The sequence below is a fragment of the Pongo abelii genome, chromosome 13 (genome assembly GCF_028885655.2).
Source record: "Pongo abelii isolate AG06213 chromosome 13, NHGRI_mPonAbe1-v2.0_pri, whole genome shotgun sequence".
NCBI lineage: Eukaryota > Metazoa > Chordata > Mammalia > Primates > Hominidae > Pongo > Pongo abelii.
The window spans coordinates 28,627,368-28,699,456 of NC_071998.2; the positions used below are offsets into that span (position 1 = coordinate 28,627,368).

At 35.3% G+C, this 72,089-nt stretch overlaps 1 long non-coding RNA gene across 1 annotated transcript; it reads right to left on the reverse strand.

The window, feature by feature from the left end:
- Positions 1–1,821: 1,821 nt before the first annotated feature.
- On the reverse strand, positions 1,822–11,160 carry LOC129047725 (uncharacterized). Its single transcript, XR_008509482.2, has 3 exons — positions 11,087–11,160; positions 7,740–7,959; positions 1,822–1,963 (listed from the first exon to the last, which is right to left on the reverse strand). It is a non-coding gene; the product is annotated as an uncharacterized LOC129047725 (long non-coding RNA).
- Between the last annotated feature and the right edge of the window lie 60,929 nt (positions 11,161–72,089).

A 72,089-nucleotide genomic window follows, 5' to 3' on the forward strand; every position in this document is an offset into this window, starting at 1 on the left:
GAGCGAGACTCCATCAAAAAAAAAAAAAAGTGATATGTTGTTTATAGAGGAGAAAGATATAAAAGTTAAAGATATTTAGGAGTATGCATTACATGAGAGAAATAAATTCAACACTGAAATTGAAACTGAACGTTAGAACATTAAGTGTAGTAATTATGGCCTTCAAAATATACTTGAGATGTTTGTGTGAAAGCAAATAATTATCTCCTAAAAATAAAATATATATATTAGTAGAGAATATCTGGGGCCAGGAAACCAAGAAATGAATTTCCACTTTGTCTTTGCCATTCACATTTCATTTGACTTAAGGAAAATTTCATACCATCTCACAGATGCTAGGGAACTATTAAATTTATGATAAGATATGATATTAAAGTTCTTCAACATCAGGAATGAATCATTTCAAATAGTTATACAGTAATGGTGGAGAGGAAATTTTTTTTCACCTCCTGAAAGGAGAACTTCAAATGGTGTCAGCAAGTTGACATTAGTGCTCCTTTCAAGTACCACATAAGTTGTAGCCAAAGTTTTAGAAGCTTTTCTTTCTTTTTTTCTGTTTTGTTTTTGAGACGGAGTCTCACTCTCTTGCCCAGGCTGGAGTGCAGTGGCTCGATCTCCGCTCACTGCAAGCTCCACCTCCCGGGTTCACGCCGTTTTCCTGCCTCAGCCTCCCGAGAAGCTGGGACTACAGGCGCCCGCCACTACGCCCGGCTAATTTTTTTTTTTTTTTTTTTTTTTTTTTTTAGTAGAGTCGGGGTTTCCCCATGTTAGCCAGGATGGTCTCGATCTCCTGACCTCGTGATCCGCCCACCTGCGCCTCCCAAAGTGCTGGGATTACAGGCTTAGAAGCTCTTCTTCATGAATTCCTTGTCTAGCATATATTGAGAGCCTCATTGAGATTGTAAATGATACTCTTCATTGATTGCTGCTTTAAATGTTAATTTCACTGGCGTCGCAATTCACATTTCTACTGCTTTCTTTTTGCTACTCCATGACAAGTAATAACATTGCACTCATTTACAATTTTTTGTTAACTTCATTAAAATTTCATGAAATGACACTATAGTTGGTTAAACCATGGAGACAGCTTAGCTTGGTAGAGTTTCACATTTTCTGATTAGGAGAAATACCTCTGTGCAAACTTTCTGTGATAAATAAAGGCTTAAGACAACACATTAAATAAATATAATGCATGTTTATGTTCCTTTTACTAATACCTGTGCTGTTGAACAATATCCAAGGGTAATTTCTCATGAGTGCTGAATGTACTGTAACGGAAACATCCTAAGAAATCCAGGAAAGATAAATATAAGTCATTCTTACTCCAGAAATCACACATCCGTCATACTGCAGTTAAAATGTTATTTCTATATTACAAATCTGATTATGCAAATCTCTTGTACAACACTTTGGAGATCAATTTTTAGAGTCACGTCTATGGTTATTTCACCTACAGACATGAAAAAAAGAGAGTAGATAACAGCCTGTATATGGAAAATTTCATAAAATGTGTATTTCCATGGTTAAAAACAAAAGGAAAGTGAAAGTTATAATGAATTTTTTCACTTTGATTAAGTTAATTATAGTAAATTTCGTACGGTAGAACATTTAGAATTACCCTATTAATATCTGCCTCAAGATAGTACAGATAAATGTACTGCAATGTGCATTGTAATTGGCACATTGTTTTCTAAATAAACCTTTGGCATGAAATAATAAAGCATGAAAGACCACCAGCAGCCCTTTCAATAATGACAGTCTCATAGGAGAAAGAGCAATGAAGCGTAGATCTTGCTTATTTGAACAGGAGAGGGGAGAATTAGGTACTATCAAATTTATTGATGTGCACGTCTTGCTTATGGGAATTTTTGATGTAGTTCCAATGACGCAACAACAAAAATTGAAATGTAAGACCGTGTCCACAGAAGTCTTTAAAAGAATGTCCATGATCTGCCATATCAATCTAGAGGAAAAAAATAATATCTAGATCATTATATTTCTCTACTTTGAGCTTCAGCCTTGAATACAGGGCTGGAAGACTTGGGGGAATAGGCAAATTGTAACACTATACAAAACTGCTAGTCAATTTTACTCAATTCCAACAAATCTATTGGGTTAGAATGGATAAAACTAGCCTTAAATTCCTTTAGCTATCTCAGAAGCCATTTGTAATAATCATCCCATTGTAATGCCCCACCCCCAAAATGTCCATGTTCTAATCCCTGGAACCTGTGACTATGTTAGCTTACATGGCAAAGGATTTTTGCTGATGTGATTAAGTTAAGAATCTTAAGATGAAGAAATTATATTGGTCCTTATAAGTAAAATAGAAACAGAGGAGGGCTCAGAGTCAGAGAAACATGAAGGTGCTACACTCTTGGCTTTGAAAATGGAGGAGAAGGACATTTGCAGAGGAATGCAGACAGCCTCTAGACGTTGGAAAAAATAAGGGAACAGATTCTTCAATACAGCAACCAGAATAAAAAAAAAAAAAAAAAAAAAAAAAAAAAAAAAAAAAAGCTCTCCTGTCACCTTAATTGTAGCTCAGTAAAACTCATTTCAGACTTCAGACTTCTAGAACTATAAGATAATAAATTTGTGTTATTTTATGGCATTAAGGTTGTAATAATTTGTTATAGCAGCAATAGAATGCTGATTGATATAATGCTGCACCATCCACCATCAGTTGGAAAATAAATTTCCCACTTTATATCATGAACTTCAAGTTCTACTCAGCTTACATATTATTTAATTCACATTTCCCGATATCTTTCAGTAAGCACTTACTCTCTAATAATAACAAAGTACTTACACTTTCCAGATTACCTTTTCTTGTCAAGTTAGCTTTTTATTTTTAATTGTAGATTTCTATGAGGCTGTAAGAAGAGAGGGCTTCCACTATCTTTTGCCCAGTTTCCTTATATTGTAACATCTTGCAGTACCATATCACAACCAGGATATAGGCATTAATATGGTCAGGATATAGGCATTAATATAGTCAAGGACATATTGTTACCATAAAAATCCATCAGGTTGTTCCTTTATAGACACATCCACTTCCCTTGCATCACCACATCCTCCTTAACTGCCAGCAACCACTCATCAGTTTTCCATTTCTATAATTTGGTTATTTCAAGAATGTTACGAAAATGAAATTATATATAGTATGCAAGCTGTTTGGATGAGCTTTTAAATTGGTATAATAATCTAGCAATTCATTCAGATTATTGTATGTATCAACAATTTGTACCTTTTCATTGTTGAATAGTATTTTATGTTATGGATATGTCACAGTTTATTTCACAAGTAACCTATTGAAGAACATCTGAGCCTTTTTAGTTTTGTGCTATTGATATAAACACTTGTGTATAGATTTTTGCATATACTTAGTTTTTATTTCTCTGGAAAATAAGCTTAAGAGTGCAATTGCTCAGACATTTGGTAAGCCCATGTTTAATTCTTTATAAGAAATTGTCAAACTGCTTTCCAGATTGGCTGTATCATTTTACATTCCCACCAATAATGTAAGGGATCCAGTTCCTCCACATTCTCATCAACATTTGGTGTTGTCAGCAGTTTTTAATTTTAACCATTATGATAGGAATGTAGTGATATCTTATTGGGATTTTAATTTGCATTTCTCTAATGGCTAATAATGTTAAACATCTTTTCATAGGCTTATTTGACATCTCTATGTCCTCTTTGGTGATATGCCTCCTCATGACCTTTGCCAATTTCCTAATTACATATATATATGTTTTAATTATATATGTAATTATATATATATAATTTGTTTACTGTTGAGTTTTGAAATTTATTTGTATACTCTTGATACTAGTCCTTTATTGGATATGTTAGATATCTGATTTGCAAAAACTTTTCTCCTGATCTGTAGTTTATCTTTTCATGCTATAACATGGTCTTTAAAAGCCAACATTTGCAATTTTTAAGAAATCAAATTGATTTTTTTTCCTAACATGGATTGTGTTTTTGGTGTCAAGTCTCAGTTGTTTCTTTAGAGTCAGAACATGTTTCTTCTATCTTTTTTACTAAAAGATTTATAGTTTCACACTTTACATTTTAGTCTATGATCCATTTCCAGTTAATTTTTGTATAAGGTGTAAGACATATGTCAAGATTTATTTTTTTGTTGTTGTTAAGGATGTCCACTTTCTTCAGCACAATTTGCTAAAAAGTCTGTCCTTTCTCCATGAATTGCTTTTGAACCTTTTTCAAAAAAATGTTTCTTTGAGTCTATTTCTGGGTTTTCTATTTTATTTCATTGATGTTTCTATTCTAGTAACTTTGTGTAGAATACTAGAATAATTAATATTCTAGTAATATCACCCAGTCTTGAATAATGTTGCTATAGAATGTCTTAAAAATGTATAGGGTAACTATTTATTCTTTTCCAAAATACACTGAACAATTCTAGTTTCTTTGCCTTTCCATAACATTTTAGAATAAGCTCATCTATATCTACAAAAAAACCTTTCTGGAATTTTGATATGAATTGTGTTAAGCCTGTAAATCAATTTGAGGAGAATTGATATATTGTATTTCCCATGTTGTGTATTCCAATCCATGAGCACAGTATTTCTCTCCATTTATGTAGATTTTCTTTAATGAAATTCACCAGCATTTTGTAATTTTCAGCATAAGGATCTGTACATGTGTTATCACACTTATATCTAATTACTTCACTTTGAATAGTCATCATTTTTTTAATAATTTGGTTTCTACCACTTTATTTGTACTATAAAGAAATGCAATTGATTTTTTGCATGGGATCTTGTTTCCCGCAATCATCTTAAACTCACTTTTTTTTTTTTTTTTGAGACAGAGACTCGTTCTGTCACCCAGGCTGGAGTGCAGTACCATGATCTAGGCTCACTGCAACCTCTGCCTCCTAGTTCAAGCAATTCTCCTGCCTCAGCCTCCCGAGTAGCTGGGACTATATGTGCATGCCACCACGTCTGGCTAATTTTTATTTTTGTATTTTTAGTAGTGACAGCGTTTCACCATGTTAGCCATTATGGTCTCGATCTCTTGACTTCATGATCCACCCACCTCTGCCTCCTAATAAACTCGCTTATTAGTTGTAGGATTTTCTCTATAGGTTCTTTATGTTCCCTATGTAGACAATCAATGTATTTGCAAATAGATGTAGTTTTGTTTTTTTTTTTAATTTTTAATCAGTATAACTGTTGTTTCCTTGCCTGGCCTTATTGTGCTGACAACAACTTCTAGTAATTTTTGAATAAGGTTAGTGATCGTGGGCATCCTTGCCTTGTTCCTGATCTTAGATAAAAAGCATCTGGTCTTTAACAATTAAGGATGTGATTGGCTTTAGGTTTTTGGTAGACGATCTTTCTCAAGTAGAGGAAGTTCCTGGCCCTTCTCCAATTCTACTTGGCTGGGAATGTTTTATCATGAATGTGAGTGGTATGTTGTCAAATGCTATTTTTGAGTTAGATTTTACCATTTCAGTTCTTATGTTTAAGTGTAATAGAATTATGTGATTTTTCTTCTTTAGCCTATTGATGTAACAAATTACATTTTTGGTATTTGAATTTGTAACCAGATTTACATACCTGGAATAAGTCCCAGTTGATCCAGGTATATATTATTTTTATTCATTGGTAAGTTAGATATTTTGATAAAACGTTTTGCCTCCAAGTTCATGAGGGATAATAGTCTATAGTTTTTCTTTTCTTTTTTGTAGTGTTTTGGTTTTGTTGTGAGAATAATAGTAACCTCAGGAAATAAATTGGGAAATTTTCTCCCTTATTTTCTGGAATCGATTGTCTAAAATTGGTGGGAATTCATCAAATGTTTGATAGACCTTTACAATAAAACTATATGGACCTAGATAGTTCTATGTCAGCCAGTGGTTTTTCATTATAAATTCAGATTCTTTAATGGTTATAAAATTATTCACATTGTCTTTATTATCTTGGTTGAGGTTCTGGTAATTTTTAGTGTACAAATAATTGATCTTTTTCTTCGACATTATGAAATTTATGAAGATAAAGTTGAGCATAAATTAATGAGGATAAATTTCCCATTATTGTTCTTTTCATTACTGTAGAATCTGTAACGATATCATCTATTTTATTCCTGATGTTAGTGACTTGTGTATTCTTTTTTCTCTGTTATCCTCAATAGAGGTTTATCAATTTTATTAATTTTTTGAAGAACCAGATTTTTTCCAGATTTATTGAGGTATCACTGACAAATAAAATTTTATAAATTTAAGCTGTACAACATGATGTTTTTATATATGTAAAATTGTAAAATAATTACCATAATCAAGCTAATTAACATATCTATCACTTCAAATAGTTACTATTTTTGTGATTCGTGAGAACCTTTATGTTCTACTCTCTTAGTAAATTTCAAGTATATGGTACAATATTGTTAACTATAGTCACATGCTGTACATTAAATCTCCAGAACTTATTCATCCCATATAACCAAAACTTTTTACCCTTTGACTAACATCTCCCCATTTCCCACCCCAAACCCCTGGAAACTACTATTCTACTCTCAGCTTCCATGTGTTCAACCTTTTTAGATCCCAAATATAAGTGAAATCATGCAATATTTGTCTTTCTATCCATGGCTTATTTCACTTAACATAATGTCTTCCAGGTGCATCCATGTTGTTACAAGTGACAGGATATACTTCTTTATCAAGTTTAAATAATATTCCATTATGTTTACACACAACATGCATACATATATTTTCACACACATATACATATGTGTGTGTGTATGTATGTGTGTCTGTGTATACATAATCACTTTCACATTTTCTTTATCCATTTATCTACAAATGGACACCTATACTGATTTCATATCTTGGCTATTGTGAGTAATGCTATAATGAAAGTGAGAGTGCAGACAGCTCTTCAAGATGCTAGTTTCACTTCCTTTGGATTTACATCCATAAGTAGGATTCACATATCATATGGTAGTCCACAAAAGATGTTGAATATCCAATGTAATCTTGAGCAAGAACAAAGCTGGAGGTATCACAGTACCTGATTTCAAAATATATAATAAAGCTGTAACAAACTCTATGGTACTGGCATAAAAAGTAACAAACATACAGACCAGGGAAAATAATAGAGAGTCATTAAATAAATCCATACATTTATGATAAACTGAACTACAAAGTTGCCAAGAACACACCATGAGGAAAGGACAGTCTCTTCAATAAATGATGTTCAGAAAACTGGATATGCACATGCAGAAGAATGAAATTGGACCTCTCTTTCACGCTATACACACAAATCAACTCAAAGTGAATTAAACACTTAAAGGTAAGACCTGAAACCATAAAACCGCTAAAAGAATATGATGAGAAAAAGCTTTTTGACAGTGGTTTAGACAATATATTTTTTGGAGATAACTCTGTGAAATTGTAAAATATATATTTAATCTTCATCCCCATTCCCCGCAATACAACTCCACAAATCCTCGAAGTCTCCAAAGTGCTGTCTTTTTGTATGCTAATGTTGACTGATAGTGATAGAGACAGGAGGCAGCCAAGGGCCCCTCTGGCAAAACCCCACCTTGAAGCCTGAAAAACCAGACTGCCAGTCCTGATAAAGCCTTCCCTTTTCCCCACTGATTCTTTTTGAATAATAGCCACCTGCGCACTGGGAGCACGGGGTGGAGATTTGCAATGGGGAGGAGCCTGGCCTCTCCTGTTCCTGTTCCTGGGTGGTCACCTGGGATTCAGTTGGTGAGGTGGAGAGCCTGTTAGCAGGACCCCATCTCACTTTGCTGTGTTGTTTTTTCCTTTTTCCTTTTTGCCCAATAAATTCCATTCTTCTTCATTCTTCAAAGTGTCTGCCAGCCTAATCCTTCCTGGTCATGTGACAAGAACCCACTTTATAGCTGAAATAAGGAGAAAATCCTACAACAGTAGCTTCAAGATAAGGCTGGTCACTAGAAAGACAAAGACATGATTAGACTGTTAGGACTTTCAACCCCACATCCCAACCTCTGTGGAGGGAAAGAGAGCTAAAGGTCAAGTTGACTACCAATGGCCAAGGGTTTAATCAATCATCAGTATGCAATGAAACCCCCATGAAAAAAAAAAAAAAAAACTGCAACAAAAAAAAAAAAATCAAGAGGACAGGGTTTGAGCACTTCCAAATTCCTAAATGCAGGGAGACTTCTGGAGGGTGGTACACCTAGGTAGGGGATAGAAGCTCCATGTCCTCTCTCCCAGACCTCACCCTATTCATCTATTCATTTGTATCCTTTGTAATATCCTTTATGATAAGCCAGTAAACATAAGTAAATATTTTCCTGAGTTATGTGAGCTGCTCCAGTAAATTAATTGAACCCAAAGAGGAGACTGTGTGAAAGCTAAAGTGAAGCTGGTCAGTCAGAAGTTTTAGAGGCTCAGATTTGCAACTGTCTGAAGGTAGAGGGCGTTTTGGGGACTGAGCCTTCAATCTGTGGGATCTGGTACTGTCTCCAGGTAGGAGTTATGCTGTGCACACAAGCATAACAATTGCTTTTGTTTACTGTGTGGATGGAATATTTGATCCATTCCAACCAGACATTTGCATCTTGGTATCTTGTCTTAATTGCCAAAGTTTGTTTTAAGTCTTTAACTTCTATGATCCTCTAGTAAAATGAATGTATGATTTTAGGAAATTACAAAAACCAGTTGGGGCAGTCCATCCTTGCTCTTTAGTGGTCCACAGAATGTTGGACCAACTACGACGTAAAAAGCTCTACATTGGAGGACAAGACTCCTGGTTGACACTGGAATCTTTATTGAAATTTCCCCAGATTAAATTGTCTTAATTTACTAATGCCCAGTCTGAGGAGAGTCAGGAGGGACAGAGGTACTTTTCTGAAGTCTTTGACTTGGCAAGTCCCCACAGGGTATAACAAGGCAAGCATTAAATGCAATAGTTTGAGGTGAAACTGACTTGGTTATGTAAATAACTAGATGGTCAGCAATAGAGCGAGGAAAGAAGAAAAAGTAATAGAATAGATGAAGGGTTAAATTTTTCTTAGCTTTAGTTTGGTAGGGTTTTCCCCTGGGACTATGGCCCACAACTCTGGAGGGGGTGGCGCTTTCTTGACTCGGGTGTGATGAGTCCATCCTTTTTTTGCTGTATGAACAGCAGTCTCGGTGGTTAGCAACAGAAGGTAGGGTCCTTCCTAGGCTGGCTCGAGTTTCCTTTTTTTTTTTTTTTTTTTTCACTTTTTAATGAGAATGTGATCTTCAGGCTGGTGCTGGTTTACCAGAAATTCTAGGGGTGGTACATGTGCTAAAAGACTTTTAGTTTTGAGGGAAAGGAAAGTAGAAGATAAACCAAGTGTATAATTTTTAAGAAATTGACCTTTTGTTTTAAATGTGGGGACATCAGCAGTGGACTTTATGGTCTTTGGTGCCTTTCTACTGAGAAATTTCCTTTAGCATCTATTTTTTTATTAGTTTTTAGACCAAAGAAGAAAAACACCGTTTTATAATTTTTGTTAGGGAGTAGGTTAGTGCTTTAAGAAAAACTCATTGTGTTTTTACTTTAATGTCCAGTTCACAGAAAAACTGGATGATACCCCTTTAACTTTAGCTAATGTTTACACACAGAATTTTCTTTACAATTAACTTTTTAAAACTTGCTTAAACCTTCAAAACATTTTTTTAACTTTTTAATGTTAAGGTAAAAATCCACATTCTTATGCTTCTTTATAATCTTTTTACCAAAGGTATATTTTACTTTCCTTATACACCTTGCATATAAACTGTTTCTTCAATAGTACTCAGGAGGCCTTATTACTTTTAAATTATACAACATTTCTGCATAAATTTTTTATAACATTTTTCTCTTTCACAACTTTCACAGACAATTCCTCAACATGCCTCAATTTTCTGACTTATTACAAACATCTCTTTCTTTAAACAACCAGTTAATTTATTTCAGGACAAGAATTTACCATATAACATTCTTTTTACATAAATTCTGCCACCCCCCCCCCCTTTTTTTCTTTTTTCTTTTTTTGAAGATGATAACCATTCTTTTCCAAAGTGAACTTCCTTTATGTCTGTGGATTAGACTAAGGCCACAAGATTAGAATACTATAATACATGTTACACTGTTAACTTTTAGCAAACTTTACTTTTGTTGAAAACCTTGTAAGTTTGGGATTTCAATTATCCTTTGCTATTAATAAGACCTTATTTAGTCCAAATTAACTTAGAATTGGTATCGATGGCTTTTTTTTTCTTTAATTACCCAGGAGGAACCAACTATCCTCCTGTCCTGAAGGCAGTCCCTCCTAGGTCTGGTCGGACCTTTGTATGGTAATTAAGATTTAGATCCCTTGTTAGGAAACTTGCTGGGTTAAGGGAATTGTCAGTGGTTAATGTTAAATCATCTTTTTTTTTTTTTCCTTAGGATACTTCTGAACTGGCGAGGTGTGCTCACAATGAGGTTTCCTCTAAAAGTTATTTTTCTACTTTCTTCTGTTAGCAAAGCAGTTGCTGCTACAGATTGAGTGCATTTGGGCCATCCGCAGATTACTAGCTTAAGGATTTTTGATAGGAAGTCTACACAGGTTGTCAGTGGCCTCAGTGCTTTTGGGCTACGCCCTTGTTTACACTGACAGCAAAGTGGTATTGGAGTGTTATAGGGTTACGGAGAATACCTTTAATTATCAATTATAGGTTTAAATTTACCTTGGCTTTTAAAGGAATAGGGTACACTATTTTTTTCTCTTAACTACTTGTATATCTCTCTCTTTCTTTGTCTTTGATTTTCTCTCTTTTTCTCTTTGACTTTCCTTTTGCCTCTGTCTCTTTCTCTCTCTCTGCCTCTCTCTTTCTCTCTCTCTCTCTTTCCTTGACTCCCTCTTTGTCTCTCTGTCTCTTCCTCTTTCTCTCTCTGCTGGTCTTTCCTTGCCTCTGCCAGCCCTTTATGCTGCTGTTCTCTCAACCAGGGTTTGCCAGTGGGAGGGGTGGTAGCGTGGCATTAAATCCAGCTGTAACCAAGTGTCTATGTACGGGAACTGATCTGGGTGCTCCAGCTTACAGGTTACCCTTGTGCCATACCTTTGAAACAAGGGACCTGTCCAGGCTTCCTTCAGATGGCCAACCCACCTCTAATGCTGGCCAGTCTATTTCACACAAAGTTCTAAGTTTTCCTGATGTCATAATAACACAGTAATCTCCTTTAAATCCTTTCTTGAAATTTTTTAACATAGTTCCTAGTGGGGTGGGCTTACTTTGTGCCTGACCCATGCTTCTTCGAGACAAAACACCACACTCCTACCACATGCACACCACAAAACACAGAAGGGGTAAAAAGGGCACACACACACTTTTACAGTTTACACCAAACCAGAATCAAAACCAAAATCAGAGTATCCAGAAATCCAAGCCAGGTCAAAACCAAAACCAAAGTATCAAGAAATCCAAGTCAAGTCAAAAACAAAAACCAAAGTGCCGATAAAGGCACGCCATGGGTGATCAGGCCACGCTTCCACTCAAATGGAGTGGGCAAGTTCCAAAGACTAGTCTTACCAAGTTTCAGATGTCCGGACTCCGAGTGCCAGTTCCTTCCTGGTGTTCAGCCACTGCATTGATCCTCTGCAGGGGCCTGCCACGCATCACTCTGATGAGGTGTTCCACCAGGGCAAATGCCTACCTGGGAGCACTCTCAGGATCTGCATCACTCGAGCTGGCCAGAGTCCTCCATAGGGATGCTCCACAGGGCAGGGTTAAGCCACCTAAGGGGCTGCCTCAACCATCCTTTAATCACCTCACTTCCCAGTTAGGGAACCAAGAAATGTAGCAGGACAAGCCGCAGACAAAACCCCTCAGACACCAAGTTCAAGAAGAAAGGGCTTTATTTGGCTGGGAGCTTTGGCAAGACTCATGTCCCCAACAACCACACTCCCTGAGTGAGCAATTCCTGTCCCTTTTCAGGGCTTGCAACTCTAAGGGGGTCCATGTGAGAGGGTTATGGTCGATTGAGCAAGCAGTGGGTACATGACTGGGGCTGCATGCACTGGTAATCAGAATGGAACAGAACAGGACAGGGATTTTCACAATGCCTTTCCATACAATGTCTGAAATCTATAGATAACATAACCGGTTAGGTCAGGGGTCGATCTTTAACCAGGCCCAGGGCATGGCACCGGGCCATCTGTGTGTGGATTTCATTTCTTTTAGTTTTTACTTCTTTCTTTGGAGGCAGAAATTGGGCATAAGACAATATGAAGGGTGGTCTCCTCCCTTAGCATATTGTTAGATCATGTTTTTCTTTGTTTTGCTTATATGCTCCATGCATCTCTGATATATTTTAATATTTCAACTACTTACATTTAAGGAAATATTCGTGTTAGAGATTAAATCTGCCATTTTGCCATTATTTTAATTTTGCTTCCTCTGTTTCCCATTCCTGTTTCTTTTATCTTACCTTCCTGTGGACTGTTAAAACAATTTTAGTAATGGTTGGTCTTGGGCTTCTCTCCATCACCTCCAACCCCTGCCCTGTGAATGGGACTCAGCAAAGAGCTGAGTATTCATCTCTTCTTGCCATCAGTGATGTGGCAAGGCCTTATCTCAAGCAATTTCTTCTGCCAGAAATATCTTTCCCTTTACATTTGCCTGGACAACTTTTAGTTATCCCCACCAATAAATCTTTCCTGAATTTTGAAACCAGAAAAACTTACTCTGTCTTGGAAATCACATGGCATTTGTAGCTTAGGATATAATTATTTTTTTCTCTTTATGTGTTTGTTAGACTGTAAGTTCTTCAAAACTAGTTTATCCAGCCACAGCTCATATTAAGCATCCAATATTGAACTGAACTGAATGTTTTTTCTTGAGTTTTAAAGATTATATAAAATTTACTATTCCTTTTTTTAGTTGTGGTAAAATAGTCATAGGTTCTTGTAAGTCAGAAAAACTATTATGTAGGGTAAAATTGGTGGTTTTATATAAGCTTTTCCCCCTTGATTAGTTTATCCCTAACTGTGGCCCAACTATCACTAAATGAGAAGATGCTTCGTCGTCCTTTTCTCATAAGAGGTGCTGAACGATATGGTCTTAAGTAGTTTATAACCTTTTTTTAGAGCATACCTGAGGAAAACAAAGATAGGTGATGGGAATAACAAAAATTGAAGGAATCATATTTTTTAGCCTTTGTCTCTAAGAATGCAAAATTAAACAATTTTTATTACAAATCTTTGTCAAAATAACATTTAATTAAGTTGTTCTTACATTGTTCCTCAAATTTACCCCTCTGCAACTGTTTTCATTTCTAAGAACAACGAAGTTCCAGGTGACCACAAGAATTTAGTGTTAACCCATTGACAAAATCAGATCATTACAATTCTTTTACACTGAGGAATTCATGCTGCTGCCACTTTCTTGGATCTGAGATTCAAAGGCAGAAATATAAAACTGCTGTTGCATTTGACTGGATTACAAAATAAGCAGCATCGTTAGCCTGGTTGTCAGAAAAAAACTTTAAAGTTCTGGAGGAGAAAATGCATGCCTTCAGGGGTTGCTCTAGGAATTCAGTCTGGGACCTGCCAAGCATATATAACAGAAAGAATTTATGCTTTTCAGTTATAAGGAAATTACAGAAGAAGTGTGAAATCTTGACTCCATTCCCATATTGGTATCAAATTGATCATATTTAAATTCTCAGCTTCAGTTTTCCTCTCTGTAAATAAAAATAATGCAAATTTACTAATGTTATTCCTAAGCTAAAGTGAAATAATATGAAAAACTGATGCGTCCCAAATTTACTGTATAGAAAAGTCCTAACAATATTAGTTAACATCATTTTCTCAAGTCCCTCGCAAGGGACAGCATCAGATGCATTCTCAGAAAGTGAAAACAAAAGATAAGAACAATGACAAACCCCATGTCCACATTAAAAGCTCCACATCCCCTCAAGGAACAGGCTACATAATTTTTAAAGACAAGAGAAGATTGTGCAAAAGCCTTCGGTTTTGTGGAACTTATGCTAAGATCAAAATGAGACAACTGCAAAATAGAAGGCCCTAATAGTCACCATTCATATAACGAGGGTAATTAATAGTATGGCGAAGGATATCTTCAATGAGAGTGTTGGAACCTGGAAGATGAGGTTATCAAGATGTTGCATGGCTCCTATATAGTATCCGAGGGCACATCAAACTTGTAAAGGTGATAGAATTCAAATCATAGCCAATATGGAATTCTTAGGAGGGCCTCTTCCATGCTCTCTCTGCTCCAATTATAACCAGAGATGCTCTCTTAGCTAAAGTTTGTCTTTTACGTTGATGGTATCAAAATATATCTCAAGTATGACTACCTTTCACTATCGGGATACCTACCACCCTATCTAATACAAGCCACCACCATCTCTGCTGGATCTGAATTCCAACATCAACTGGTTTGCCTGCTCTGATTTTTGTCCTTTTCTTCACAATGCAGCAAAAGTGAGGTTTTTAAATAAATCACCTCCAACATTCCCTGGCTCAACACCTGAGAGGTTTATATCACATAAAACACAAAATCCTTTTCACAGCCTATGGAGACTTACATGAACCAACTACTTACTCTCTTCGTTTCTAAACTTATCTCCAAACCTGTATGCCTCCTTCATACAGTTCTAACCACACTGTTCCTCCCAGCGTACCTCAAACACAGCTGTCTTGCCTCATGGTAATAGCTTCTTGGCTATCCAGAAGACTACTCTTTATAGGCCTTCCTCCCCTTACTTTATTTGTGTCACTGGTCAAATACCTGCATTTCAGAGAGCTCTTCCTAGTCAGTTAAATTAAAATGGCCACATTTCATTCACTTGTATAGTAATTTATTACTTTTTAAATTGACAAATACAATTGTATGTGTGTATTCTGTATAACATGATATTTTGAAATATATCTACATACTAGAATAACTAAACATACCTAAATAACATATGTGTTACCTCATGTAGTTATCATTTTTGTGGTGAGAACACTTATACTTCCACCTTCGAGCAGTGGACATTCCATCCACTTTAAAAGCCACAGTTTTCTTCAAAGCACCTATCACTACATATTGTTTATGTTATATATTTGTATCCTTGTTTTTCATTGTCTGTCTCCCCTACTGGGCTCTAAATGTCATGAGGATTAGACTTTGTCTCTCTCACTCACTGCTATAAACCCAAAGCCCACAAGTATGCTGGCATTTAGAACCCTATAGTCGTGACAGCCACCTCTCCACCTCTTGGTTTGATGCAGGTTTGTTTTCTGGCTTTTTTTTTTTTTTTCTGGAAACAGCCCTGGTACTGGCCTACTTCATAGAAAGAACTTGGTTTGGGATCCACATATCTCCATCTGTCAATTTTGTTCAGGCCACATTCTAACTGTGTAAACTTGGACAGAAACGTTAAACTTACCTCTGAGTTTCAGGTCTCTTCTAGGAAAATTAAAAATAATAATAATAATGCCTATCTCAAAGAGTTATTTCAAACATTAAAAATTTACCTTTAAACTGTCTGCTTTTTTCTGGGCTTATGGTATTGATTCATTAAAATGGCATTACCTTCCCCATCACCTTTCACTTCAACACTGAACTGTATCAGTTCCTGTCCCCTAGCTGGGCTCTGCCCTTCCTTCCTCTAGAGATTCTCTCACCACCGAAAGACACCCACTTTTTATGCTCGTCTTAGAACTTCATGTTTCATTTTTGATTCTTCTGGTTAGGCCTAATTGATTTACATATATGGGTGTGTATGTGTATGTGTGTGTGTGTGTGTGTGTGTGTGTGTCTACATGTATATATATCATTTATATATATTGATATGTATTATATACATATATATCCTTTTCTAAAATTGTGTATGTTTGCATCTGTGTTTCTACATGGTAGATGCCATGTCTGCAAAGCATGATGACTTTGTTTGGTTAGCATATGGGAAAGTCCCAACAGTAGTGATGATTTCTTATCTTCTCTGTTGTTTGCTGCTTCAGAAAAATAGGTAAAAACAGAAAGATGTTCAATCTCTTAAGCTCAGCGCTTTCAGTCCCATTTGTAACAATTAAACACATCTAAAAGTAAATTTTGTTACTAAAGTTATTATAGTCTAAACAAACTATCTTTTAAAATTTATATGCCAGTCATTTTAATTTCATCAGTAAATCAAGTAGACTGAATATAATTTTATGCTTTCAAACTAACAAAATGACTAGATCTATAAATGAAATTAAGATACATTACTTTTTGCTGTTTCTCCCTAGTTCTTTAAAATTGTTATTTCTCTACAAATTCAAAATGTTCAGAAATGTTTTACCTTTTTTCTAGAACGTCCTGGGCCTGAGGTTAAGCTTCGAAATGGGCCTTGTGTTTGGGGAGGCTGACTAACCAATGAGATGAGTGGGTCAGTGTGGGACCCTGGGTTGCAGGAGGTATCACAGAGGCAGGATTGGGAGGCATTTTGCTACTTTGCTGAGTGCGTAAGCCTACAGCTAGCAGCTACAGGGCATGGCTTGAACATTATTTAATCAAATAATTTGTGTTTATGCACTATCAACATATACCGCTAAGTAATATACATTTTTGTTTTCTGGGTTTGCTTTGTTTATGTGCCTGGTAGAATTTCCATAAATTATGAAGAACTAAGTACAAAATATGCTTTTTTAGCACTTCCCTGAAGAGCTATTATGTTGCAATACAGTACTAAATAAACATAGATGAGTATATATAATGCATATTCAAAACTTAAAGTACTTGAATGATAGCAGAGGGTGGAATAACACAAAATGACAATGAAGAGCTAGACAATTTATCACGGTTTGGAAAAGTTATTTGAAGAACAGACTTTAAGCTGAGATGCATAGGTTAAACTTTTTCAGACAGAAACAAGACTACGAGTCATAGCATTGAGGTGAGAAAATGTTTGCCAAATATGAGAAAGTGAAAGCAGGCCAAGGTGTTAAGAATATACTCAGAAGAGGGAATAGAATGAAAGAAATTTGAAAGGTGTTCAGAGGTTAAATTGCATAATCTGATAAACTATGGTAAGAAACTTTTATTTGCAATGGCAGGTGGCATCATATAATGGGAAGATATTGAAATTTTTTTAAAGAGAAAAACATTTTTCAATTAATAATCTAAAAATATTACTCTGATTCTATGGTTAAAAAAATGCTTAAATGAGGTTAAGACTTGAAGGTGAGACTGGCTAGGAGGAAAGATATAAGCTATAAGTTTAAGCAGTTTGAACTAAAATAGTCACAGAGTGGACAGAGAGAAATGAATGGGCATGAGATATATTTGGAGGGCAGAAACAGTAGGAGGTGCAGATTGATTCACTTGGAAGATAAAAGAAGACACTGAAGTTTCCAACCTGAGTTCTTGGTGGGTGATTTTAACAATTACCTAAGTGGAGAAATCCAATAAGAGGACCAGGTTTGTGGAAGGAAATCAAGGGATGTTTTATGGAAAATATTGTTTAATATATCTATTAGGCATCCATTTGGAAATGTCTAGTCCAGTGACTATATGAGTTTAAAGGTCAAGAAAAAACTGTACAGAAAAAAATGATATTACGAGTTATTACTATCAATAGAAACTACATTCTCACTGCTGCCTATTCCTTTTAGGTTAGCCTTCAAAAGCCAAGTCTGAAATGTATGAATTATTTATGTGTTGATTGAGGGAAATTCAGAAGGAGTTATAAGCACCACTCCTAATGGATTCTCCTCTGGTATTATCCTTTCAGCAAGTTCTCAAGGTAGAAATCCGTCCCAATGGGCCGGGTGCGGTGGTGGCTCACGCCTGTAATCCCAGCACTTTGGGAGGCCGAGGTGGGTGGATCACGAGGTCAGCAGATCGAGACCATCCTGACTAACACGGTGAAACCCCGTCTCTACTAAAAATACAAAGAATGAGCCGGGCGTGGTGGTGGACGCCTGCAGTCCCAGCTACTCAGAAGGCTGAGGCAGCAGAATGGCGTGAACCCGGGAGGCGGGGCTTGCAGTGAGCCGAGATTGCGCCACTGCACTACTCCAGCCTGGGCAAAAGAGCGAGATTCCGTCAGAAAAAAAAAAAACAAAAACTCCCAATATCTCAGTGCTTTGAAGTAACCCCTGGAATGAATTTACTAACGGCAAATCCAAAACAAGTTAGAACAACTCTGGTAGATACCTCTACTTATTATAATAGCTGCATTGACTTTAGAATAACTTGAAAGCATTTAATGTTAAATTTAGTATAAACCTTAGGTCTATTTTTTATCACCAGATTTAGTCACCAACTAGCTGAGTGATAGCACATTTTTATAGAAAGACATCCTTACTTGATGCCATCTCACCACCTTTAAGCTGTCTCACCACCTTAAGGCATCCTGCATCCCCACCATCTTTTCTTTATAGGGAAGACAACCCTCACCTTTAAGCTGTCTTACCTTTACACTGTCTCACCACCTAACCAAGAGCGAGACCTGCTTCACTTGAAATAGTTACAAGTTTGAAACAACTGATTTAGTAGTATCATTTTTTCTATAATCATCACATTATTCATCATTCCATTTCTAGTAAGTTGTACAGTGTCTGACACCTAATAGCACATAATTGTTGGATGAATACATGTACCCTAAATTAAGAGTAGCACATTTTATGAGACCCAAAACTAGTAAGTTAAATATGGAAACTTTGTATTGTACAAATTTGCTTCTCCTTTTTATTCTTTTAGTTCTTATTTAATCTGAATGAAAACTACTATTCTCATAGAGTTTATACCCAAAAAACCTTTAAACCCATCTCTGTGCTGGCCAATCTGTGTGTGAGTTGCTGAGTGCCTCCAAAAATCAGCCAATTCTCAAATTTGTTTTCATGTTTACTCCTCACTTGTCTCTGTCATGTACAGATTCCCAAGATAGACAGGAATGCATAGAAAGTTTATCTGACTATCCTATGTCTATGTCTCTCTTATTTCCAGAATCTCCTAGCTGTTCCAGCATTTATCCCAACTGGATCATGATCTCTGGCTATCAAAGTTATTATTTTACTCTACTTATATCTTACTACACTACTTTCAGATTCAAAGTCTTGTGTTTTCAAATTTTATGTAAAATTGAATTCATGCTCCCTGGTAACAGAGCTACAGATTTTGGCAGCCAGCCCAATGATGAAAAATTAACAATTTTTACCTATTAGATCCTCAAGGATCTAGAACTAGAAATACCATTTGACCCAGCAATCCCATTACTGGGTATATACCGAAAGGATTATAAATCATTCTACTATAAAGACACATGCACACGTTATGTTTATTGTGGCACTATTCATAATAGCAAAGACTTGCAGCCAACCATATGTCCATCAATGATAGACTGGATAAAGAAAATTTGGAACATACATACCATGGAATACTATGCAGCCATAAAAAAGGATGAGATTGTGTCCTTTGCAGGGACATGGATGAAGCTGGAAACCATCATTCTCAGCAAACTAACACAAGAACAGAAAACCAAACACCTCATGTTCTCACTCATAAGTGGGAGTTGAACAATGAGAACACATGGAAACAGGGAGGGGAACATCACACACTGGGGCCTATTAAGGGGGTCGGGGGCTAGGAGAGGGGTAGCATTAGGAGAAATACCTCATGTAGATGACGGGTTGATGGGTGCAGCAAACCACCATGGCATGTGTATACCTATGTAACAAACCTGCACATTCTGCACATGTACCCCAGAACTTAAAGTATAATAAAAAAAAAATCTTCAAGATGGGTGCTACACCAGTTCTGACTTCTGACTACACAGCACAGTTACTCTAAGTATCTCATTGTTGGAAGTAGAAGTTTAACATTTATCATATACGCACTGGGGAATAACTCTTGGATGGAATGCTTTAATGAGAATGATAAATTCTCCTTAAATCTTAATAACAACCTCATGAAACATCTATTATCTTCTTCACATTACATATTTACCTTGGACACAGAGCTAATATATATACTACAGCCAGATTTTTAAATCCATTTGCTAATCCCAATGTCTGTGAGCTTTGTACAATGCTTTCACTCTGGAAAATTGCATTACGAATCACCTAAAAAGTTCAAGTACTATATAAATACAATTTACTATTACTTGAAAAGAACGATGAAATCCTTAAAAACCCATGAAGATTTACCCAAAATGAGTCATGCTATACAATCCTTATTTCTTCTTTTGATAACTTTTCATTAGCTTGAGAAAACACTTGGAAACTTTAATAAAATGTTCATATACGTTAGTAAATGTTTATGAAATATGAATTGGGCAATATTGTTACACGAATTCACAAATGCCTTAGGAGTCATACCTAGTGTCAAATAAGACATTGATTTCAACTTTGGAATAAATCTCTTGTGGAACATGACACAGTTGTGTGGCCTTATTTTCACCTGCGTAACATTTTTAATATGTGCATTAGATAAGAATATAAAAAGATATTTATATTTTCAGTAGACAACAAATTAGAGAACTAATAATATAGTGACAAAAGCAAGATTTAATATGACAGTGAGAAACTAAATTCCTAGGCTAATATGAAGCCAACAAAATGTACCCTTAGTACTTTTAAGCTGAAAAATAACTAACATAAGTTTCAAGAGGAAGAAAAAATACTTAACATGACGTAATACAAAACTTATCTTGTCTCCAAATCTCCTAGTGAATTCATGGTGTAAGATGGTTGCTTACAGTAGTTAGCTAATTTTTGGAGCCTAAATAGAAGTTTAATTGCCCTACAAGTAAGACGTAGCAGACCAACTGTACTTTCTGCTATACGAAACAAATTTGGAGTACTAGGTACCATTAAACATCATTTAAATACATTGACAAGCTAGAGTGAATTAAGAGAAAGAAGAAATAAGAGATAAAGTTAGTAAGGGACCTGAAAACATCTCAAATAGATGCTAAGTGTACAAACTTCCATGTATCTTAGAAAAAAGAATTGAACAAAAGAGGAGGCATGAAATTTACTTTTGAAATATCTAAAGAGTTTTTTAATGAAAGATAGAATAGTTTTACCCTGTGTAGCTCCCAATAGCAGAACTAGGATTGCAGGTGGAAACGTGAGAAGTAGATTTTGAATTAACATGACAAGAAATAGGGGTAAGTTTAAAACTGCTTTAGAAAATAACGTATTGCCTTTAATGACAAGGACTACTCTGACATCAAAGATATGTTGAGAGAATACTATCATGGTCAAAGGTTGTTTGAATCACCAAACAAAATTTCTTGAATAAAAAAACAGCAAATAATAATAACCACAACGATAATGGTTTGTCTAGTTTTCATCTTTTGAAATACCTGCAAAACATTTCCGTAGGTATCATCAGAGATACATGAAGAGCATGCTCAAGCCTCAGCCACTGTAAACTCCTCTCTTATGTCTTGCATCCAACTCTTGATAGTACTCTATTGCTTTCCTTTTCTTCTGGGTCAAGCTTCTTAAAAGTAGTTTAATCTCACTGACTCTAGATACCTTGATACTTGCTTCTGTCTTCACTATGCTGAAACCACTCAAGCAAAGATCACCATAATTTCCACGTGAATACATTTCAGCTCTCGTTTCATTGGGTCAATCTATTGACTTAGACACTGCTAACCATTCACTGCCTAAAATTCCTTACCCCCTGGGATTCTCTGAAACTAAAGGTGTCTATCTCTTGCTCTCCAAACTCCTGCTGGCTAAACACAGTAAACAAATAGACTCCTATGGTAAAGGATACTTTTTCTCATTTTTAAATTCTCCTTTGTGTCCTTGTTTTTCACTTTTTCATGGACTCATTCACTTCTTTCTGTTTTTCATTTGTAATTTTTTAGGATTTTTCCTTCTGTGCTGTTACTTTCAAGACATCACCTGTTTTCCTGGGTTCAAATACCATCTAAATAATAATAACTCTCCATATCCCCAGCATTTGCCTTTCCAATCAGCTTCTGATTTAGCTTCTGACTAATATATTCACCTTGCTGCTCATCTGATCCTTGTAATATTCCCAGAAACCTCAAACTCATCTCAGCTTGTCCAAAATTGAACATATCTACCTATCTCCTTCAATTCTCTCCTTGTTTCCTATCTTAGTCATGGATCTCATCATCAACTTAGTCACCCAATCCACAAAACAGATGGTCATCCCAGATTCATCTCTTTTCCTCATATTCAACAAATGACTGAAACTTGCTCAATACAATAACTGTTGCAGTTAGGCCTCATATTGATGATTACAACCTTCTAAGTGTTCTTCCTGCTTCTTTCTCTCATTCTGACCTTCTTAAGACTGTAGTCTTTATCATCGCCAAGTTGAAGATGTCATGCCACAGATCAAAATACGTTAATAGTTTCCTCTGATGTAGAAACCAATAGCAAGAGTAGGAATAGCAAGGTCAAGGGCCTACTCAGGCCAGATAAAAACAAATGCTAACCAGGTGCAAGTGCATATGTAAACTTTGTGTAAGGGTTGCCCACAAAGGCACAGCAGAGAATATGTACCCCGAGTAGAAGTCTTCTCATCTCCAGGAAATTACTGTCATGAGAAAATAAAGAATTGATGCTGCCAGAAAGCTTTGTTAAGAGAAGCCAAATACGTGCTTTTAGTGAAATCTCTAATTTTTAATATTGATTCAATATGTACAAGAGAAAGACAGTATCTGTAGAAATTTTATTTTCGACACTTGATTTACAGAATCTCCTTCCTGTCCAGTCTCCTTATGTCTGCTTAAAAAGACTTTTGTATCCTAATATTTACCCCTGTATCCCAATTCAGGCTCTAGTAATAACAAAACTTTCTGGCAGCATCAGTTCTCTATTTTTTTCATGGCAGCAATTTCCTGGAGATGAGAAGACTTCTATGCTGGTTCTTTCCTTGCAATTTTGCTCATATTGTTTCCTCTGCCTAGAGACTCTCACCAACATTTTACAGTCAGTTACCTCCATAAAATGTATCAAAACAAATTTATGTTTTATATCCTCAGGAAAGTTTCCTGAAGTGCTCAAATTGGAACAAATCATCTCCTCTTTTCTATATCACATTGTTCTCATTTTCCATATAGGACGTATAATGTGGTTTTTAATGAATGGGTTTACTTGAGTGTCTGCTTCAGAAGATGGTAAGCTTGAAGACAAGAATCAGTTCTTAGTAATGCTGCATCCCCACCACCCGAAATAACAATAATAAGATAAAGAGTAGGGAAATAACAAAAATTTGTCAAATTCTTGAGTCTCAGATTCTTTAACTGCCCAAATTTCAAATGTTTTTTCACAGCTTCTATAGAAACAAAATGCTAGTATGTCATAATTACCTTCTTTTTGACTTAGTAAAACTCCATATGGATTAGAAGTTTGGGTGTACAAAAGTTGTTTCAAAAATTCAAGGCAATTTCATTTTACTCATCAGCTCTGAGCAGAGAATCAGAAAAATCAATTCACCATTTTCTCCCTTAGTATATCTTCTCTCTCATGTCTTCCTTCATTCTTTTTTCTGTTAGTTTTTTTCTAAAATTTCTGGCTATGTTTCTCACATGGCGTAATTTATCTCTATTTCTTTGAAGAGTTGCCTGCATCTGTATCTTCAAATGACTCCTGAAGCTTCCCTTCTTGTAGTGAGCATTTTTGAATCATCCCTGTATTTTCCCAAAGACAAATGTTGTGCTGCTGTCTGTTTAGATTTCCCCAGAGCTTCTGCTGTTATATTCTTGCACTCAACAGCAAATTTAACTTGTATAATAAGGTAACATTAAGGCCTAATTTAATAACAGTTGCCTAGCATGTCACTAATCCACAATGATACTAAAATCTGTATCATATGCTTACCCTTTCCAGAAGGAAGGAGAAGCACATATATTGCAAATTTATGAAACTCATTTTTTATTGTTACTGTGTGTTTCGGTTGTTTTAATTTCCTCATGTGTTGAAAAGCTTTCTGATATTCCCCTGGTTTTATTTTTGTTATATTACTACTATTATTATTATTCCTAAAGTAATCCAACTTACTTGTAAGCCAATGTATGCACTCAATATACATTTTAAAGTTGTTTTGGTAAGTCTATTAAGTAGTAGAGAAAGAATAACATGGTAACTCACATAGTGTCTGCTGTTTCCAGTATACTATTCTCTACATAGTTGCTTAATTTCATATCAGTGCTGAATAATAAGCATTAGCTCATTTTACACATGAATAAAGAGATGCTCAGTATGATTAGGTAATTTACCCAAGGTTGTGATACTAGCAAATAGTTGTCAGGATTCTAAAACTAATACCATTACCACTAGACTTCTATACTCAGTATCTATAAATAATAAACCGGGGTGCAGAAGCAGGGTGAATGAACAAGAATGACCACAAAGGAGAGAAAAGAAGAGAGATGTGCTCTAGAAACCATTTCACAAGACATGACATTAAATATACCTTCAAAAAACAATGCCTCTCTCTTCTCCAGTTTCATGTGCAAACCTGTGCTTATTAGCATGTGGTTATGCCAGGAAGAGAAATTGTTGCAGAAGGAAAGAGAAATGCAATGAATGAAACATTCAGAAACCCTGAAGGGTGAGAAGAAGCAGTATCACAGAAAATAAATTATTAATATATCCCATTTTCAATCTCTGGAATTGATAGAGAGCTTCTAATGTGGGCAATGTCTCACAATTAGCAATGTGAGACATTAAGGTTTTCTCCCTTAGTATCTAACATGCTATATTCTAATTATTTGTTTACAAATTGACCCTGCCTTTTAGACTGTGGGAATATCAACAGTAGAGGAATTATCCAAACCTACATCTTTAGGGTTTGGCTGAATACTTATTAAATAGCATGAAGAAATAAATATGCAAATAAATAAAAGAAAGAAGAAATTATTTATTTAATTTCATTATCAGTCTTCACTGATCTGAAAGTCACTAAGAAACTGAAACATCCTCATAACAACTCAGAATTCAATGGCTGTTAATCCAAGAAAGATGAATTTTAAAACAAAAGCATAAAACAGACAAGATTAATCCCATCAATTTCATGGAGATAAGAGTGAAGCAAGGGCTATGAGAATTCACCTAATAACAAAATCATATTAAATAATTTTAAGTGAATAAACATCTGTAATTTCACTATGTAAAACATTATTTATACTTCAGTCAAAAAGAGCAAAACTCATTCTTCTTAATATTTCTTGGCATTACTGCTGATAAACCCTGATGGATTATTTTAAGTTATTATAAGAAACTATAAAATAAAATAAGAGTATAAATTTGAAAGAAAATAAAACTTTCAAAAGGACAAAAGGTTAGTAATAATGAGAGGGTCTATAAAATTTATTTAGAGGTGATAGTGTCCAACAAGTTAGTTAGAAGAATATTCACTAAGATAAGTTCTTAGTAGTAAATGAGCTCCATATGAGAATGTTTGGAAGCAGGTAATAGACGACACATGGAGGCTGAAATGACCTATCAGAATGGTACCACTGTATATAGGATGGGCGGTAAAAAAGATATGCCTTTGACATTTTTGGAGTGATGGTAAAATTATGAAGGTGTGCTAGCTCCTTAAGAAACATAGGCGTAAGGAAGACTTGACCCAATAGATGTCAAGATAAAATTGAATACAAAACAATAGTAAGGCTCCGTTTCTCAGAATGAGTAGTCTTTTTAATTGTGATGCAAAAACATGCTAGAGGTTATCATTGCCGCACTTACCACCAGTAGTGGAATTCACATTGCCATTTTGTCAGCAAGTTATTCAATTACAGAAATCCATCCTGAGTTCCATGTCCTAGGATAACTGCTGCCTTTGTGTGTCTCCCAATAAACTGATCCAGCAAAAAAAGCATTCAAGTTTAATTGTTTTATTTGAAAGATGATTCTAGAAAACACAGGTAGGAGAGTAAAAAAATGAGAAGGGAAGGGGAAGACAGACAATAAAATAGGTGCATCAATGAAGCTATCACTTACAGAAACATAGCTTAATCCCACTAGAGAGTTGTGGGGGCCACTGTACAAAGTTTTATCTCAGAGATACCCCATCAGAGAGGAGAAGGAGCTAGTGCATTTACACACAATCTACCATTAGCTGAAGACCTCAGGAAGGAAAGAAAGCATTAATCTCCCAACACTGCTAGTTTCTCAAATGGGCTGCAAAGGCTCCAATGGATTATAGGAACACCTATAGGAAAAAAAAAGAAAAATGCAGGTGCTAGAAGTTGGAAGTCAAGGCTCTGTACTCTGACACAGAAAAGACACAAGTGATATCTGTTCTAGTGTGCCATAGCTTTCTGGTTACCATGCTGCAGATGTTACTTGAGCAAAGACTTTTCCCTTCAGTTACTTCAACTTGTAGACTTTCCACTCAAAGTTACATATACTAACCTCTTTAATCTTCATCTTAAATATTGTGTTGCTTTGTATTATATGCTTCAGTTTCACCTTCAACAAAATGAATTTCCTGCTCACTGGTTTTACAAAGTTTTATAAAAAGCATATTTTTATTATTAATTTTATTCTATTCTACTATGAAGTGTTTCATGTAATCTAGTATGGATTTGATTACATAATGTCTCATGAGGCAGCAAAAAAGAACTATATTTGAAAACACACAGATTATGATTAGAACACTTCATTATCAAGTTAAATGTGAAAGACTATGAAATGTAGTAGCTTCATTACCAAGCAAAAAGAAAAAATTAAAAACAGTACTGTATATATGAGGCAGGTATTGTCTCTGTCCCCTGCTCACATTTAAAACTGATATACAATATTTTAATCAGTAATAGGTAAGCTAAATATTTTTAACCACTAAAATAATTGACAAGTAATTAAAATATTTTTATAAACAAAATGCTAAAATCAAATGGTTTTATCTATGTGTTCCAAATAACATTTCAAGATTAGGTAAATCCAAGCTTATACAAAATTGTCCAGAAAATAGGAAAGTAGAAACTACTCAGCATGATTTGTGATACTGCCTTTCCAATCTTAAAAACAGAAGCAGATAGAGAAATATAAGAAACAAATACTTCAACATATATATTAAATACACACTTAATATTGCAGATGAAAAAACTCTAAACAAGATATTGGCAATAAAAATGTATCACAAACTCATCTCAATAGATGCCACAAAAACATGATATAAAATACAGCATTTACGCCTTATTATTAGCAAATGAGCAACAGAAGGGAATATTTTAATTTAAAGAAATTTAAAGAAGGGAATTCATGTAAAACTCATGGCAATTATTATACTTAACAGCAATGAGTTTAAGTATACTCTAAGAACAGTACTAAGACAAAGACACTTACTCTTACTGCTATTCTTGAACATCGTGATGAAAGTCCTAGTGAGGAAAGAGGAATAAGAAAAGAAAATGAAAGGCACACAGAATAAAATCAGCATGTGGGAGAAAAGTAACACCACAGAGAATTGAAAAATCTATGGATAATTACTACAATTCATAACATAATTCAAGGTTTTGTGTCCCAAATTCTTTTAATCGATTGCATTACCGTACATCAACAATGAATATGTAGAACAGGTGATTAAAATAAAGTAAACTGGCCAGGTACAGTGGTGTGTGCCTGTAATCCCAGCTGCTGAGGTCCCCAGCTCCTTGCATTTCCCAGATGAAACAACGCCCCACCCTGCATCTGCTCACCCTCCATGGGCTGCACCCACTGCCTAACCAGTCCCAATTAGATGAACTGGGTACTTCAGTTGGAAATGCAGAAATCACCCACCTTCTGCATTGGTCTTGCTGGGAGCTGCAGACTGGAGCTGTTCCTATTCAGCCATCTTGGCCCCATCAGTGTGCTGTATGCAGGAGACCCATCTCAAGTGCAAAGACACACATAGGCTGAAAATAAAGGGATAAAGGAATATTTACCAAGCAAATGGAAAGAAAAAAAAAAGCAAGTGTTGCAATCCTAGTCTCTGATTAAACAGACTTTAAACCAACAAAGACCAAAAAAGACAAAGAAAGGCATTACATAATGGTAAAGGGATCAATGCAACAAGAAGAGCCAACTATCCCAAATATATACGCACCCAATACAGGAGCACACAGATTCATAAAACAAGTTCTTAGAGACCTACAAAGAGATTTAGACTCCCACACAATAATAGTGGGAGACTTTTACACCCCACTCTCAATATTGGACAGATTAATCAGACAGAAAATTAACAACGATATTCAAGACTTGAACTCGGCTCTGGACCAAGTGGACCTAATAGACATATGCAGAACTCTCCACCCCAAATCAACAGAACATACATTCTTCTCAGTGCAACATAGCACATATTCTAAAATTGACCCCATAATTGGAAGTAAAACACTCCTCAGCAAATGCAAAAGAATGGAAATCATAACAAACAGTCTCTCTGACCACAGAGCAATCAAATTAGAATTTAGCATTAAGAAACTCACTGAAAACCACACAACTACATGGAAACTGAACAACCTGCTCATCATCTGGGACACAACTAAAGCAGTGTTAAGAGGGAAATTTATAACACTAAATGCCCACAATAGAAAGCTGGAAAGATCTAAAATTGACACCCTAACATCACAATGAAAAGAACTAGAGAAGCAAGAGCAAACAAATTCAAAAGCTAGTGGAAGACAAGAAATAACTAAGATCAGAGCAGAACTGAAGGAGATAGACACAAAAAACCCTTCAAAAATTAATGAATCAAGGAGCTGCATTTTGAAAAGACTAACAAAATAGGTGGACAACTAACTAGACTAATAAAGAAGAAAAGAGAAAAGAATGAAATAGACACAATAAAAAATGATAAAGGGGATATCACCACTGATCCCACAGAAATACAAACTACCATCAGAGAATACTATAAACACCTCTACACAAATAAACTAGAAAATCTAGATAAATCTAGATAGATAAATTCCTGGACATATACACCCTCCCAAGACTAAACCAGAAAGAAGTCCAATCCCTGAATAGACCAATAACAAGTTCTGAAATTGAGGCAGTAATTAGTAGACTACCAACCAAAAAAAAAAAAAAAAAAAAAAGCCCAGGACCAGGCAGATTCACAGCTGAATGCTACCAGTGTCACAAGGGTGATCTGGTACCATTCCTTCTAAAACTATTCCAAACAATAGAAAAAAAGGGACTCCTCCCTAACTTGTTTTATGAGGCCAGCATCATCCTGATACCAAAACCAGGCAGAGACACAACAAAAAAAGAAATTTTCAGGCCACTATCCCTGATGAACATTGATGCAAAAATCCTCAATAAAATACTGGCAAACCGAATCGAGCAACATTTCAAAAAGCTTATCCACCATGATCAAGTTGGCTTCATCCCTGGGATGCAAGGCTGGTTCAACATATGCAAATCAGTAAACATAATCCATCACATAAACAGAACCAATGACAAAAACCACATGATTATCTCAATAGAAGCAAAAAAAAAGCCTTTGATAAGATTCAACATCACTTCATGCTAAAAACCCTCAATAAACTAGGTATTGATGGAACATATCTCTAAATAATAAGAGCTATTTATGATAAACCCATAGCCAATATCATTCTAAATGGGCAAAAGCTGGAAGCATTCCCTTTGAAAACCAGTACAAGACAAGGATACTCTTCTCACCACCCTTAGTCAACATAGTATTGGAGGTTCTGGCCAGGGCAATCAGGCAAGAAAAAAGAAATAAAGGTTATTCAGATAAGAAGAGAGGAAGTCAAATTGTCTCTGTTTGCAGCTGACATGATTGTGTATTTAGAAATCCCCATCCTCTCAGCCCCAAAACTGCTTAAGCTGATAAGCAACTTCAGCAAAGTCTCAGGATACAAAATCAATGTGCAACACTCACAAGCATTCCTATACACCAACAATAGACACGCAGAAAGCCAAATCATGAGTGAACTCCCATTCACAACTGCTACAAAGAGAATAAAATACCTAGGAATACAACTTACAAGGGATGTGAAGGATCTCTACAAGGAGAACTACAAACCACTGCTCAAGGAAATAAGAAAGGACACAAACAAATGGAAAAACATTTCATGCTCATGGATAGGAAGAATCAATATCATGAAAATAGCCATACTGCCCAAAGTAATTTATAATTTTAATGCTATTCCCATCAAGCTGCCAGTGACTTTCTTTGCAGAATTAGAAAAAAGCTACTTTAAATTTCATATGGAACCAACGAAGAGTCCATATAGTCAAGATAATCCTAAGCAAAACGAAAAAAGCTGGAGGCATCACACTACCTGACTTCAAACTATACTATGAGGCTACAGTAACCAAAACATCATGATACTGGTACCAACACAGATATATAGACCAGTTGAACAGAACAGAGACCTCAGAAATAACACGACACATCTACAACCATCTGATCTTCTAGAAACCTGACAAAAATAAGCCATGGGGAAAGGATCCCCTATTTAATAAATGGTCCTGGGAAAACTGGCTAGCCATATGCAGAAAACAGAAACTGGATCCCTTCCTTACATCTTTTACAAAAATTGACTCAAGATAGATTAAAGATGTAAATGTAAAACCCAAAATCATAAAAATCCCAGAAGAAAACCTAGGCAATACCATTCAGAACATAGGCATGGGCAAAGACTTCATGACTAAAACATCATAAGTAATTGCAACAAAAGACAAAATTGACAAATGGAATCTGGTCAAACTAAAGAGCTTCTGCACAGCAAAAGAAACTATCATCAGAGTGAACAGGCAACCTACAAAATGGGAGAAAATTTTCACAAGCTACCCATCTGACAAAGGTCTAATATCCAGAATTTACAAGGAACTTAAACAAATCTACAAGAAAAAAACCAACAACCCCATCAAAAAGTGGGCAAAGGACATGAACAGACAATTCTCAAAAGAAGATATATATGCAGCCAACAAACATATGATAAAAAGGTCATCATCACTGGTCATTAGAGAAATGCAAATCACAACCAGCGTGAGGTACTATCTCATGCCAGTTAGAATGGGAATCATTAAAAAGTCAGAAAACAACAGAAGCTGGAGAGGATGTGGAGAAATAGAAATGCTTTTACACTGTTGGTGGGAGGGTAAATTAGTTCATCCATTGTGGAAGACAGTGTGGCAATTCCCCAAAGATCTAGAACCAGAAATACCATTTGAACCAGCAATCCCATTACTGGGTATATACCCAAAGGAATATAATTCATTCTACTATAAAGACACAAGCAAACGTATGTTTATTGCAGCACTGTTCACAATAGCAAAGACTTGGAACCAACCAAAATGCCCATCAATGATAGACTGGATAAAGGAAATGTGGTACATATACACCATGGAATACTATGAAGCCATAAAGAAGAATGAGTTCATGTCCTTTGCAGGTACATGGATGAAGGTGGAAGCCATCATTCTCAGCCGACTAACACAGGAACAGAAAATCAAACACTGCATTTTCTCACTCATACGTGGGAGTTGAACAATGAGAACACATGGACACAGGGAGGGGAACATCACACACCAGGGCCTATCAGGGGGTGGGGGTCAAGGGGAGGGAAAGCATTAGGACAAATACCTAATGCATGTGGGGCTTAAAACCTCGATGACAGGTTGCTAGGCATACCAAATCACCACGGCACATGTATACCTATGTAACAAACCTGCACATGCTGCACAAGTACCCCAGAACTTAAAGTAAAATTTTAAAAAAAATTTAAAAAGTTAAATGACCAAGTAGAAACCTGGTATTAAAAAAAAATAGATAAGATGAACACAACTACACAAATAACATTAAAGAATGCTCAATGATATTAGTAATTGGGCAAATGTAAACTAAAGCCACAGTGGCATACTATCTTATACCCAAATTAGCATAGATTTTGTGATATCAACTGCTAAAGTACATGTCCAGGAATTAGAATTCTTATTGCTGATAGAATCACAAATTTGTTACAGAGTTTTGCACTGTCTAGTAAAACTGAAAAGCTACTTGCTCTCTGATGCAATCATTCCACATTTGGTTATATATTCTAGAGAAATTATTATATATGTATATCAGACATATCTATGTATACATTCTCACACACCAGGAATGCTCATAGAAATGCCTATAAGAGGAAAAACTTAAAAAAACAAATTTCTATAAACAAAATAGAAGATAAATAAAATGGAGTACATTTTAAGTTCAGATATTTTATGACATGGAAATGAATCAACTTCAGCGAAAATCATTAATGTGGGTAAATCTCAAAAACATAATCTTTTAAAAAGAGAAAGTCCTAGAAGAATATATACAGTGTGTTTCCATTAATATATGCTTCAACGCTTGAAAAACTAGACAGCATATTATAAGAATATATCAGATTAAACAATAAAGAAAATGAATAAATGCAAATTTCAGCATAGTGGTTACCTCTGTGAGGGTGGGGAGAGTGATGGGTTTATGTAAAGATTACACAAGGGTTTTGAAAGAAACTGCTAACATTCTGTTGTTGAGTTGGTACATAGCTGTTCTTTTTAATTTTTTTTCACATTTCACTTTTGTTTAAATGTCACTTTTTGTTTCCATACTTAATAAAGCTATTCAAATATGAAGCCAAAGTAATTATAATATTCTTCCTAAGTAAATATATAAAGAATACTTTTTTTTTACATTTAAGAAACATACATTTTGGGACAGCCTTAAGTTCTGTAAAAATCAACAATATGGCAACACACAGCCTTGAGGACGAAAATTCATTCTTTTCTATCTTATAGCAAGTTTGCCTTTCCACGTAAAAAAATGAAAAGTGACTATCAAATAATAGGCTCATGAGTTCAGTAACTCTCTGTATTAATATCTGGAAGCTAGACTCATCTATGATTATTGTCTAGTGCCATGATATTAATCTCCCATCCATTAGATGAGACAAAAGTAGTATATTCAGTGACCTAAAGTGGGTTGTCTTAAGTGTAGTTATCTCTAGTGCAGTGATATATTGAAAATAAAGACACATTTAAAACAAAGTCACCATAATAAAAAGTTTCTTGGTGGTAAAATCCTTAAAAGCACTGTAGAACTGTTGAAAAATATGTTGCTTTCTAAAGAAATGAAGTACAGCCAAGACTAGAGAAAACCTTGAGAGGTCACACAAGCACATGGTCTAATGCCGAAACACTTGTTTTCAATTTTCTTCAGAATTATTAGATATAAACAATAGTTTATCTATTGTGATGTCCTGGAATTTTACACTTCATAGCCACAAGGTCATATTTTAACATTTTCTATTACAGAGAATTTCAGACTTAGGAGTATTTTTTAACTCTTACATTCCCATCACCTAGCTTTGACAATTAAGAAAGCATAGCCAATTCTTTCCTTCTCCATAACCTCACACATTCACCCTCCATTTCGTTGTTTTGAAACAAATCCCAGAGCACATTATTTCATCTATAAACATATTAGTATATGTGTCTAAAACACAATAGCTACCTTTGAAAACATAACCAAAATATCCTTATCACACTCTCCCAAAATAATTTCTAATATCACCAAATATGTAGGCAGTAGACACCTCTTACCGATTGTCCTACAATTGTTCTTTTTATTTTTACAGAATATTTGGTCAAATTGGGACCCAAACAAGTATCATACATTTTGATTAGTTAATTTGATTAGTTAATTTCAAATAGTCATTTCAGACTATTTGAGTATTAGTCATCACGCTGTTTTTTTCTTCTTACAATCTATTTTTAAGAAATCATTTGGGCTTAATACCTAGGTGATGGGTGGATAGCTGCAGCAAACCACCATGGCACACTTTTACCTGTGTAACAAACGTGCACATCCTACACATGTACCCCAAAACTTAAGAAAATCAAATAATAAAAAAAAAAAGAAATGGGAGTATTTTTTGTCTTATAATTTTCCAGTAATCTGAATGTACTACTTGCATCCCAGTGACATCATTTAATGTGTTCTTCTTTCTCTTATTTCTTGAAAACTGGTGATTAGATTGACCATTTGCAGGACTGTCTGATAGGAGGCATTTTGTACTTCCTTTACAAGAAACCTAACATCAAGTTGTCTCGTTTTGTGATGTCAGCAGCCATTAATGTTTAGTGTTTGGATCCAAATTTCACTAAAGCTGCAAAATATTTATATTTTAATTAAATTATTTTTGTTTCATGTATAAACTGGGATATTTTAATAAAGGTCTACTACTCCTTATCTGTCTTTTTGTTTCTCTGAGGTACTATTTATAGAAAAGGCAGAATAAATGCTTGTTTCTTTTTTTTAATAGAGTTTTCATATGGGTTAATTCCTTACTATTTGCACTACTGGTATTCAATGAAGTGTGTGTGTGGTGAGAAAGCTTCTCTTTTTTTAGTATCATAATGAGTTCATGGAGTTAAACACATTTGACATGCTTTGGTTTATCACACTTATTATTCTTACAGATGCTCAAATTGTCCCATCCTTTAGCAGTAGGAGCTTCTTTAAATTGGTAGCTTGAAATCGGCTGTGCTGACAGTATTTACACCACTGAAATCAGCAAACACAAATTAGGGCTTCTGTTTACATCACATACTATACTTATACTGTCTCTCTCTCTTTTTTTTGTTTTGTTTTGTTTTTTGTTTTTTTGAGATGGAGTCTTGCTCTGTCACCCAGGCTGGAGTGCAGTGGCGCGGTCTCGGCTCACTGCAAGCTCCGCCTCCCGGGTTCACACCATTCTCCTGCCTCAGCCCCACAAGTAGCTGGGACTACAGGCGCCCGCCACCATGCCCGGCTAATTTTTTGTATTTTCAGTAGAGACAGGGTTTCACCATGTTAGCAAGGATGGTCTTATCAACATCAAGTTTTAGTTGTGTGGAAAATATATAGTTAGTGCCCATTTCTAGTCCTTATGTTATTTTTTTTTTAGTCATTTTAGTTGTCTGAAGTGCATTCTCTACAGATATAATCAGGAAATGCTAATGAAAAATGCACCCTGAGTTCTTAAGTATTATTGATATTTTGTCTGTGGCCTTTATATTTTTAAAATTAGATTTTCTGGCTAATAATTTCTTGGATGATATTTTATTTATTTGAACATTTTTTCAAAGCAATTAAATATTTATTAATGCCATTATTTGTGTTCCTCAATGAACATGAATTGTAGTCATCTTCTTAAAATTCTCTCTTCCACCTCCATTCTTCTTGCACTTCACTTGTATTTCATCCCATATCTGTCCTGAAGTTTCTTTCTTCATGTCTCATTTTCAGCTCTTCACCAAAATTTCTCATATTTGCCCAATGTAGGATTTCCTTCACTTGTTTTTCTTTTTCTTCTGTTTTGAAATTAATTAATATCTTAAGTAAGACTCTCTTTTTCTTTTTTTTTTTTTCTGGAGTCACAGTCTGCCCGCAGGGTTTCTACTGCCGTTGTTGTTCTGGTGATGGTGGTGGTGGTGGTGGTGCTCCTAACTACTGATGGGGATGAGATCCTGGCTCTCTACTTCTCTACTTGGTCATCTCTGACACCCACTGGTAGGGTCTGGGGTCTTAGGGTGCCTAGCTCTAAAGTGAATCGGGTGGCTTCTTGGCTCATAAGTGACATATGGATGTGGGGCCACATGTTTTTCTATGATGCTTGGCTGGAGTTTTGTTTCTTGCAAGACTACCCTATTCGTAGTCCTTTAGCTAAGGAGAGCAAGCATTCGTTGGGGCTTTTTTTTTTTTTTTTTCATCTGCTGGCATTTCTGGGTTGCTGGCTCCCTTAGCTCTAAGTCTGGGATATATGAGGCAAACAAAAAAATCCTGGGAACACCTTACCACGTCATTTTTTTGGATCCTGAGGTCCCCAGCCAGTCTGCCTTCTCTCCATCTTCCAAAGTCTTCTTATGTTTGTTTTATATAACATCCAGAGGTTTTAGTTGTACTTAAAAGGAGGAATAGGAAAGATAAGTTCTTCTCCATTTTCCTAGAAGTTAAACCATAAATTTCATTTTCACTTAATTATTTTTAAAAATAACTTATGTTCCATGTTTGAGAATTTTTATCTATACCGGTTATGAGTAGTTTAGCTCTAAAATGCATTTTTAAACTTTTTCCTTTCCTATTTTCTTCCCAGTCTCAATCTGTAACCTTGACATAAACTGCAGAAAACTTTTTTCACCTTTTTTTCCATTGTCTTAAAATATAGCCTTAAAATGTACTTTGAAAATCCAATCCCTTCCCTTTCCCACTGTATACCCCCTTACCCCATGCACATTTATCTAAATGTTATTCATGTAAATAACATTTATATGCCTGTTAAGAAATTCCAGGGGCTAATTTGAAATGAAGTAGGCATGAAGGCCCAGCTGCAGAATTCTCCCCGACTTAAAGAGGCCTCAAGATGGATAATTCACAACCTGGCCACTGTCAAGTTGGTGCCAGCCCATGCTCCAGATGAGCCATAACACAAGATAGGTATCAGAGGCAGACACACAGCTCCTGCACCCTGCACAACTCCCACATGCCTCCCATATCAAGCTTCCCTTTTTTAAACCCCTGCCCTCAACCCAAACTTTTGAACAGGTTTCTTGAAGCGTGAGCCTGGTTGCTTCCCCACAGCTTTGGAAATAAAGTCATATTCCTTCCACTCCACTTCATCCTTGTTATTGGCTTTGCAAGTAGTGAGCAGCCAAGACTGTGCTCAGTTACATGCCCTTGGTCATTGAATAAAAATGTTGTCTTTCTTTCAAACTTTTTTATGTATCACTTGGGTATTTTCTTCATGTAAACCACATCCCTATTTTGGCTTTTCCTTGCCTTTTTATTTCTTAATGTTTAAGCTCTTGTTCTTTTTTCACGTTTATCCATTGGAATTATTTCATACTTCTCCTACTTGTAAGTAATGCAACTTTCAGTGAATCTATTCATTTGATTTTGATAAATTTGTTTACATGGTTCTCGATTTTTTATTGGATCTGCAATTTTTGCTCTTATGTCACTTTCATTAGCCTCCTTTTTCTGCTATAACAAATTGTCACAAATTTAATGGCTTAAAACAACACAAATTTATTTTCTTACAGTTCTGTAGGTCAGAAGTTTGAAATGGGTCAGCAGTGCTGCATTACCTCTGAAGCAAATAGCAGAGAATGTTCCTTGCATTTTCCAACTTCCAGAGGCCTCCTGCAATTCTTGTATTCTCCTCCTCCATCTTCAAAAACAGCAGCATAGCATCTTCAGATCTCCCTCCTTCTCTGTCTCTGACTCATTCCTTTATCTTTCCCTCATAAGGACCTTTGTGAGTACCTTGGACTCATAAAATAAATAAATACATTCCAAGATAATTTCCCCTTCTTGAATTTCTAAACTTTAATCACATCTGCAAAATCTCTTGGCATATAAGGTTACGTATTCACAGTTTTCAGAGATCAGATCTTGGACATCATTCAGGGGCTATTACTCTGTCTACCACATCATACAACTGTTTTATCACCTTGTCTTGTTTTGGAGCTCTTGTTTTATGGATTTTATGTTGTTATTTAGTTGCCTTGTATGATTAAGTGATTGTGGGAGGTTTCTTCTCTAGAGTGAGTCATTTTCCTCTGTATGAAAATAATCGTCATTGCCTAGTTTATTTTTTTCTTCCCTTTGAATTGGGTTAATTTTTATAATGCATATTTGGCTATTATCAATCATTTTGTTCATTTTGTTCTTATCTGAGATAATTGTATTTTTTTCTTCAAAGACCCAGTTTAAAGGATCTGGATGTTTTCTGCTCTATCCACTGTTTTATAATTTCCGGGAATTGTGGAGGGAAGAAAACACACTAAATTGAGGTTGCAGTTTGAAAAGCTGGGCCCCTACAATCTTGCTAAATGGCCCCACCACCATTCTTTGCATTAGCAGGAGGAGGCACTTTCTCAGAAGGTGATACCCTCCTGGCTCTGGAACCAGAGCCTAATTTAGTGTTTAGCATTGGAAGCGTCATTTCAATAAAAAAAACCCTCAGCTCCCTTGTTTGTTATCTCCCTTTACTCTTTTCTCTTCAGTAGTCACTTTCTGTACTCCTCTTTTGGGAAAGGAAAGTGTAATATAAAGGATATCAATTCGATTTTCTTTCTTACTGACTACATGCAGAGTTTTGCCAACATTTTATTATGGGGGAAAGGAAGAACAAGAATTAATCTATGCAGCACCTTCCTCTCTGTTTCAGATGTTTCTTTATATTTACTTCTAGTATAGATCAATAATTTTTGCAGTTTATTACAATTGGATTATATTCCTTGCTTCATGTTGTCACTTTCTTTGCTAGTGTCTTTCGGTATATAGGTTGTTGTTGTTTTGTAAGTTATTTTTGGTGACTTTGTTATATTTTGGAAGTGTAAAATTCTGTGATGCTATTGAAATCAATTTGCTTCAATTCAGGATTAATTTTCTGGATCATAAAAGCTGTGATATATTAACAGTTCAGTATCATAAATTTTAACCTACATATAGCATTTTTTTTTCATTTTTAGGATTTCCATTTTAGTTTTGTCTCATGAGAGTACAGTGTAAATAGGGGCTAAATAATACTTTTAATAGTTTTTAGAATTAGATACAAATTTTAATTTTGTACATATTATTCTCTTTTTAATGACTGTTTGAATTTTGGTGGAAATGGCGCTTGTTATTTCTCTGGGAATGAAATGGATCACTTATAAAATTATAGATATTCAAACTTGAAGAAATTCTAAAGGACATATGATCCAATCACTTTTGAGATTGTAGAATATTCTCTGTAGAATCTTTGCCAAGTATTCATCTGAATATGGTTTAAATAGCTAATCAGTTCTGAAGCAGCCAACTCTGCCTTTCATCTGATTTTTATAAAAGTATGTCTTATATTCATATAAAATCTTTCTCATATTGGCCCATGCTTTCCAGTTCCTGCATTAGGGTGTCAATATAATTCTTCCATGGAATAACACTATCAATATTTGAGGGAAACTCCAATATCCTCCCTTTCTCAAACTCCAATCCTGGGCATTGATTCATTTCAAAAGGGTTTGAGTTGTACTTTTCCCATTCTAGCATCTCCAACTGGAACACACCTGGCAGGAATAACACCCTGTTAAAATGCAGGTTTAAATATGAACATCATACTTAAATTATGGCATCATCAAAAAAGAATATCAATCTCACTCTAGATAAAAAATATGGTTTTTTTCCTTCACTTTTCCTTGTAATCATTGCAGGCTGAGGGTGTCTAGCACTTCAGTGGTTATTTCATATTGTTAAGTAAAATTATAGTCACTGCTGACTAAAATATTGCTGCTGAGAAACTTTTACAATCTCATCCTAAATTTTATGCAGTTGGCTTCATGTTCCAGTTTTCTTTCCCGCATGCAGTACTGTTGAACTTTATTTTTAAAATTTTAAACATCAGGATAGATTTGAAGTCATATTTTGTCATCCAATTCATTTGTTATTCTTCTAAACTTTATGGTATACCAGAACTGAAGTATCTGTAATCAGGTATCATTCAAATCTCTTATAATGAGAAGAGAAATAAAGAGGGAGGAAAAAAAAAACATTGTTATAAAGAGCAAAGGGGAAGGACGTAAGGGAAAAAGATGAGAAAGAAAAAAACGAAAGGAAAGGGAAGCAGTCAATCACGTATAAAAAGGATTGTATACTTCAATCTCTTCTTATGTAACCCAAATTCCACAGGAATTTAGCAAATTTAACAACAGGAAAAGGTGCAATCTAATTAAAATAATTATAATATCATCTCACATTTCTTTTGGAAGAAGCTATAAAGTATAAATAAACAAATACATAAATACATTGTTGCCTCTATATTTACTTTGTGTATTTCCTCTAATTGCTCAAGGTGATTATCACACATCTTATTCATTATCCTCACGCATACATATATGCTTCAAGAAGGAAACAATTACTATAAAGGTTATTTTCTTTAAGTCACAAGATTCAGGAATTCCGTTTTATTAAAGATGACAACACTGTTAATACTGTGATAGTTGGAAAGGTGATGAGCTAATAATTAAAATTAATTTAAAATGTTATGCAAAACAATAATTACAATAGAGCAGAAGTAAGCAGATCACCAATTAGACAATGGTAAATATTTAAATTAAATATAAACAAACAGGATTCTGTGAAGATAGCTGTGACAGAAATGTAGACTCAAATTTTTTGAAATTCTTTGCAAAGCATAGCTACAGCAAAAGGATAACTTCAAGAACCCCAAAATAAAAGTAGATGAAGACAAACTAGCAGCAGCAAAATGACCTACTTAATACCAGACACTCTACTAGAAAAGGTAGAGAGAAGGCAAAGAGCTTTCTCACAGAAAAATCCAGAGAACCCCAAAGACTCACTGCAAAGTCCATTCAAAGTATAGCAGCAAAAGCTAAACATGGACATGGTGACCACCAATTTGGGTGAGGATTCAAAGAACTTTCGGAATGTCTGAGGGTGATAAAGTTATCTGAAAGTCTGGGCCCTTTGAAACTAGAAACCAAAAAACTAAAGTATCTTTTCAAGTTTAAGTCCTATATTGAGGAGACATTGCTAGGAGTACAATCCAAATTAAACAGATTACAGCCAGTAGGGGCAAAGGAAAGAGGAGATTAAAAGGCTAGAGAAGGCTAAGGCAAGAGGGAAATTGTGAAGGAAGACCCCAGAAAGTTGAAGCTTTTTTTTCTTTTTTTTTCTTTTATACCTTAAAATCATCTACAGTCTTCAATTCTAGGAATATATCACCTCCCGGAACCATTTACAATGACATAAAATATAACAAAGTACTTAGGAATAAATGTAACCAAGGAGGAGAAACATCTGGACTCTGAAAACTATATACAATGTTGATGAAATAAATTGAGGACTTACTTGTGATTAGTTGGTGAAAGCAGTAGATTAGGGGGCTCTGAAGTGGTAAAACTACAGTAAATATCCCTACTAACACCTCTTTCCCAAAAATCACAAGATAATCATTTCACCTACAAATGTTTAACAGAAAGTTTGCAGCAGAATCTCGTACAAAGTTGTTATAATAAAAAGGAGAATAGGAATCCGAATAGCAATTATATATATTATGAAAACATGCCATTAACATTTAATCACATAGCAGATGAAATTTGTTGTTTAATATTTCAAAATAAGAAAAAAGAGATTGAGAAAAATTATAGAAGATTAAAAGATTAAGTCAGCAAACATACTGAAAGAAAAAATTTCAAATGATAAATATTTGAAAGAATCACAAATCAGAAAAAGAAAAAAATGAGGTAATTGGTAATAACAGTATTTGAAATTATCAGAAATACTATTATAATCCAATGTATAAATCAAATACTCGTAAGTCCAAATTGTTATAAATAAATGATGAAAAAATAAATAAATGGCTAAAATAAGCAAATAAACTGTGCAATAGTCTAAGTAACCTTTGTACATAATCCACCCTTAAGGAGATTTAGCACAACTTCCCATTCCTTAGGTCTGGACTGTGCATAGTGACTTCCTACTATAAACACAGTAAAAAAAAACAAAAGTGGGGTGGAGGGGTGGAGTAGTGGGGAGAATAACCTACAGTACAATGAGAAACCTGGCAAACACTATCTCAGTCAGGTGATCATGGCTAATATCTACAATGATGTCATGTTTCATGTATGTACTCTCAATATGAGGTGGAGAAAATGGCACTTAACCTTTGTCATCTTTCCCCACTTAAGACTTATAATGCATATTGGAAAAATCTCAAAGGAGGGATATTCCACCAAATACCTGACCAACATGACTCAAAAACTGTCAAGGGCATCAAAAACAAAGAAAGTCTGAGAAACCATCATAGCCAAGAGCAACCTAAGGAGGTATGATAGTTGATTGTAATATGGTATCCTGGAGAGGATCCTGGAACAGAAAAAAAGGATATTAGAACATAAAGTACAGACTTTATTTAATAATAATATGTATCAATATTGGCCCGTTAGATACAACAAATGTACAAATTAATACACGATGTTAATAATCGAGGAAAATGGGCATGGGCTTATAGGAACTCTCTGTACCATGTTCTGAATTTCTTTGCAAGTCTAAACTTGTTCTAAAATAAAAAGTTAATTTTTTTTAAAAACTAACAATTATTTCAGACATGCAGACTAAACCAAACAGAATATAAGAACAAATATGGACAATGAATGGACTGTAAGAGAAATAGAAGATGTAAAGAAGAAAATTTTAAAAGCCAAAAATAAATGAACAGATGCAAAGGAAATTAGAGAAAGTGGTAAATACAGAAGACAGGTAGACATGTATAAGAGTGGTACTCAGTGAATAACAACAGGGAAAAAAATTTAGACTAAGCAAAGGAACACAATACAAAACACCATAGCATCCCACTCTCTTCCAAAGCACTCTTGGAAATTACATATAGAAATTCACATTATGTACCTGGGGACAATCTCTCAGAATGACTGACTGACATGGAAAAGATTTATATTTGGGGCATTAAGGGCCTTGTGATAGAAAACAATTTGAAGGCAGCTAACAATCCCTCTCTATATGCTTACAATGTTGGAGGGGGCTAGTGGAAAGTCAAGAATTTTACCACCATTCAGCAGTAAGAAAGATAACCTGTCTTGGCAGTGTCAATAGAGACCAAGAAGGGGCGGAACTAAGCTTTCCTAGATCTTGCAGCCAAGGAGATATTAGTGGAGACCTAGTGGGGAGGCAGAACTCAACTCCCACTGTGCAGTCCAAAGAAGCACCCCCTCATGTGTCAGTGGAGGCCAAATGGGAAATCTGGATTTCTTCTAACACCTGGCAATAGAAACCCACTATTCCCCTGCAAGAGCAATTTCAGAGGAAGCCAGCTAAAATATGAGGTTGAAATAAGATCTAGAGTTTCATAATATAATACTCAAAATGTCTATGTTTTGATAAAAAATTAGTTATTGTACCAAGATCTAGAAAAATCTTAAACTGAATGAAAAAAAGAATCAATAGATGCCACTATTAAGATGACAAAGATGTTACAATTATCTAACAAATATTTCAAAGCAGCCATCATGAAACGTGTCAATGAGTACTTATGAACATGCTTAAAACAAATGAATAAACTAGTCTCTCAACAATATATAAAAAGTCTCAAGAATGAAATACAAGGCAAAATGAAAAATCAAATGGAAATTTTAGATCTTAAAATACAATCACTGAAATGAAAAACTCAGTGGGTGAATTCAGCACCAGAATTGGACAAGAACAAATCAATAAACTAGAACATAGAACAATAGAAATTCACCAGTTTGAGCAAGAGATAAAAAGTAGACAGAAATGAACAGGGCCTCGGGGACCTGTGGGACAATAGCAAAAGGTTAAAATTCATGTTATCAGAGTCTCAGAAAGGAAAGAGAATGGTGCTTAAAAAGTATTAAAAGAAATAATTGCTGAAAATTTTCCAAATTTACAAAAGACATACAATGTACCTACTTATTCAAAAAGTTGAACAAGCCTCCAAGCTCTGGGATAAAAAATGTATGGAATTTAATGTGTGTGTGTGTGTGTGTGTGTATGTGTATATATATACACAGACACAGATGACACACATATAAGTAAAATTGGAAGAAATCTGAATAAGGTTGGTGGATTGTCTCAAAGTCCAGGTTGTGTTATATTATACTACAGAAGACTTTTATAAAATGCTGCCTTTGGGGGAAACAGCAGAGTGCACAAGAGATTTCTCTGGAATATTTCTTATAACTGCATGTGAGTCTACAATTATCTCAATAAAACTTCAATTAACAATGTCTTTTTTGAATTAAAAGTAGAACCACCATTCACTCTGGCAATCCGACTTCTGGGTATCTATCCAAAGGAAAAGAAATCATTATATAAAAAAGACACATGCACACGCATGTTTACAGCAACACAATTCACAATTGCAAAGATACAGAACCAACCCAAGTGCCAATCAACCCAATAAATGGATAAGGAAAATGTGGTCTATATGCACTATGGAATACTATTCAGCCAGAAAATGAATAAAATAATGTGTTTTGTGGCAACTTAGCTGGAGCTGGAGGCCATTATTCTAAGTGAAAGAACTCAGGAATGGAGAACCAAATATCATATGTTTTCACCTATAAGAGAGAGCTAAGCTATGAGGATAAAAAGGCATAATAATGATATAATGGACTTTGGGAACTTGGGGAAAAAGGTTAGGAAGGGGTTGAGGGATAAAAGACTACAAATTGAGTATAGTGTACATTGCTCGGATGATGTGTGCACCAAAATCTCAGAAATCACTAAAGAAATTACCCACGTACCGCAAAAACTGTTGAAATTTTAAAAAGTCTTTACTTTTGCAGTTAGCTCCCAGGTTTGCTCTGCCCTCCTTTCTCATTATCTTGTATTTAGAAAACCTATAAAGAAGTCAGGAGTAGGAGTATTTGATGTTTTCTGTATCTTGAAATTACATATAAAATGAAGAGTAGATTATGGTTACCAAAGGTTTAGAAGTAACAGGGAATTTGCTGTGGCTACCAAAGGGCAATATGAGGCATTGGTGGTGATGGAAATCTTCTATATACCATGACTATTAAAGGGTAACGTGAGGCATTGGTGGTGATGGAAATCCTCTATATATTGACTGTATTGATATCATTACCCTGGTTGTGATTTTTTACTGTAGTTCTGTAGGATGTTACCATTTGGGAAAATTGGAAAAGGGTACATTACATCACTCATAATTATTTCTTAAAAATGCATGTGAGGCTAGGCGTGCTGGCTCACATTTGTAATCCCAGCACTTTGGGAGGCCTAAGCAGGTGGATCACCTGAGGTCAGGAGTTCAAGACCAGCCTGGCCAAGATGGCAAAACCCCGTCCCTACTAAAAATACAAAAATTAGCCAGGCACGGTGGTGTGTGCCTGTAATCCCAGCTACTTGGGAGACTAAGGCAGGAGAATCAGTGGAACTCCGGGAGGTGGAGGTTGCAGTGAGCCAAGATTGCGCCACTGCACTCCAGCCTGGGCAACATAGCAAGACTCCATCTGAAAAAAAAAAAAATGCATGTAATTCTGCAATTATCTCAAAACTTGAAGTTTAATTAAAAATGGATTTGAATCAATTAACATAAATGTAAAGAAACTATATAAATGGCCAGTGATGACTACTGAATACATTAAATGTAGAACTAATCTTATTACTAAATAACTAAGGGAGTTGGAATTTTAGAATACTCTAAATTGAGATAATATAAAAATATGACAAACAAAAATTTGGAAGTAATAGGGAGGCAATGAGAGGGATTTTAAAAAGCTAAACTCGGCTAGGAGGGGTGGCTCACACCTGTAATCCCAGCACTTTGGGAGGCCGAGGCAGGTGGATCATGAGGTCAGGAGATTCAGACCATCCTGGCTAACACGGTGAAACCCCATCTCTACTGAAAATACAAAAACTTAGCTGGGCGTGGTGGCAGGCGCCTGTAGTCCCAGCTACTCGGGAGGCTGAGGCAGGATAATAGCGTGAACCCGGGAGGTGGAGGCTGCAGTGAGCCGAGATCGCACCACTTTACAACAGCCTGGGCGACATAGTGAGACCCTGTCTCAAAAAAAAAGCTAAACTCGGCCAGACGCAGTGGCTCACACCTGTAATCCTAGCACTTTGGGAGGCTGAAGTGGGTAGATCATGAAGTCAGGAGTTCCAGACCAGCCTGGCCAAGATGGTGAAACCCCGTCTTTACTAAAAAGACAAAAATTAGCTGGGCATGGTGGCGGACGCCTGTAGTCCCAGCTACTCCAGAGGCTGAGGCAGGAGAATCACTTGAACTCGGGAGGCGGAGGTTGCAGTGAGCCGAGATCTGCCACTGCACTCCAGCATGGGCCACAGAGCAAGACTCTGTGGGGGAAAAAACAAAAACAAAAAAGACACCTAAACTCGCCGTCTTTCACAGAAAAGAGTTAATTTATCAATTGTCATTAAATAAAAATGAATCATGTAGTTTAGAAGCATGTCATTAATATCTTAATAGTTTTTATTGCATCTTAACTATACAGACACTTCTTAGGAAGAATATTTCTTCTAGAGAAAAAATATTTGATTTTTGAAAGTTTATTTTGTTGCATTGCATTTAAATACTATTAAATGTAGCATTATCTAATAATTCAGTACAGTGACCGATATAATAATGTCCTTGGATCAGTGAAGGAAAGGTAAGTGGTAATGGAAGATTTAGTATGATCATTAACACTGTAGATAATTGAATTTGTGTTTTTGATTTTGTGTTTATAGTCTGAAAGTCCTAGAGTGATAGGTATTAACTTTGAAGCTTAGTTTCTTCTTCTTTAAACTGTGGCTAATACTGCTCATCTCATAAGATTTTGTGAGGATTTTTGTAACATAATATAGGTACGGTTGGAACGCAGTCTTTGGAAAAGACTCTGTTGTGGGCCTTGAAGTTAAAAATATATATATTTCTCAATAACCGTCAATTCCCTCCTATCTCTCCCCCTATTGTGTGTTGTCAGTATATCTTGATTAAGGTAACATGGAATTACACAGCAGATTGAGAATAATTTGTATTTGAATTGGCTAAATGTTAAGAAAAGAATCAGATTCCAGTATTTGCTTTGCTTCACTACCTAAAAATCCCAGAGACCCTCAAGCACGCAGGCTTGTTTGGTTGTAAATTATAATATCTTTCTTACTGAGAATTTTGTGAAACTGCTCAGGTTTACCAGGGATAATTTTTCTTGTTGGAAAACATATTGAAAACCCCTGATATGGGTAAACAAAAGATAAGTTTGGAAATAAAAGTGTCAGTACTGACACAAGGCACCCATTTGCTTTTCACTAGTGGACATTAGGTTTTTGGCAGGGATTAGCCAAGCAATTTATATATTTCTTACTTCCAGTCAGGCAGCATCTGGTTTGCAATGGGAGACTGAACATTTGTCTGCCTTCTCTACCCCCAGCTGTCCTCCCCATATGTATTCACAGAAATAAAGAAAACTTCTAAACCAAATTAATAAAAATCACAGACCATTAGGCAAAATATGATACATTTTTCTCTCATTAATCATGGGTTAAAAACAGTAAACAAACCTGCTGGCAGCGCAGGTGATGATGCAGGCAAAACAGCAATCCCTGTTAGCCCACTGCCTCTGTATGTACCTCCATATAACCATGGTGCACTGCCATACTTAGCCATTTACTGAGGGCAAACTGGTAAACTTGCTTTGGATCCAGTGACTTGTATTCTCAGAAGGAGATCCACCTGACACTATCTTGTGAGGCCATTATGAAAATCATCTGTTTGGAAAAATATTTAACTATGAACAGGTAGTCACAGCACTACCAGGCGAAGTCGATGTAGGAACCACCTGCCTACTTAGGGAAAGTAGCCTGGTCAGATTCAGTAAGTGCCTCTTACTAGCAACTAATGTACACAGCAGTTGATTAGTTGGCATCACAAGTGACACATCTTCTACTAGTCAAGATAAAAGTGTGTGTTTTCATAAAGCCTGTGACCTAGAGTCTTGAAATGCATGTAAAATCAGGTTAACCTATAACTTAAGATAGAATTTTTTTTTAAATAAGAGAGTATATGGACAATTTTTTTAAACTGCAAATTACCTTGACCTAATTAACATTTATAGACGATAATACCTGTGTGCAGAAAACACATTTTTTGCCAGAACATAGATTTTTAATAAAGTAGACCATAATGAGGGGCTAAAATAATTCTCAGTAACTTTCAAAGTGACTGGGCACCGTGGCTTACACCTATAGTCCCAGCACTTTGAGAGGCCGAGGCAGGCAGACTGCTTAAGCTCAGGAGTTCTAGACCAGCCTGGACAACATGATGAAACTCCATCTCCACAAAAACAAAAATTAGCCGGGCATTCTGACACGCACCTGTAGCCCCAACTACTTGGCACTCTAAGGTGGCAGAATTGCTGAAGCCCCGCGGGTCAAGACTGCAATGAGTCATGATCATTTCACTGCACTCCAGCTTGGGCAACTGAGTGAAATCTTGTCTCAAAATAAATAAATAAATAAAATAACCATCATAGTATTAAATCTAACAATGTATATTTTCTGAAAACAATGAAATGAAATTAGAAATCCATTAAACCTGGTATGTAGAAAGTCAGAAATAATTGGAAATTAAACAATTCAGTTCCAGATGCCATGTAGGCCAAGGGAAAAAAATCACAGTAAAAAAAGAGAGAATAGTCTGAAGTGAATAATAATGAAAATACAACGTGTCAAAATTTGTGAGATGCATCTCAAGCACTGTTACAGGGAAACTTATAGCATTAAATGCTAATATTAGAAAAGAGTAAAGGTTTACTATTACTTATCTACATTTCCACATCAAGAAGATAATGAAAGAAGAATAATATCAAATAAGTAGAAGAAAGAAAATAGTGAAGATAATAAATCAAATGGCAAAGAGAAAAGCAATAGAGAAAACCAACAAAGACAAACTTTGGCTTTTTTGAAAAGACTAAAAATTGATAAATCCCCGACATATCTCAGGAAGACACAAATGAACATTATCAGGAATAAAAAAGAGAATGTCACTACAGATTCTACAGAATTTCAAAAAGGAAGAGCAAAATTCAAAGAATTTATTGTCAACAAATTAGATGCTATGGGAAAATTCTTGGAAATCACAACTTACTAAAATGGACTCAAGAAAAAAATAGAAAATCTTTCGAAGAAACTGAGTACATAATCAACAATTTCCCACAAAGAAAATTCTGGTTAAAAAGTGTTTTACAGAAAAAGACCCCAATTCTATACAAACTTATTCAAAAAATATTAAAGGAAGGAACATATACCAAATCATTTTATGCAATCAACAAAGTACTGAAAAAAAACCTGAAATTACCTAATGATAAATTTACAAGTGACTATTCCTCAACACCCCAAACACAGATTTATTAATAAAATATTAGCAATGGAATCTCATGATTTACAAAGCAAATAATGCATCATCATTTAAAGTTGAGCTCTTCCAGGAGTAAAGCGATAGGTTAACATTTGAAAATCAATCATTGCATTCCACCCTATTAAATTAGAAGAGAAAATAAAGATAGAAAAACACGACAAAATTCTAGACAACATCCATTCATGGTATTAATAGAAACTTCTAAAAAACTAAGAATAGAAGGAAACAATTTGTTAAAGGGCATTTATGGAATATCTACAGTTAACATCACTCCTTGTGGTGAAAAATTAACATTTTTCCCAGATATTGCCAAAAAGATAAGGAGCTTGTTCTTATCGATTCTAATTAATGTTGTGCAAGAGGCTATTTTTACAGTTAACATTTTTTAATAGAAGGAGTAGAAGTACACTCAAAAATAATGATAAAAAGTATAGTATAGTAAATTAATAAACCAGTAACACAGTTGTTTGTTATCATTATCAGGTATTGTGTACATAATATTAGGTGCTGTACTTTTCTTTGACTGGCAGTGCGGTGGGTTTGTTTACACCAAAATCACCACAAACACATGTATAATGCATTGCACTATGGTATTATGACTGCTACAATATCACTATGGGATAAGAATTTTTTAGCTCTATTATAATCTTATGGGACCCCTATCATATATGCAGTGTCATTGACCAAAATGTCATTATGTGCACGATTACACAAGTAAATACAATTATTCCCCTAAAAAGAAATATGATGAAGTCCTCAAAACAGAACTACTGATATATAAATCTACATGGATGAATTAAAAGATAAATTGGCAAAAAAATAATAATAATAAAGATCAGATAACAAGCGATAAAGAAACCCCCTCAAGAATCTTAGCAGCAATATAAAGCAACAATATAGTAACAATAGCAATATTACTGTGTGTTCACTGTTCTAAGCTCACCACATATATTCATTTCATCTTAATTATAAATATATGATATGTATTATTATGATTCCCATTTTATAGATGATACATTTGGGAAATAAAGCTGTTAGTATCATGCTTGACCCAGAAGGGAATTAAATAGCAGCTTCATGTTATCAGCCCAGTTCTTTCTGAATTTTAAACCCTATGCCCTGGAGACATATTCCACTAACCTACAACACATTTCTACTGTTGCATCAGTTTCTTAATCAGATATGCATTAAGATATCTTAATCAGATACGCATTAAGATATCTTAATCAGATATCTTAATGTGTTTCTATTCCAAGTGAAGCCATCCTCCAATTATCCTGCTTTGTAGGGAAACAATGAGAAGAAATTGTCACTCTTTGCTTGTATATAGACGTTTAAGGACCACATTTATTAATTGGGATTTTTAAAATGTAAAATAATAAAAGTAAAGTCAAAAATATCTGATATAGAAGTCAGATTGATAAGTGCTGGGTTTATGCCATGTATACCATATATACTCCAAAGCTAACTTTATAATAAATAATAAATAATAATATATCATCATTTGTCTCAATTCAAACAACTCCTTATTGGAAACATCCACCATAATAAATTATGTGTATGTATTTCAGTCTATTTTTATGCTTTTGCATCTATATATGTCACAACAAATAATATATACTTTTTTGTGATAAATGGAAGTGCTTTATTATAATTGATGAGGCAATTTCTTGGCTTTTCTTGGATGTGAAAGCACTTAGCGTGTAGTTAAGTGCACTCTTTTTTTAAATATATAATTCTTTTTCATAAACATCTATTTACCAAGTATTAAATATTAATCTTTCTGTAATAAGTATAACCCAAAACACAATTTTTTTTGACTTGGACTCCTTGTATCCCAATGAGTTCATCTATGGTCTTTATAGCATCTGTGAAGTCCTCATAATCAAATGAAACATTTTTGTCAACATATGATTATTTTTCAGCATTCTTATTTTGTGAATATATAAACATTGTGTTGATAAATTTTTACAAACTTGAAGTAGTTAATAACTTCTATACAATTTTAAAATAGAGGAAAAATAGAAATGTAGAATAATTTTAATGTATCCTAACCCAAAATTCAACTGCTATTAATCAATACTACTTGTAGTTCCACAATTCTAAAACACTTTTTTTTTTACATCTTACTTATTCTGTATTCAGGGCTTCATAAAATGTATATGAATTCCAAATGTACTTACTTTTTTTTTTCCTGAAAACATGATTTTAGTATGTCAATGAAGTATTGTACTCTTGACGGAATTTTTATGCCCAGGGTATATCATCAATTTATTTTTTATTAATTATTCTTTATTTGGAATTCACATATAATTGTACATATTTATGGGGTACAATGTGATGTTTCAATGCATCTATACATTGTATAAAGATCAAATCAGGATAATTATCATATGTATTACTTTAAGAACTGGTCATTTCTTTATGGTTATAACATTCAAAATCTTCTCTTTTAGCTACTTTGAAATATACAGTACAATGTTATTTGCTATAGTCACCTTACTGTGTAATAGAACAAGAAAATGTATTCTTCCTGTTTAACCGTAACTTTATAACTTTGTACTCGTTGACAAATCATCGACCAATTTCTTCCACCCCCACCCCCAACTTCTGGTAACCACTATTCTCATCTCTACTTCAATAAAATCAAATTTTTTAGATTCCACGTATGAATGGCATCATGTAGTATTTGTCTTTCTGTGCCTGGCTTATTTCACTTAAACTTTCATCCTGGTTTACCCATGTTGCTGCAAATGACAGGATCTTATTCTGTTTTATGGTTAAATAATATTTCATTGTAAATATTCATGTCACATTTTCTTTATCCATTCATCTGTACATGGACATTGAGGCTGAATCCATATCTTGGTAATTGTGAACAGCACTGGATACCAATACACATGGGAGAACAGATATTTCTTCAACATACTAGTTTCATTTCCTTTGGATATGCCCTGTAATGGGAATGCTGGATCATATGGTAGTTCTATACTTTCGTCTATAGACGAACTTCTATACTTTTCTCCATAATGGCTCTACTAATTTACAGTCCCATCAACACTGCATTCCTTTTCCTTTGTCTACATCCTTGTCAACATGCATTTTTAGACTTTTTGACATTAGTCATTCTAACAAGTCTAAGATTGTAATGCATTGTGGCTTTGATTTGCATTTCCCTGGTGATTAGTGATATTGAGCATTTTTCACGTATCTGTTGGCCATTTGTATATCTTCTTTGGGAAAATATTTATTCAGGTCTTTTGCTCAATTTTTAATTGGATAATTGGGTTTCTTCATTTTTGTTTTTTGTTTGCTTGCTTGTTTTGCTGTTGTTTGAATTTCTTATATATTCTAGATATTAATCCCTTGTCAGATGGATAGTTTGTAAATACTTTCTCCCATGCTGTAGGTTGTCTTCACCCTATTTATTGTTTCCCTGGCCGTACAGAAGCTTTTCAGCTTTACGAGATTACATTTGTCTATTTTTGCATTTGTTGCCTATGCTTTTCAGGTCTTATTTAAAAAACCCTTTCCCAGTCCAATTTTATGATATAAATAATTTTTAAAATTGTAATTGTTTTGTCATAAAACAAAGTATTTAGCTTCTTTCTCCATATTTAGGGTATTCAATAATTCTAAGTTTTGTCCTAACTTTGTTTATAAAATTTGGATGCCTTTCTCTAATTAAAATTACTCCAGAATTTTATTGCAAATTACTACAGCAATTTGTTGTTTGAGTTTACTTCACCTAACAAGGTAACCAGAGACCTCATATAGCCTTTGTATTTTTTTTTCCTCATTACCTTTTTATTTTTATAAACTTGCCGTTTAGTACATCTTCCTCCTTCACGCTTTCCTTTTATGTGCTTTCTTCCAAGTTTAGAAGTAGAAAAATATAAAATGTTATATCTGCATCAAGCTGTGGAATGGCATTGTGATTAAAAGTAGAAGCTCTTCGCTGCAACTACCTGAATCCAAATCCAGACTGTGCCACTTACCAGCTAGGTGGCCTTGGGAAAATTTTTTATTTTCTAATCTTCAGTTTTTTTCGCTGAATGTCTGTAGGGAGATAATAAAATTACCATAAATATATAAAATATAACAGGTTAACCATGCAAAGTTCAGGCACTGTGGCTGGCACCTAGTCAACACTCAGTAAAAGCTAGATTATATTACATCTATAATCAAAAGACAACTTATTTGGGGACAAAAATTTTAATATTTCACATTCATTCCTTTTTTTTTGAAGGTATAATGACTATTTCAAAATTATTAATCAGCTTAATAAAACTATATTTTTGAAATCCAATTTATAATTACATAAATGCCATTATATTATTCAGACCAAATTTTAATAAGTCAAACATTTTGAAAATATGTACATTGCTGCAGAATTTTTTTAATGGTAGTCCTCTCATTTTCCACTGCTTCACTTTCTGTCATCTGAGTTACCCATGGTTGACTAAGTTCTGAAAATATTAAGTGGAAAATTCCAGAAATATATAATTCATAAATTTTAAGTTGTGTGCCATTCTGGGTACTATGATGAAATCTCATGCTGTCCTTCTTCATTCCACCCAGGATGTGAATCATCCCTTTGGATATGAATCACCTCTTTGTCCCGCATATCATGCTGCATATTCTACCCACCCATTAGAAATCAAAATAGTCTCCTGATATCCAACCATTTTCAGCCTCAGAGCTTGATGACCCAAGATCACCCAAAGCAGGGGATCCTCCTTCTGATGTATCCTCAGGTCAATAGTAACCTAATGTTAAATCATAATGCTTATGTCCTTCAACTCAATCTCATCATGTAGGTATTTCATCATCTCCCATCACTATAAGAAGGGTGAATACAGCACAATAAGAAATTTTGAGGCCAGGTGCAGTGGCTCACGCCTGTAATCCCAGCACTTTGGGAGGCTGAGGTGGGTGGATCACCTGAGGTCAGGAGTTTCAGACAAGCCTGGCCAATATCACAAAACCCCGTCTCTACTAAAAATACAAAAATTAGCCAGGCATGGTGGCACACACCTATAATCCCAGCTACTTGGGAGGCTGAGACAGGAGAATGGCTTGAACCCAGGAGGAGGAGGAGGTTGCAGTGAACTGAAATGGACCACTGCACTCCAGCCTGGGTGACAGAGCAAGATCTCAAAAAAAGAGAAAGAGAGACCACACTCACATAACTTTTATTACAATGTATTGTTATGATTATTTTATTATTAGTTATCATTGTTAATATCTTACTGTGCCCAATTTATAAATTAAATTTTATCATAGGCAAATATATATTGAAAAATATATATATATATATATATAGAGAGAGAGAGAGAGAGAGAGGCTTCTGTACTATCCATCATTTCAGGCATCCACTGCAGATCTTGGAATGTATCCCCCATGGATAAGGAAGGACAACTGTATTTCTAATTTTTACTTATTTTTCTCTCTTCTTTGCTTAACGTGATTTGCCAGGGTTTTTCTATTTTGTTTTTCTAAAATTAGCTGAAGGACATATTTATAATTAATTCTGCTTTTTATTTTCTAATGTAATCACTCCTACTTTTATCTTTACGGTTTTCTATTTTTGTCTTTCATTGCATATATTTAATTAATTTTCCTAAATTGAATGTTTAAATTGTTTTACTGAATAATAGGGTAAGAACTTCAGAAATATATGAGTGTCTTTTTTCCCCTGAGGTCTGATGTGTTTTCTTCAAATATCACATTGATTTCCACTTCTCTTCCAGATGTCCTGATTCATCATTCAGAAACACCTGTAAATGTTGAGATGGGTTTTCATTACTTGTATTTTGTATCAATTACCTTCAGTAGGAGATTGACTTATTGGTCCCAAATTTTATTCTTCCCCATAGTCACACACTAGGAGTTATAATTTTACTGTTGTAGAGCCAGTATATTTCCCTACCCTTGAACTTTAGGCTCAGTCCTGTGCCTTTCTTGGAACAAAGGTAGCTAGCAGAAGAAACACAAAGAATTGATATGTGCCAGGCAGTTGGGCCTTCATTTTTCCTACGTACATTAAAAGAACTTGTTTTGGTGAGCTCACTGAACCAAGCCCAGCCTGCTACAGTTGACGAACTTGGCTGATATCTGTTAATCTTAGTTGACTCACAGATTCTGCAGCAAAAATATATCAGTACTACTTTAAGCTATTCAATGTCAGGTAGCTTTTAGTCAGCATTGATATGCGATAGTTATTCACTCAGAAATTGGTACCTAGCTATGCAGTCCTGCTGTAATAAATTCTTAAAATGTATAGCAGTGGATTTGGGACCAGCTGGTAGGCATTGAAGAAACAAAGCAGCTGTGAAATTGGCAAACTGTATTATGGAGTGAGAAAATATTTAGTTAGGATCTACCACCTGTGATAATGTGGAAGGGAGAAAATCTACCTAATGGACTTGTAGAGTTGGGGGAGGTAATTTGAAGGAGATTTTGAAAGAGTGTGCTGTTGTTACCAGATGCGTTTGGTAAGGTACTACAAGAAAAAGTTGATCTCAGAAAGGAACTGGCCAGTCAGAAAACAGAACATGAAGAGAATATAGTCAGGCCAGAAATTTGGGGGATGGAAGATAAAACGATTTCTTACCAAATTAACTTCAGAGGAGCGAGCAAATTTGAAGTGGTGCCATGGAGATAGGACCAGTAAGGCATGGCCTCAGAAAAAGACAAAACCAAGGGTGTCCCTCTAACATCCTTTTATAAGAACTCTGAGTTAATATAAGCACTTAGTAGATTCTCTCAGCCAAAGATGATTACAGAATGGCTAAAGGTGTGGCTCCACAGAAGTCTGATGTACCCGATGCTCTTGTAGATATAATAGAAACTCAGTGGAGTTTATAAGAAGGCAGAACTAGCATAAAGCCCTGCCAGCCTGGACTAAAGGAGACAGAAAATTTGAGGTGTAAAACCTCTCTGGACCTCCAAGTTTCTATAGGCAGAAAGCAGATTGTGAAAGCTGCCCAGGCACCAAAAGGAAAAAAATATATGTTTTCTACAGGGCTGTGGAGTCAAGAGCAATGGTTAACTATGGAAGTCATTACCAGGAAGTAGATGTCAGGCTCAGTCAAGGCAAATTCCCTAGCTCTAGGGCAGCATTTGACACATTTTATTTATTGACACATAGTAAATATGTGTCAAAATGTGACAAAATATTGACAGATAGTAAATATTTTAGGCTTGCTGGTCACATGAAATGTCTGTATATCCTTCTTTGTTTTTGCTTTGTTTTTAAACTTCTTTCAAGCATTAAAAACATTATTTAGCTCCCAGATCATACCAAGAAGCAGTGTCTGCATGTGACTCCATGGGCTATCCTGTGCAGACCCGCTAGGGCCTGACATTCGCCCAGGAAGACTTCAGAACTCTAATTAGCCAGTGAATGCCCTGTATCCCACAGTCTTCAACTTTTGGAATGGGAGGGCTTGTCCAATTTATTTTATCCCTGTTCCACTATTATACATTCGTTGTTCAGGGAACAGATAACTTGTTTTATTAGTTTTGTGGGTTTTTTTTCTTTAGTTCATTGGTCTCTGAATTAAAGGGAATTGCATCTGTACCTAAGGTAAATCTTGATATCCTAAAATTTGAGCTTAATGCTAGGATTGGATGAGAGATTTGGGATTCCTGGGAAAATCAGTGAAGGTTACATGACGGTAATTTGGCGAAATGTGATGAAGGTGGCAAACATATTTAACTATCTACCCCACTTCTTTATGCTACCCTGTAACCACCCCCTTTTCCATGTGAACTTGTTCTTTCCAGTAGAAGTAGAGTGCACCTCGCTGATTGTCATTCAGTCCAGTTGTATAGTTTACAATGTCCAATGGAAGGGAGGTTAGCAGATGTGACAAAAGCAGAGGCATGAAATGTTCTGGCATGGTTGGGCTTGCCATCTTGTGTTTCTGCCATCAACAATAAGATGATACCCCAGAGAGCCTGTTAGTCCACAGAGGAAGGCAGACATGTCAGCAGACCTGGACATTTTGCCAAGCCACTCAGGTCAGTCTAAGCCAACTTTCAGATGACTTACAGTTCCATGAACAAAAACAAATAATTGCTATTATAAGCCACTTTGGGGGTGGTTTATTAAGGCACTAACTTTTATTTGTTTTAATCTTCTTAATGTGTCCCTCTGAAAGTATCTCAAATTTATCTTCCATATTACTGACTAAAATTTATCTTTATGTTTCTGGTGTAGTTTTTAATTATATTTTTGGTATCCCATGCAATTTAAAAAATATATTTATTTTCCCTTCTTTAACATTTTATTTTTATTGTAGAACTCTCACACATATACAAAAGTTCAGCAAATAATATAATGAAGCTCCATGTACCCATTACCAAGCTTCAACAATTATTAACTCCTGGCTAATCTTATTTCATTTCTAAACCCACCTGCTTTCCCTTTACTCTCTGGATTATTTTGAAGAAAATCCAAGGCATCATATCATTTTATCTGTAAATATTTTATTATATATCTCTAAAGATAAGTAATATTTTTAAAAACATAATTACCAGTCTATCATTGATGGACATTTGGGTTGGTTCCATTTCTTTACTATTGTAAATAGTGCTGCAATAAACATACATGTGCATGTGTCTTTATAGTAGAATGATTTATAATCTTTTGGGTATATACCCACTAATGAGATTGCTGGGTCCATGGAATACTATGCAGTCATAAAAAAGAATAAAGTCATGTCCTTTACAGGGATATGGATGAAGCTGGAAGCCATCATTCTCAGCAAACTAACACAGGAACAGAAAACCAAACATCGCATGTCTTCATTCACAAGCGGGAGTTAAACAATGAGAACACGTGGACACAGGGAGGGGAACATCACACACCAGGGCCTGTCGGGGGGTGGGGGCCAAGGGGAAGGAGAGCATTAGGATGAATACCTAATGCATGCAGGGCTTAAACCTAGATGACGGGTTGACAGGTGCAGCAAACCACCATGGCACATGTATACCTATGTAGCAAACCTGCATGTTCTGCCCATGTATCCCGGAACTGAAAGGAAAATTTAAAAAAATACATAATTAATTTTTACCATTATACTTTGTATTAGTCAGGGTTCTCTAAAGGGACAGAGCTAATAGGATAGATGAATATACACAGGGGAGTTATTAGGAGAATTGACTCACGATCACACGGTGAAGTCCCACAATAGGTTATCTGCAAGCTGAGGAACTAGGAAACCAGTCCAAGTCCCAAAACCTCAACAGTAGGAAAGCTGACAGTACAGCCTTCAGTCTGTGGCTGAAGGCCTAAGAGCCCCTGGTAAACACTGGTGTAAGTCCAAAAGTCCAAAAGCTGAAAATCTTGGAGTCTGATGTTTAAAGGAAGGAAGCATCCTGCACGAGAGGAAGATGGAGGCTGGAAGACTCAGCGAGTCTGCTCTTTTCGTGCCTGCTTTTAATGCTGAAAGGTGATTAGATGATGCACACCCAGATTGAGATTGGGTCTGCCTCTCCCAGTCTACGGACTCAAATGCTAATCTCCTTTGGCAACACCCTCACAGACACACCCAGGAAGAATACTTTGCATCCTTCAATCCAATCAAGTTGAGACTCAATATTAACCATTACACACTTTTAAAAAGTTAACAATAAGACAATCAAATATTTACTTTAAGTTTAAATTTCCTTCCCAGTCTTTAAAACATTTTTCTAATATTTGGTTTGCTTAAATTAAGATCCAAACAAGATCTATACATTATCACTAGTTTATGTACTCTTAAATCTCTTTTAATCTATAGGTTCCTTCTCCCTTTCCTATTTTGTCCCACAGGTTACTGCCAAAACAAATTAGTTTATTTGTTCCATATTCCAGATTCTGTACATTCCATTGATACATTGTTAACCTAATTACAAAATTTATTTTATTATATATTCCATTGGTGTATGTGTCTATAAATAAATGTACATATGTACATATATACACATATATATTCATAGACACATACATTGTTATTTCAAAATAACAATACCAATGTTGTAATTTATTATATCACTGAAAACAGTTTGAAATATTTTCTATTACCTTGTTTTTAAGTTATATTCCACAAGGATGTATAGTCAATTACTATGTTTTAAAATAAATATAGTGATTTAAATAAATCAATGTCACCAGATAAATACTTAGATTCATTTGTGACATTTCACATTCAATTTTTAGGGATTTCTGTTCAATTTAATTTTTAAACTAATCATATCAAGCATATAAAAGTATTGCCAGAAAAAATATATAGCTACGTGAAAAGATGATATTGGATCTGTATCTCATATTCTACTTAAGCGAATTAAAGTCATATATAAAAAGCCAAACTTCAAAAATATAGGCTGGCTCACACCTATAATCCCAAAACATTGGGAGGCTGAGGTAGAAGGAATGCTTGAGACCAGGATTGCAAGACTAGTCTGGCAAGACAGTGTGATCCTGTCTCTCTCAAAATAAAAAAATTAGCCAAGCACAATGGCATGCATCTTTAGTCCCAGCTACTCTGGAAGCTGAGGCAGGAGGATCACTTGGGCCCAGGAGTTCAAGGCAGCAGTGAGCTGTGATCACACCACTGTCCTCCAGCTTGGATGACAAAGTGAGATCCTGTCTCTAAATATATATATTGTGGTTGCAATGCAAAGGAAGATTTTTTCAAATAAAACATTACAAAGTCTATATGAAATAAAAATAGAATTTTCTACATTGAATGGTTATTTTCTATTCTTCACAAGACTCATATACTAAGCAGGTAGATACGCCTGTACCTGGAGAAAGATGTGTGTTACACATAGCCAACAAAGGGTTAGTATGTTGAATATATCAGGAAAGTCTAAAACGTCTGCAAGACAAAAAGAAAAAAAAAGAAATAAGCAAATAATTTGATCAAGCAATTCACAGAAAATGAAAATACGCAGATCCACTAAGCATATGAAAAGGTGGATGATCAATCTTATATCAGTAAAATGAGAATTAAATTTAAAATGAGATGTAACTGAATAACCACCATGATGAAAAAAGTAAACAGACAACTGAAATACCAAGTTATGACTAGAAATTACAATAACAGAATTTCTCATACACCGTTGATGATAAGGTAATTGGAAAATGTCAAAACAAAAATTGTACCAGACATAGTTAAACAGGCAAGGAAAACTTTATTTAAGGTTACTGCAGTAGAAGTGAGAGGCCAGAGCTCAGCTTGAACTCAACTCTACTGAAGAAAAAGATGGTACAATGGCTGGGATGAGGGTAATCATAGGCCATCTGTGTTTACTAATTGGCTTTATTCAAAGAAAAAGTAAACTTTCTTGTACCTTCCTGACAAAAAGTAGGTTTAGAACTTGGAGCTACATGCCCAGTGACATTAGGCTCCTTATCCTGCCGCAAAGACTGAAAGAAAGTGCATCTGTCTTCCTTTCCTATCACATTTCAAAGGAATGACTTCAGGTCTTTGAGAAAAATATTCCTGGGTTGTGAAACTGGCAAGAGGCTTTTACAAGATTTACATCTCAAAGGATCAGAGAAAGAATTTATAATTACAGGTTTTCTTAAGTAAATTTTCTAAGAAAAGGAAGGGGAGGAGGGACCTCCATGGTTAGGCCATCAAGATTCTCTAAAGGTCTGGATGAGAGGAAGGTTGGAGGCCCAGAGGAAAGAGGAAACCTGATTAAAGTTTAGCCAACTTGAGGAAAACATTTAGGCAGTCTAGGTCAAAAACAATTCAGCATTACAATTAGCAGTTAAATATGTGCATAAGCTGTCCCTGCAAATCTACTCTCAGGACATGCTCTAGAGGATATTGTTACATATAAGCAAATGTTAACTGTAGTAACACACGAGGTAGAACCATAAAGTAGATTTTTTTAGAAAGCAAAATTATTTTTGTCTTTCTGCCCCTTTCATATGATCTTTTGGGCTAGCAAATCCCCTGCCCTACAATGAAGATTCCGGCAAGCCCCATTAATTTCTGATTACTTTTACACACTATCAAATGTTCTCAGGTCATTTGAAGGCTAACAGGTCAGCCACAATTTAGTCATTAATATGTCCTGTCCCATGTAATAGTCGAAGCTTCCATCTTTGTTTAAAGTTAAAACTCCCCCTTCTCTTCCATTTGGAAGAGGGATTTATAATTGGCCTTTCCTCTCAATCTTCAGAAAATATACAAGGAAAAGGGAAAAAGAGGAGTAAAGGTATGTGTTAAAAAATTTTCTCAATGATGCATAATGTGGAAATTTGGCTTCAATTTTGTCTATAAATAGAATACATTTAAAGCTGTCTCTTCCTCTAACGGATTATTTTACTTGGTTTGGAGGGTCACCAGTACCACGGTTCCTTTTCCTATTCCATGTACTGGCTGGATGCCTAATCATTTGACGGTTACCCTTCTACTAAGGATGAAGTCTCCTCTTCCCAGAAAAACTTCTGTGACCCTTTAGAGTTGGAAAAAAAACAAAAGGCAACAAACAGCAATGACGACAAAAACCCCAAACACGTATTTTTGCCTACGCTTTCTAGGTCAATGGAAAAAAGAGTAAAAAAAATTTAGCTACATTCTATTTGATTAAATGTTTTGAAGAGAAAGGAAGTGGAAGAAAAAAAATAGTATGGGGACCTGGACAGAAAGATAAGACAATAGACACACAAAACAGAGAGATAAATAGAAAGGATGTAGAGGTTTATCTGATTCTGCAGGATATGTTAATTAGTTTTTATGTCACTCTCTGCTAGTTCTTCAACTGGGTCACAGAATATTTATCACCTTAAAACACTATTCTTTGAAACTGCTAATCAATCAATTAACCACTGTTCACAGCTCTTTAGCTGCTACTTACCTGCAAGAAAGGAATTTTTCCAGAAAAGTTTCTATCCATTTTTGTTTATGACCGCATTTTTGTGCCCAGTACTTCTGGTGTATGTTAGCTACACATTTAAAATAAATATTGTGAATTGATAAATGAATAAATGTATCTTTCAACCTGCAGGGAAGGAAGTTACTCTCTAATCTCTGTGACTAGCCTGCAATAGTATGGCCAGATGAATAAAGTAAAGGTAATATCTTACCCACAGGCTAAAGATATTTTCATTGCTATAATTCCCCAAACTTTATTGTGCACCCATTAAAAGAACCTGAATTTCAAAACCCATCCTTGCCTCAGGGTAAAAGCTAGTATCACAATAGTACTTACGCAAAGTACAAGAATTCCAGCAGTTTTAAAAAACACTAGTCTAAAAAAATAGAGAGTCAAACTGTCTTGCTTCTAATGACAGCTCTGTCACATGCTAAATGATCTGGGACAAGGTGCTAAATATCCCTGTAATTCTCATCAGTAATATGAGAAAATAATATTAGTAATGACTTCATAGGATTACTAAAAGATTAAATGTTAAGTACATACTAGGTATTCTGAACATATTATCTATAAATATTGTTATTTCACTTTAACCCCTGCAGAAATTATAGAGGTTGTTTCACATGTTTACAAAAACAAGATTCTCACAAGCACTTCACAGACTACACCCTCCCTCCCTTTCCTCTGTGAATACCTGCGTTGAATCACACTGTAGGTTTTCATCAGGAGCACCAGAATGCTCTTGATGATGCCTACCAGAGGTACTCCATTGTCTGCTAACGCCTAGACCAAGGATGCTAATGTCCAATGTTTGCTTATTTCAATATTAAGGGTGTTAATGACCTTCATTTATGAATCCCAAAACACATTTTTTTTCTGAGACGGAGTCTCGCTCTGTCGCCCAGGCTGGAGTGCAGTGGCACGATCTCGGCTCACTGCAAGCTCTGCCTCCCAGGTTCACGCCATTCTCCTGCATCAGCCTCCCGAGTAGCTGGGAATACAGGCACCCGCCATCACGCTCGGCTAAGTTTTTGTATTTTCGGTAGAGACGGGGTTTCACCGTGTTAGCCAGGATGGTTTCGATATCCTGACCTGGTGATCCGCCCGCCTTGGCCTCCCAAAGTGCTGGGATTACAGGCGTGATCCACCGCGCCCTGCCCCAAAGCACTTTTTAATCGTTGGACAAAGGTCTAGCACAGTTGTCCTTCAGACTAGAAGTCACGAATGTTCAGGCTATTCATATCTTACACTATCATTTTCTCCCAGGGAAGTCCAACTATAAGACATTTGATGTTCTTATTCACTTTTCTTAGTCCTTTATCCTAAAGTTTCAAACATAAACTCATGAATCATGACTAGGAAGTATTTGAGAAAGAGATAATATTCTATGAGTATATTCTCTGCATTGGTTGGATTTCGTCCATTGACCATGAAGCAAACATGCTTCAATTCTCTCTTTTCTTAGGAAGTGTTTCCCTATACTCCCACATCCCAGGGTTATTATGCTCAGTAACTCATGCAGATAATAACTTTGAAATCTCCCCCACTACCTGTTCTTCAGTATTAGAGACTGAATGTTTGTGTCCCCCCACCAAAATTTATATGTTGAGACCCTACCCCTCAGTGTGGATGTATTCAGAAATGAGGCCTCTAAGATAATCATTAAGGTTAAGTGAGGTCATAATGGTGGGGCCCTGATCAAATAGGATTAGTTTCTTTATAAAAGGAAACAACAGAGTTTTCTCTCTCTGCCTGCATACCCACCAAGAAAAGGTCATGTGAGAACATAGTGGGAATGCAGATGTCTGCAAGCCAGGAAGAGAGAGCTCTCACCAGAGGCCAACCCTGTTGGACCTTGATTTGGAACTTTTAACCTCCAGAACTATGAGAAGATGAATTGCTATTGTTGAAGCCATTCAGTCTATGGTAATTTGCTATGATAGCCCCATCTGACGAATACATCCATTCAGATATGGTAAAATTTGTCACAATTTTGGGGTAGACACAGCTTAATCTCAGTAATGGATGAGTCATGTGCCAATGACTCAATAAAATGAGGAGCAGCTGAGGAGATTAGGAGCCGAACATTGAGTTGGGAAAGGAGAGAGAAGCTTGGAAGAACTTAGAAATGCTTATTAGGGGCTCTTAGGGACGTGAGAAAAAAAATAATGATTTGTAATGGCTGAAACTACTTATCCTGAAGGTAAACACAATGTTCATAATATATAAACTGCCCATATTTTAGAGAAAAAAAAGTGGTTAGTAACCAAATGCCGAGGTAGAGTTGAAGTCTGCAAAATACCACATGCTCTGAGCAGCAACTTGACTCAGAAGTTCCACCTAGAAACCGAAACCAAATATGTTGCTTTCTCAAAGATAGACAAATGTAAATGACCTCAAAAAGGATGACTTTATGCCAATGAAATAGACTGTCCACTTTTATTAACTGTTTCCAACTATCCTATTAAGATCATATATGGGTAGTCAAGTTTTCTACAAAAAGAAATAAAGTTTGACAAACTTTCCATACTACTATATTTCCAAATTAAATATTAATTTCCTGATAAAGTAACTAGGACACAAATGCAAGTTTTAGAAAATTACTTTGGAGCAGATATGGATGTGAATTTATTCTCTTGAGTAATATTTATGAACTCATCTTTAAAATTGATCATGATCCTGCATGTCAATAGTGTAAACTATAGTTCACACTATAGTTTACAGCAATTAAAAGGCATTAATATTTACTCTTCATGACATTCCTAGGGGAATTCTACAATAATCCCATTGAGGCTATTTTTTATACCTAAAGGTTATTTATCTATTTGATTTACAAATGGATACGCTTATAAAGCTTCAGGCTTTACAACATTTACATCATTGGACAAAAACCCAAAGAAAAACGCGGCATCAATGACAGCAGCACATGGTACAATTTTAGATTTTAAAATGATCTATCAGTTAAGAGGCATTGATTTACAAGCAACAGAAAACTCAAGCACAAAGTGGCTTAAAAATTAAGGGCATTAACTGGCCTAGGTAAATAAAAGTAAAGAGGTCAACCTTCGGACTTAATTTACTTGAAGGACCACAGAGTATCATCAAGAGATAGCTTTTCTACAGCATTCTGCTTTACCTTCAGTAATATTACCATTATTCCCAAACTGCCATTTCTTTCGGTTACAAGTTGAAAAGTTATACATTTCTTTTTTTTTTTTTTTACATCAATTAGGTAAGAAAGGCTCACTTCCAGAAACTTCCTGATAAGCCAGAAGATCCCTATTTTCCATCACATCATAGCAAATATTTTATTTAGTCTTGTTGGGCCAAACTGAGTGAAGAATGACAAATTTTTCCCATTTTTTCAAATTACTGCCATATGGAAAACATTTTGTAAAATATTTTGTTTCCATTTCAATATATTCATTTAAAAATGTCATAGTGCTAGAAACTAATGATGTTTAACTATGAATTACGCATTATTGATTATGCAGAACATTTTTTTCTCTCCCCTCCTTTAAAATGTTGCCACATTCATTAGCTGTCCAAGTTTTAAAAAATCACATGGTATCCATTTATTATTCTTCAATACATTTTTATATCTGCAATGGATTAATCAGGTACTGGTGAATATAATAACTTGAGAAGAATTTAAACATTGAAATGTTTCAGGGAGCACAGTGATTTAAAACCAACCAGGAGGAAATTCCCTCAAAATATTGTTTTATATAATTTTCTGTCTATTACCATAATAGCAAAATAAAAACAGTAAACAGCTTGTAAAGAAAAATAGAAAATATTTCTCTTTTGTTGCTCGTTTGAAACCACCATTATTATCAGTGTTCAGGTAAAGAAAGTAACATTTTAATTTTAGGAATGGTGGAATACTTCATAAGTAAAACAATAAACTTTATCTCAGTTGTATGACTTCTTATTTAGAAAAGAAGATTTCTTCAGTTCAAAGTATTATAAAAAGGTTCATTTTTGCATGAAAAGTGAAATTTAAAGTTAAAAAATTAGCAATTTGAACTAACATAAATCACCAATTAGTTCGTTTTAGTATCTTTAACAAATCCATAATTATGGAAAAATAGAAAAGATGTCCTTTTTCCAAAAATTGTTCAGATTAGCTATGAATTACTATGCAAACCATAAAGCACCCTGAGCCTTAGAGTCTTCACCTATAAAATGAGGGAACATGACTAAATGCCCTTTAACCTCCCTTCCAATCTACAAATTTAGGTAGTAGCATTACCATTTTAAATAATCCTTTAAAGAGTGAGGGTTTCACCTCAAAGTATTTTCTAAACATATGAAATTCCCCTTTTAAGTTGCAAACCTTTGCTATCAACATTTACAAGAAATGCATTATACACTTTCCTGTCACACTAAAAGAGTGTGAGGTATGACCCACAACACCGTTCCCTGACTTCACAGCTCTGCCTGTAAAACATAGCACCAAATAGAACAGATCAGCACACATAGGTTTCTGTACCTTGGCTCAATTATCTGTAATTTTGAGACAAGCTGTGCATCTCAAAATGAGGAAGATAGAAACGTTCCTGTCTACCTTTCACAGTTTTGAAGACCAAAAGAGATTACCATATTGATGCAAAAGATTGTCTTTGTGATGAACAATTTTGACTTTTCCTGATGAAAAGATCTTGATAATATATAACACATATCTTCTTTAAGGGCACTTACACATTCATGATTTAAATCCTTCAGTTTACTGATTATTCTGTAGTCATTTTGTTTCTTTTCTAACTTGCTGCTTTGTCTTCTAATTGCATCAGCCTGGGATACAGTTAGTTTCTCCCAAAGAGTCTAGAAACCTGACCTTTCAAAAAGTGAAAGTGAAAACCTATAGATCTCTCTGTTACTTTAGCAAATTTGGTATTGCCATTAATTTTAAAACAATGGCTTCCTAGAGCAGGAAAACTTTTTTGTTGTTGTTTTTTCTTGAGATTCCTACACTCCACTCCAGCCCTAGAAATTCTGATTGAGTATATCTGGGCAGGATAAAGGAAATTTCTCTGTCTCAAAACTCCCTAGTTAATTCTGAAATTGGTCAGTTTCGGAACCACTACTTTGTTCTCTGTTTTAGACCTACTATAACATTTTCCTCTGACATTAATCACAACACATTCAGAGTAGATTTTCAGAAATCTATAGAGAACTACTGTAACAATGTTTTTCAGGAAAATTTTAAAATGGTATATTAACTGCAGAGCTAAGACAATTCAGGTAGACACTGAAAAGTGGGTGGCTGTTCCTCATGGGAAAATTGTTTTCCACTTTACTTGTAATCACTCACTGGTAAACACAAAGACTATCTTATAACAATTGTCATTACTAACTATAACATGAAAGTTCTCCAAATAACAAAAAGATGGCTGATTAGTTAATTGGTATTATTGGGAAAATGTGTCTAGTAGACTAAATAAAAGCATAAAATAAACTGCTTTCTGTAGAATTTCAAACTTTTCTCATGCCTCTGGAGTTTACCATAAACAGGACAGAAAAGTTAACCAAAAATACTATTATTGAAAAATAAGCTCAATTAGCTGCAAGAATATAAGTTAAAAAAATAGGTATAATTTTCTCTTTGAGGAGTTGTAAGACATGCATAGATTTCAAATTCCATTTATTATACCCAGAATAACTAATTATGAAAATGATATTTAAAATATTTGGTATCAAGCATGGATACCACCCCTTCCAAACTTAATATAAAACCCACATTTTTTTTCTTAGGTGTCCTAGATGTCTGTAGCCACTGAAGAATGTTTTTATACCTCTTTGTTGTCTGCTTGGGCCGCACCAAGCATAAGCCTCGTGGTTGGTATCGTCCTGCATCTACGCAGCTGTCTTATATACTGAGGAACCTAATGTGGACAAATACATCTGCCACGTAACCCTCTAGGAGACATAGCTTTTCTCATTGAAATATTATACATCAAAGCATTCGTTGGTTAGTACATAATTCAAACCAGCCAGGAGTGCTATTCCAGATATTTCTGCAGGAATCTACATGAACACATGTGGTTGAAGAATCTATGATTTTCCTTCAGAGGCACAATACTTCAACAAACATTCATATGTGTCCACTCCTAACTACCTGCTATGACATGAGCTTGGAAAGAGGGTTAAACACATTTTGTCGGTATAGTGTCCCATGATTGCTCTCATGTCACTTAAAAAGTTCAGACTCCCTATGAGAAAGACAAGTGGTAGAAAAACCACTTGGATTAGCTGTTCTGGTGATTTGCATTTAGTTCTCTGACTTTAATTTTAGGAGAAATAATACAAAACAAATTGCAGAGATCGTTAGCATTTTCCTAGCCATCTTTTAATAATTTTAGCTGACTTGCAATTTATATTAAAGTTTCCAAAGCATTTCAATTGGATGGAATTATCTTGTTTTTGCCACCATAGAATACAAAATAGCAAGTTGAGTAACCTTACAATCAAAATGCAACTCATATAGAAATATCCAAAATGTAGTTAACATTCTGGCTAGTGGTGGGAATACCCCCAAAGCAATCCTGTATATATTTTATTTTTTTAAGTGAGAAACACAATTGCATTGCATATTTCTCATGTACAACATTTAATCACATTCTGAGCTATGCCAATGTCCTTGTGTCTTACAGATCCTTATCACCATGTCTATGAAAAAAATAAAGACCATTAGCACCCTCAGCATTTTCGTCCTTAAAAATTAAGCAACTTCTGAAGACTTCTAATATTCCAGCTCTGTATCAGTTGAGCTGATGATGATGTTCTGAGATTATCAGAAGGAGACTATTTCTTTAATTATATTTGCTATTCTCATGGCCAACCCTGGCCTGAGACATGTGAATGAGGTCTTCTCAACCCCTCTCACAGATCCAAAAGTTGGCAAGAAGCGTGTGTAAAAGTCCAAAAGCCATATATTTCATTGAGCAGAGGGCAATTACAAGGACCGAAATGAGTCCTCAGGGCCACAGCCATTGCTGGGGGGTAAAGATTCAGAAGGGGCCGCTGGAGCTTGGTGCTGAGATCCCTGAAGCTGCCATCCCAGCCCTCACTGAACCCTACCCCAGGAGCCCAAGCCACGTGCAATTGGTTGCCACCCTTCTTTGAACCAATAATGTCTCCAGGAGATGAATTTATGCTGAAATATTTTAGCCTGAGCTATATGCCCTGTTTTTAGAGTCAGGAATTAAGTTTAGCAGAAAGGATCCCCAAATGAAAACTAGGACCATTACCAAACTTAATGGAGTGGATGAGAGGGAATAAAATGATTTCTGCCAAAAATGGGTTATTGGTTTATGACTGAGCTGAACCTGGTATGGTATACTCAGGAATTTTCTCCCACCACTGCCCTACCAACATGCTTTGTAATACCTAGCTTATCTATTGTTGAACAGCATCTTGACCAGACCTCCTATCTAATCTCTTTCTACATCCAGTGAACTCTAAAACAAAAACTATGCTTCAAATCTGGCTCACTGCTCTTCCCCTCTTGCTCGTCTCAGGCCTGCCTCATGGCTTGTAGACCTGCCTGTGGGGAAAGGAGTTGTAGACTTGGTTTTACTTTCCAATTAACTTTTCTGTTCCTTCCCACCTGTCTTCTACATCCAGCATTGGGAATATGAGTAGGAAGAGGGCTTTGAAGGAAGAGGGACAAAGCATATGCTATGTGTCAAATATTTTGTTTTTGTTTTACTTTGTTTTGTTTGTTTTGTTTTACAATGTGGCTCTCGGTGCCCTCCAACACAGTTGTCATCCAAAAGCTAACTTTCTATTTTAAGGCCCAGTTGTGTGTTTTTTGGAGTGTCCCCCTTCCCTCCCTCCCTTAAGGGAGTTTTGCAATGTCCCCTTCTCTAACTTTTTGATATATTCCCTACCTGGTCACTTATACCCTGCTCCATCTCTTGTCCCTGGCAGAAAACTCTTAGCTTGTTTCTGCTAAATCTCATCTCATTGGCCAACCCACTTGGGTGAATTTCAAGACAGCTGCCATTCCAGGTACTATGTAGCCCTTAGGACCTCACACTTCCTTTACTACCAAATAAAGCAATTATAGACATTTTTGTTGCTGGATTTCCTTGCCTTATCCTGCAAAAGTAAGACTACTCCAGCCAATCTTTTACCTTTGAAACTACCTAGGCAAAATTCAACCACCAACTTCTAAATTAAAATTAAATTAAATTAAAACTTAAAATTCTAAATGTTGGGGAATAAGAAGCCTCTTGCATTAATCACCAGTTGCAGCATAGTAAGGACTAGGAAATTACAATTTAACAAGCATCTAGTCCAAAAATAGAATACCTGTACACCTTCTTGCAGTCGGCTCAATTATTTGGAGTAATTCTGGGGGGCTCCTTCACTAAGCTTTAGTTGGGAAGAAAGAGGGTACACCTTTCTTTCTCTAGTCAGAAGGAAGGGGAAATCCCACAACTTCTTCCTCCTATCTATGAGTTTCCTCCAAAGAAGGTTTTCTCAAAAATCTCCAGTCTTCTGTACATATTGTGTGGAGATGGGCAGTGAGAGCAGCTGCACTGGCTATATCAGACTTTAAGATGTTCATGATACACATTCTCAGATTAAAAGTTTCAGGCTAAATTCTGAGACACCAGGAATTTAATAAATAAGCAGAATTAGGGATATATTTTCCTAATTCATTCTGTCACCCACTTAGTACTGCAGCTGAGCCAGAGAAGTGACTGTTCTTTCCCCTATCTTGCCCAATTGTCTATTGGAAAAGAACAAAATGTGGACAGAGGGAGGAGAAGATTAAAAAGAACAGGGAATACTAAACATATAACTGCTTCTGTGACCCTACTTCCTGAGATCTGAGCTGCCGTATTCATGAAGGGTTAACCATACTATGTGACAGAACTATTGAGCACATGTGATTCCGTTTTATCTAAAAATAGAGATTTCTCATGAATGTAGAAGAACTATGTTATTATTTTAATATTTAAGCCTGTACTCACTGAGGTTCTAAAACCTTGAAAACTTTCTCATCACAGGAAACATAAATCAAAGGCCTGTATTTAATATCGCACAAGGCAGAAATAATCCTACAAAAAAAAAAAGGGAAAAAAGCACTCTTACAGATGTACTATGTTAAATAGATATGCATGGCATTTATCTTCAGAAGAACCATTGAACAAGTGGGAAGTGTAATAAGCTTTTTTTTTAACCCAACAGAAGACAGAAGACACCAAGGGCAAATGTGGAATCTTATCAAATATAGCAACTGACTTTGAGCTTATTCACTCAGTACAAAAGGCACTAAAGCCCATAGAAAAATAATTCCATTTTGATTATGTGCATAGATAAAGCCAATGCAAAATTGTTTTCAATTAATACAGATACAGCAGTTTTTCTTTTAAGTGGAACACATATCAGAGTTGAAATAATGTGAAAAGAGGAGAAAGAAAGATTAAAATCACCATTATGTCTTTGAATGGAGGAACTAAATATAATACAATAAATTATTTATTAATAAAAAACAGGTAATTATAATAAAAATCTAGTCACATAAATTTTTTCAAACCAAATATGGTTTTTAGATTTTTAGATGACTTTCAAATAGTGTGTGTCTCCTGGAAACATTACATTTAGATTTTTAATATTTAGTGATTTTTTTAAAGATCATTGACTTATGACCACAACAATATGATTAACACAACAATGTTTATGAAAATTAAAATTATAGTGATTTCTGGAAAAAATGCTTTGTTTTTACAAAAACTGCACCTGAAATGCAAGAAAAAATTATAAGAGCTGTTTATTTTTATTAATTAAATTGAAGGTTGAAATCACTTTACTTTGCTCAGTTTGTAGAGGTGGAAGAAGGCTTTTTAATTAAATGTCCCAGAAGCAGAAAAAGCATTGAATTATCAGATAACCATAAAAACAGTCTCCAAAAAGAGATTGTACAGTTAATAGCCTAGTCATTTCGATGAAGAGAGCACTTAATTCTCAACCACTATTCTGTAGTGATGACAACTAATAGAAAAGCAATTATTAGGTTAGAATTATTCTTATGCCTGCAGAGCCTGACTGACCCTTCATGTTTCCATAGGGAATGCAACAGGGCTTGTGATGAACTGAGGTGGGGTATTGCATTAACTTTCTTTGAAGCTAATTGTGTTGCCATCTTTACCAACACTAGCACAATGATTATCAGGACAAGCATTCTTTGTTATGAGCAATATGTATAAAATGTGGGCAATCAATAATAACTAGAAAATTGAGCTGGCAAAAAGAAATTATTATACATGAGTTGAAGTTGCACTCAATTGTATAATA